Source organism: Microcebus murinus, chromosome 4, assembly GCF_040939455.1.
Source record: "Microcebus murinus isolate Inina chromosome 4, M.murinus_Inina_mat1.0, whole genome shotgun sequence".
Lineage (NCBI taxonomy): Eukaryota > Metazoa > Chordata > Mammalia > Primates > Cheirogaleidae > Microcebus > Microcebus murinus.
In genome coordinates this window covers 102,106,261-102,178,349 of record NC_134107.1, presented here as the reverse complement: position 1 = coordinate 102,178,349, position 72,089 = coordinate 102,106,261, and the positions used below count along the sequence as shown (strand labels likewise).

Sequence of the window (72,089 nt, the reverse complement as noted above, 5' to 3'; positions counted from 1 at the left end):
ATATCAGTATACCTGTTCATAGGCTGAACTGTTCCTGTCAGTTGCTATTTCCTCTGCTCTGGACACTAGAGATATATTAATACTACTCTTTTGTTCGGAGTCCACTTCCATTTTGTTTTTCAACAGCTTTGTCAAGGTATAGTTTATAGGTCATAAAATTTACCTGTTGTGTTAAACTTAATGATTTTTTAGTAAATTTATAGAGTTGTACAAACGTTGCCAAAATTCAGAATTTTTCTATTACCCCCAACATTTCCTGGAGTCCGTTTGTCATAAATTTTCATTCCTACTCTCTTCTTTAGGAAACCACTAATTTTCCTTTTGTCTCTATAAATTTGTCTTTTCATATAAATGGAATGATACAATATGTTGCCTTTTGAATCTGGTTTCTTTCAATTAGCATAATATTGTTGAGGTTCAACCATGCTGTAACATGTGAAAAACAGTTTGTCCTTTTTTATTGCTGGACATTTCATTGTATGACAATGCAGCATTTTGTTTATTCTTTTACCAGATAATGGACATTTGAGATGTTTCCAACTTTTGTAATATTATGACTAATGCTCCTATGAACATTCACATATAAATATTACTTTGTGTCCATTCACTCTCTTTTTTGTCTTTTACCAAAAATTGTAAATTCTTTTTGAGACTAATAAAATTATCATATCTTCTTTCTGATATCAGTGATAAGCATCATAAAATCAAGCTATGTTGCAGAATGACTTCTGAAAACATCTAATCTCACCACTTACATGTTTGTTCTTACTACTTACTGTTTTGCAGTGCTCTTTCCTTGGTCCATTGGCTCAGCCTAATATATCACTTTATGTATACAGTGCCCATAGGTGGACATATCTAATATCTTCCAGAAATAAGTTATTTCAAAGTGGCTTGAAACCACAATTTATTAGAAATAAAAATAGTTCACTTTGAAATGATAGTTATCACTGTGTTAAAATATGAAGTCCTTTCTACTCTTATTTTCTCATGCCACAACTGCAGATATACATGGGTGCCTGAATGCCCAGCATGCTTGGGAACAGTAGGGCTATCATGCTATCATGTGGTTTAGAAGCTGATAAGCTAGCTATAGCTATAGGAGAATATGTCACCTACACTGCCATATAAGAAAAATGGAAATCTAAACTAAAATCTTTGAGGGAAATCCTAGAGACTAGCAAAAGGGAAACCGAATGCAATCACTGGGGAAAAGATTATGAAATATATTTAGCCATAGATCTAAACCACATTCTTTAATTTAGTAATAATATAACTTAGTTACCACTAATTAATGCTATTTTTATGTAGTCTGATGCCTTTATTTTTTATCTCAATTATTTCTGGACTTGGGTGGGAAATATAAGAGTGTTATCTATTGATCCCTTCAGACATCAATAAATAGGTGATAATACCACAGGTTCATAATTGCGTAAGAAATGGATCAAATTATGTACAGATCAGGAAAATATTCAATGAGTATAAATGAAAGATTTGTGAAGACTTGACAGTGTATTCATCTGACAGTGATTGACTGTCAGATGGGTCTCAGGATGTGTGCCCCTGTTGGGCTCACATAAAGGATTATGGTTGAGGTGACTCTCTAGCACACCCCTTGCAGAGGCAGCTGTGACTTATTCAGCCTTCCACAGGTTTAGTAGAACAAAGTTTTCTCAGAGATAAGGGAAATGCTTTCCTCAATCCTGATCCAGAGACAGTCATTGCTAAATATTTCACTGGTTTGAATAGAGATAGAATTTGTAAAGTTTAGAGCAAACTGGGAAAAGTACCTATAATGCAAAGAACACTGTGTGAAGTACACTAGTGCAATGAAGAGATATTCTGCATAGCTTTTGCCATTACAAATATTGCATACTAGTGGAAAATGTAGGTCATTCATTAAAATTTTTTGTCATTTTATACTTTTTAAAATAATGTGTTTATTACAGTGAAGATCCCTGTCAATAGAGAGTCCTGTTTTTCCCAGAAAACAGGAACACTCACTATTGCTCACGTTGATATATTAAGCATTTTTAAGTATTTAGAACAATATTAATCAGAATTCATTTCTTAACATGCTGTTCCATTCATTTCAAAAGTGCCTTTTTAATTCATTTCACAGTGCCAACTAGGAGGAGTAAGAGTGTTCAAGTTAGCCAAGTTTGTCATTACAGGAGCAGAAATTGAATATTTTTGACGCTTCTTGTTTCTAGGCAAGCATTTTGGGTTTCTTCTTTTGCCCAGTTTTCTAGTTTCCTTTCTCCTTTGGCCTTGGCACTTTTATCTAAACTGAAGTTTCACAGCCACCTCTTCTATTTTTGCTCAAAGACTTTATCCCCATCATGTGTTTAATATTTTTTCTATGCCTATCTTCTCCAATATGTTTTATACTCCATAAGGTCAGAGATCATATTTATCTTAATTACTACTATATCCTCTTTGGCTAGCACTATGTCTTACAAATAACAAACTGCCCATAAGTACTTGATGTTACCCTATTGTCTGCCCTTCTGATTTAATTATGTTCTAGGCCAGTCATTGATTAAAACTTTGAATAATAACTTATAAATCATGTAACAATCCAAAATAATTATATAAGAACTGTCGCAATTGTATTTCTTAATGGCAAAGTGATTAATTTAAATAATAAGAACTATCAGCTGATAGAAGAGAGGGATCTTTGTGGAATGTGATGTTGAGAGAGGGGACTATGAAAATAAAAGAGAATTTTAAAAATCTAAAAGATATGTGGTTCTCACAAAGGCAGAGAAAATTCTACTAGACATTCTAAATCAAGAAAACCATGGGGAGAAACATGTGGAACAGGACATGCCTTTAGCAGATGAAGTAAACCCGAATAGAAAGATGAGTGCCAGTAAGAAAAAAGTCTAAACAAGATGGAAATATATCCGTGATGGCTGAACCTGGCTGAACATGTGTTGATTAATTTTTTGCCACTCTCATTGAAAGGTGAGAGCTCCCACTGGGTGTGGCCTGGACTTAGAAACTCACTTCTAACAAAGAGAAAATAAAGGCAGCAGGAATAGTTTGTGGCTTTGTAGACTAGGTCATGAGAGACTGCAGCTTCCTACTTAGACTGTCTCTGGGACCCCTCACTCTGAGGTGCTTACCTGCCATGGCTGCTTAGCTGCCATGCTGTGAGGATGTAGGTAGCCGGAGGAGGGAGGCCACGTGGCGAGTAGGAACTGAAGCCTCTGCCAGCAGCCATGCACTGGGCCAGCTTGCAAACAGGTCCTGTGTCACAGGCCGCAGCCCGTGACGGCAACCCCAGGAAACATCCTGAGCCAAGACTGTCCCGCTAAGCTACTCCAGGATTCTTGCCCTTCAGAAACTGTGTTAAGTCAATAAGTGATTTTATTTTAGCTGCTGAATTCTGGAGTAATTTCTTGAAGTACAACAGGTAACTAATACAATACCATAGATCTGTGGTCCCCAACCCCCGGCGCCTCCACCCAATCTCACCCCCATCCCCACCCCCACCGCTGTTGGTGGAAAAACTGTCTTCCATGAAACTGGTCCCTGGTGCCAAAAACGTTTGGGACCTCTGTCATAGATGGTGCAGGGGATCTAAGAATGTACAAATAAGGGAAATAAGGGTACCCTTGAATACAGCATAGTATGTTAGCAACTGTGGTAGTAAAACAGGTGATTGTATATAAGCGCATGATTTATTCCACAAACAGCTAGATGGTGTTCCTCCAAATATTTTTCCCCTTTTACTTTTTGTGTAGGTCATTCAGTAAACACTCTACCCAGGTCCCATCTGACACCAGTCAAATAAAGGGTTTTACGTTAATCAGTCAATCTATGACTGTTGGAATGAATGGATATTACTGTAGAGTGGGAAAGCACTAAAGTTATTATTTTTTCACCATTGCTTATTTCTATGAATGTTACCCAGAGGGCTTCCCTAGTTATGTCATCACTGTTTTTTTGTATGCAGTTACTTAACCTCTCTGGGCCTCAGTTCTTTCATATGTAATTGAGGACAGTAATTGTACCTACCTAATAGACATGCTGGTCTGATTGTATTAGTTAATATATACAAAATAAAATGGTAAATAAGGATAGCTATTATTATTCAGAATTTATGATTCTTCAGTACCTATAATGCAGTACATCATAGATAGGACTAAGAGTTCAGTTCTAGATTCAGATTGCCTTGATTGAATACTTATGTGTCCTTAGTTTCCTCGTTTATAAAAAGAGGATATCATATCTACCTTTTAGGATTTTGTGAGTTAACTTAATCAATACATGTGAAGTGCTTAAAACACTATAATACACATAGTGGAAAATATTAAATGTTACCTCTTGTTCTAGGTGTTTGAGTGGATGAACCTAAATAGATAGGTCACTTGTCTGAAATTCATTTCATTAAATGTTGAAAGATTCCAAAAATAAATAATAAATATCATTAATGATTTAATTTCAAGTAATTACAGATATATTAGATGCTCAAGAAATAGGGTATACCTACAATGGAGAGAGAACTCTGGCTCAACAGGCTCTCCTCTTTAAATCTGCAGAAATCCATTCTTCCATTTTATGCAATTAGATTAATGGCCAGCTTCTCACTTGAGACATAATTAATGAAGTCCAGCACCAAAATTCTCTGATAGCCAAAGTAATACATCTCCATATTGATTCATTTGGTAATAGGAAAATATGGTTAAAGCCAAAGAAGTTATAAATCAGTTTAAATTTAAATTTACCAAACTGTGCAATCCTACTTTTAGATTGTAAACCTTGTAGACCATAAAGCCTAGCTTTATTGAATTGCCAGTGAAATACTGCAGTAAAGTAAGATATAAAGTTTTAAAATAATGGAAGGAAGGGAGGTAGGGAGGGAGGAAAGAAAGAATAAGGGAGGGAAGGAAGAAGGAAGGAAGAAAGAAGGAAGGGAAGGAAGGAGGGAGAGATATAGTCCAAGGCCTAATTCCAACAGGTACAGACTGTGTGATGCAGAAAGATTCATTGTTTTGGTAAATTACAAAAGATAAAAGGCTGAGTTAGTCTGCAAAAGCTTCCTTGAAGTAGTAAATCCATGGCCCAGTCCACCCATTTCATTCCATGTGACTGGTAGGACTCCCAAGAGATGCCTCACAGTAACTTTGCCCACCTTGCCATTTGGAAAGAAACCTGTTGTAAAAAAACTAGTGCATCTGTAGCAACTCCCCAAAGAATTTCAGAGAGGAATTGATCCTATACCTTACACCCCAGAAGTGTAGACCATTTGAGTTAACACCTTCCTCAGGGCTAATTTCACATCCTTGTTTCTCAAAGTGTAAATCAGAGGATTAAGAGAAGGAGTGACAATATTATTTAACACCTGTATGACAGAGTCTAGCCAGGGGCTGGAAGCAGGCCGGAGATAGATGAGCATCACAGGCCCATAGAACAAGAGGATTGAAAGCAGGTGGGCGCTGCAAGTTGAAAAGGCCCGGCACCTGCCTTCCAAGGAGCTAATTTTCAATATGGAATGGCCAATACGACTATAGGAAGTCAGGATAAGAAAGAAGCATGAGAGAGTCACGACATCCACATTAGTAAAACTCACCGTCTGTGCTAGAGAGGTGTCCGCACAGGCCAGGGGCAGCACCACTGGAATATCACAGAAAAAATTGTCCACCTCATTGGGGCCACAGTAGGGTAATGTAAAGGTGAGAAATGTGAGGATACTTCCATGTAGACACCCTCCCAGCCAAGTGCCCACTGTCAAGCCGGCACACACCCTGTGGTTCATGATGACAGTGTATCGCAAAGGGTGACAGATGGCCACAAAGCGGTCATATGCCATTACAGTGTAAAGGAAACACTCAGTGCCCCCCAGGGCGTGGTAGAAGAAGACCTGGGAGGCACAGCCCTGGTAGGAAATGGTACGGCGTTGCCCCATTAGGTAGAGCATCATTTTGGGAGAACTAACAGAAGGGAAAAATATGTCAAACACAGACAGGTTTCCCAGGAAGACATACATGGGGGTGTGGAGGTTGGGGGAAGCCAGAATGGTGAGGAAGATGAGCAGGTTCCCCAGCAAGGTGAAAAGGTAGAAGGCCAGAAACAAGACAAAGAGCATCTTCTCCACCCCTTCAGTGTTAGGAATCCCCAACAGGATGAACTCTGCCACAGAGGTGTAGTTCTTCATGTTTATGCTTCAGGCAGTCCTGGAAAAGCAAAGGAATAATCACAATGTAAGAGCACAGTAACTGACAGGATACCTTCTGGACCAAGCGATTTCTATCCAAGACAGTGGCTGGGAGCAAAAGAAGCCAAAAGAGGAAAAAGAAGCCAGTAATAAATCTGGCCCTGACACTTAGTAATGTGCCTTATTTGGCCTCTGTTTCTTCATATGTTAAGTTAGGTAGCAGAATAACTTATCTTGACACTTGACAAAACTCTTTCAGTAATCGACTGTTATTACCAGTTTTGTGCAGTTTCTCCCATCTAGTTTATCATCAAAAAAACTGGCATATTTCAAAACCACCTTCTCCATTGGAAAATTTGTCATTTTAACCTCATTTTAATATCAGCCAGTCCATAATTTGTTTGTAAACAGGCCAACTATCCAAGTATATGCATATAGAAATGTGAAGCTAAATAGAAAAGATATACACTTACCTTATTATTTTTACTTTTCACAATATTCTTTCAGTTCTTCAGCATTCATATTCAATAGAAAAGCATACAATTCATATTTATAACCTGCTCACACAGATACAGAAATTGGATTGAGTCTAGAAAATATTGCATAGGTAAAGGACATTATTACATCCCACTAGAAATTGTCTCTCCTTAGCTACGTTTTTCTTTCTATACTACACATCTCACAAATGCAAATTTTAATAGCATTAAACTTATTTACCTTTATTAATTAGTATGAGACCTAGATAAACCTAACAAACAAGCAGAATTATATTTTCTAAGGCCACAATTTCTCTGTTTGCAGATTATTTTATGTTAGCCCTAGATACAACTAATTCCCCTCTGCTGTAATCAATATGTGTCCACAGGAAATAATCTGAGAAATATATTCATACTATAAATACTTTATATATTGCTGTTGTTACCATTTCCTGCATTGTTTCAATTTTTACAAGGATAAAAATGCAATGAATAAAAATCTCAATAATTGAAATTACTGCCAAGGATAAAGAGGTAAAGGAGAGGGAATATTTTAGGCCACTGTTGTAATCAATCTATATGAACAGGCCCTATGTAAAGTTGGCCCTGCCAAAATGTTTGCATAGACTAAGTTTCTATCAAAGATGTAGAAAGGAAGACAAGAAGACTTCTTTCTAGCCCCAAATCCCATTTAAACATTGAGTCTGGGCCATGGCAAGCAATTTAATCTCACATTCATTTTTAATCTGCCTGCTAGAAACATAAAGATGAATAAAATAAACTACCATCCTTTGAAGAGCTCACTCTGGACTTACATACTTATTTCTAACCCTGACTTGACTCTACCATTTGCTACTTCTGGGACCTTGAGCAACTTATGTAACCTCTAGGAGCCTCATCCTCAAAAGAAAAATGGATAATATTTTCTGAGTCAGACACAGTGGTTCATACCTATAATCCCAGGACTTTGGGAGGTTGAGGCAGGAGAATCTCTTGAAACCAAGAGTTTAAAACCAGCCTGGGTAACATAGTGGGACCACCCCTGACCTCCACAAAAAACTTTAGAAATTAGCCAGGCATGTTAGCATGTAGTCTTTGCTACTTGGGAGGCCAAGGTAGGAGGATAGCTTGAGCTCAGGAGTTGAAGGCTGCAGTGAACAAGCTGTGATCACACTACTGCACTCCTGCCTGGACAACAGAATGAGACCCTATCTCAGAAAAAGAAAAAAATCTGCATTATCATAGGGTCTTTTGAGAAGTAAGTGAGATAATGAATACAACATGCTTTGCCCAGTCTTGGCACTTAGTGGTAAATGTTAATGAATTTGGTTTAACAACTAAACCTCATGCATATAAGACTGAAGTATGAGTGTTAATGTATTAGTAACAAAAAATCATTGCAGATGTGATGAAGATATATTTCGAAATGGATTTTGAAGAATCTGTAGGATTTTAAAAGGCAGAGAAAGACACACAGTTCAAGAGAAGGCCATTTTTTTCAGACTCAAAATAATTTGTTAGGTAAATATAGAGACAGAATTAAAAGATCATTTTGTAGGCTGGAAAGACTCCAACTCTCCCTTTAATCTGAACCTTTCTGTTTCCAGCTCAGTAACCACATTCACACTGCCAAACAGCACACATGTCTAGTCCAAACTTGTTTTTGGCAAAAGTGTAAATTTCACAAATTACCTATATACACTTTCAAAATCCTTCTCATTCCTCCTCTGCAGTCACTACTCAATGCTGTATCTCCATCCTAACCTATTCTCAGGAAAGGATCTGACATCAGTCAAAGGGAGGGTGGGTATTCTAAGAACAGACATCCCCTAATCATAAAGAGAGTCACTTGGAAAAGGACTGAATTTCCACCACTGAAGATCTCCAAGTAGAACCATTCAGCCTCATCTCTTAGGAAACAGAAGAAGGAATTATTCTCCTGAAAAGCAGGGTAAACAATATTTTTTTCCAAATTTTTATTATATTTTTAAAATTTCTTCCTTTACTCTCCTCGCACTCACTGATGTTTACATCTCATGCCTTAGTCTTTAATAATAGAATATAAATATACATGCCTGCTACAGAAAGTTCTCATATGAATAAGAGTAGATACTGAGAGTGGGGATAATTTTTAATTTTTATACTAACTGCAAAATAGGATTTCTGAACAGACTCGATCTCCTTCAGTATCACCCACATTCTCCCTGCAAGCCTTTCTCCTGGCGCACACACACCCATCTCCAAGACTTCTCCCCTTTCCTTTCTTTCTCGGTGCCAGCTTGCTACTGTATCACTGAACTCAATGACATACAAGAATTTTCTTAAGGTCCACGATTCTCTTCTTTTGGTCCGTTGAGCATTGAAACGACCGGGACAGGTAGGAAGTCTAAAAGGACAGAGGGAGAGAAAAGAAAGAGAGCAGGTGTATAAATGGAATAAGAGGTAAATAAAAGCAGGCAAAGTTTAAGGCACATACCAGCTGATGGGATGCACATCTAATCTGAGTAGTGAGATTTCTTTCTAATGTTTCTAGGCAAGAAGAAAGTGCTCCTAAAGCCCAAACTCTATTTTGCATCAGATGCCATGGCATAGAGACAAGATTTTTCACTTTCCTTGAATCCAAGATTCATAGATTCCACACTCAGCCCTGCTATTAGTCTGGACCTGAAATTCTGAATTTATAATGTTTTCAAACTGGAGAGTATTAACAGACCTGATTTCCTTTGAGACAATATCCCCAGCAGCCCAATCCCCAGACTCAAGAAGCGTGAATGAGCAGAGTGAGTAGTTAGAGGCTTTCCTAACTACTCAGGAAACACTCTTTGCCTCATTATTTCATAATACATGGCATATTCAATATGAAAGAGTATCACAAATTTATAAACTCTTAGCTAAATATTTTTAAAAAAGCAAGAAAAAATATCACATTTCCTCTGCCTTAACATTACCAATGTTAATATTTTAGTGTGTTCTTTCCAATTATTCCTCCACATGGTTATGTTATATTTTTAACTAGTTACAATCATGCTATATATGTAGTTTTGCATCTTTTTTGATTAAATTGATTTTAGTATACAATTTTATGAAAATATTTTCCACATCATTCAATTGTTACCACTATCTCTTTTTGTTTTTGTTTTTATTGTAGTTCACACATAATAATTATACATATTTATGGGATACAGAGTGATATTCCTATACATGTATACAATGTGTAATGATCAAATCGGGGAATGAGCCCATCCATCACCTCAAAACAATTATCATTTCTTTGTACTGTGAACATTCAAAATTCCCTCTTCTATTTCTTTTTTGAAAATATACAATAAATTATAGTTAACCATATTCATCTTACAGTGCTGAGTAACACCGGAACTCATTCCTCTAATCTAGCTGTAATTTTGCCTCCATTGACCAACTTTTTTCCTCCTCCCTTCCCCCGACTCTTCCCAGCTTCTAATATCCACAATTCTACTCTCTACTTTTGGAAGTTCAAAAATTTCTTTGGGCTTCCACATTTGAGGAAGAACATATAGTGTTTATCTTTCTGTGCTGGACTTATTTTACATAACATAATGTCCTCCAGGCTTATCTATTAATCCACTCAAGTATTGATGGCATTCGGGTTGTTTCCACATCTTTGTAATTGGGAATTGTGCTGCTATAAACATTCAAGTGCCCACATCTTAGGGATGTGGTAAGCAACGTGGAGGGGAAGGGCATACTTCTAACTGTTCCTAGGGAGAGGCATAGATATAAAATGTAAACAAAATGTCAAAAAAACAAATACAAAAACATTTATCAGGTGTCAAGCAGGTGGGAGGGAGGGATGGGTATATACTTATATAATAATTGAGATGAGCACCACCTGGGGGATGGACGCGCTAGAAGCTCTCACTTGGGAGGGGAGGCAGTGGCAAGGGCAATATTTGTAACTTTAACAATATTTGTACCCCCATAATATGATGAAATAAAAAAAATAAAACATTCAAGTGCAGATGTCTTTTTTATAAATGTCCTTTCTTATTTTGGGTAGATGCCCAGTAATGAAATTGCTGGATCAAATGGTAGTTCTACATGTAACTCTTTGAGGTATCTCCAACAGAGGTTGTTCTAGTTTGCAATCCCACCAGCAGTGTATGAGTGTTCATATCTCTCCACATCCACGCCAACATTTATTGTTTGGGGACTTTTTGATATAGGCCACTCTCACTAGAGATGAGTAATATCTCACTGTGGTTTTGATTTACATTTCCCTGATGATTAGCAATGTGGAGCATTTTTTCACATGTTTGTTGGTCATTATTCTATCTTCTTTTGAGAAGTTTCTGTCCATGTCCTTTGCCCCCTTTTTGATAGGGTTGTTTGATTTTTTTTCTTGCTGATTTTCCTGAGTTCTATATAGATTCTTGTTATCAGCTCTGTATTGGATGTGTAACATGAGAATATTTTCTCCCATTCTGTAGGTTGTCTGTTTTCTCTCGTGATAGTTTCCTTAGCTGTGCAAAAGCTTTTTAATTTGATCAGGTCCAATTTATTATTTTTGTTGTTGCTGTGATTGCTTTGGAGGTCTTCTTCATAAATTCTTTATGAAGGCCAATGTCTATAAGAGTTTTTCCAACATTTTCTTCTAGAATTCTTATAGTTTCATGCCTTAGGTTTAAGTCTGTCATCCACAGTGAGTTGATTTTTGTGAGAGGTGAAAGGTACGGATCCTGTTTCAGTCTTCTACATGTGGCTATCCAATTTTCCCATCTTAATACATTGAATAAGGATTCTTTTCCACAGGGTATGTTTTTGTCTGCTTTGTCAAAGATTAGATGGCTATATGAAGATGGTTTTATACCTATGTTCTCAGTTCTGTTCCATTGGTCTATGTTTGTGTTCTTGTGCCAGTACTATGCTGTTTTAGTTACTATACCCTTGTGGTATAGCTTGAAGTCTGGTAAATTGATGCCTTCCAATTTGTTATTTTTGCTTAAGATTGCTTTTGCTATATAGGGTTTTCTCTGGTTCCATATGAAGTATAGAATTATTTTTTCTATATCTGTGAAAAATGATGTTGGTATTTTAACAGGGATTGCATTGAGTGTGTACAACTCTTTGGGTAGTATAGACATTTTAACAATGGTGATTCTGTTGACCCATGAGCATGGTATGATTTTCCATCTGTTTACATCCTCTGCTATTTCTTTCCTCAGTGTTTCATAGTTCTGCCTGCAGAGGTCTTTTACCTCCTTAGTTAAATATATTCCTAGGTATTTTATGATCTTTGTTGCTATTGTGAATGGTATTGAGTCTTTGATTTGGTTTTCAGTTTGACTATTGTTGGTGTATAGGAATGCTACTGATTTCTGTACATTGATTTTGTAACCTGAGACTTTGCTGAATTTTTTTTATCAATTCCAGTAGACTCATCACAGAATCTTTGGGGCTTTCTAGATATAAGATCAGATCATCAGCAAAGAGCAATAATTTGACCTCTTCTGCCCCCATCTGGATGCCCTAGATTTCCTTCTCTTCTCTGATTACTCTGGCTAGGACTTCTAGAAGTATGTTGAATAGCAGTGGTGATAGAGACCATATGATCCTCTCAATAGACACAGAAAAAGCATTCGACAAAATTCAACACCCTTTTATGATAAGAATGCTTAACAAAATAGGCATAGATGGGACTTACCTAAAAATGATACAAGCCATATATGACAAACCCGCAGCCAACGTCATACTAAATGGGGAAAAATTGAAAGCATTCTCACTTAGACTGGAACCAGAATATTTAATTTTAAAAAGTGAAAACAAACCTACTGCAAACACAAAAGTCAATCAGAATATAAGAACACTCACCATAAATAAATAAAAAATCTATGAATTAAAAATTCCGTAGAAATCTCTGCAAAATAAATATTTCTGAGTAGGTGGTTTTGAAAAATGTTTAACACTGAGACTTATGTATACAATACATTTCATAATAACTAAATTTTATTACTAATTTTGAAAAGTGAACATATTTACTCTCTAGTGTTTATTTGCTCTAAGAATATGACAGCTTATTTTTAATAGAGCTTTCTCCACTTTTTGTTTCTCAGGGTGTACACAACAGGGTTGAGAAGGGGTGTCAATTAAGTGTAGAAAACTGCCACAGCCCCATCCACAGCATCCCCGGAGCCCGGTCTCAGGTAGATGAGAAAAACAGGGCCAAAAAACAAAGAACCCTGACACAGTGGGAGGCACATGTCTGAAAGGCTCCATGTCCCTTCTGAGGTGTGGATCCTCAGAATCAATCATATAATGGAAATCTAGGACAGCACTATCAGGAGAAAGCAGCCCGAGGCCACCATCCCAACGCTCACAAAGATGACCATCTCAATGGTGGAGGTGTCTGCACAGGCCAGTTTGAGGATAGGTGGGGCATCACACAGATAGTGCTGGATCTGGTTGGGTCCACAGAAGGGCAAACGGAATGTCAGTATGGTCTGGACAGCAGAGTGCAGACAGCCACTGAGCCAAGTGCTGGTGGCCAGGAGGGCACAGGTTCTCCCACTCATCATGCTGGCACACCTGAGTGGGTAAGTGATGGCCAGGTAGTGATCATAGGATGTGACCATGTAGAAGAAACACTCTGTGTCCCCCAGGAAATAGAAGCAATAGAGCTGGGCCATGCAGCTGTGGAAGGAGATAGCTCCGCCACCTGGGGACACCAAGGTCATGAGCATTTTGGGCACCGTGACAGTGGAGAACCACATGTCAATGAAGGACAGGTTGGTGAGGAAGTAGTACATGGGGGTGTGGAGGTGAGAATCCAGCCTGGTCACCAGCAGGATGAAGAGGTTCCCCAGCACAGTGAGCACATAAATCACCAGGAAAATTCCAAAGAGGGGGGTGTCCAACGCTGAGGCATGGGGAAGGCCCATTGGATGGACATTGTCACAAGGCTCATATTTTATGTTTCTTCTCACCCTTGGTTTCCCTCCCTGTGAGGATATAAAAAGCACCCAGAATTCAGCATTTAATTCAGTACTGAGAATACATTCTCTGTGGTATCTGAATAATTCTAGAGTTAATTTGAACTTTGCTTATTACAAAGCTGCTCTGATAATGATGATGAAATGACTCCGAATCTCTCTCTCTCACGTTCTCTCTCTTGTGTGTACAAGAACACGCAAGCTAATGGTGATACACAGAGATTTATGCAGAAGAAAGTCAGAGAAATACAAACATTGTATTAGATTTCTGTTGGTACATTTTAAACTATCACAAACTCAGTGGCATAAAATATTCAAATTTATTATCTCACCATTTCTGTGAGTCAGGTCAGCTGGGTCCTCTGCTCAAGGCCTCACAAGATTTTAATCAAGGTGTCAACTGGGGCTGTGATTTCATCTGAGACTCAGGATCCTCCACCAGGTTTACTGCATTTGTTGGTGGGATTCAGTTCCTTGTAGCTTTAGAACTGAGATTCCAGATTTTTGCTGGTTGTTGGCAGGACATACCACCCTCAGCTTCTTGTTGCAACTCTGATGTCTAGGACCCGAGCCACCAGGCCTTCTCAGAACAGGACAGCTCACTTCTCCAAAGCCAGGAGGAGAAACTCTCTCCATTTTTCTCGGACCAACTATTATGTAATAAGTAAGCAAGGGGCTGATAACCCCGTAATACTTACGGGTCCCTATCATGTTGGAAGGGAGATTATTAAATAAAGAGTGTTATACCAGTGGGCAGGAGTCTTAGAGACTGCTTGGAATTCTACTTAACATGTTGTACTTTTGCTGCAGGATTCATAGGAAATTTTAAAAAAAAGCAACAAATATTTAAATGTTGGCAGCAATGAATATTTCAAAACTGCACACTACACCTAAACCATTATCTAATTTCCTCATATGTTCCCTGGCACTACTAACATCACCTATTTCATTGAGAATTTGTCAAGTATTAAATAAGATGAAACATTTAAAGCACTTAGTTCAATGCCTACCATGTGACAATTACTCAATAAATGTCAGTGAATCATACAATACTGTGCCTTGCAGCAGTATTACAAAATTGTCGTGTGTGATGTTAGAGAGAAAAATAACACATGCATTTGCTTACTGTTTCCAGAGACTTCATTGCAATTTAAAAGCTACATCTTTGTAGTACTGTTAATGGTACCTCCACCACCAATTCCTGCTTTCAAAGGGCTCTCAGATCTCTTAGAGCAAGAATATCAGTAAAACTTCATAGTGAGATACCCTATAACCTCCTAAATGATCCAGAAAACATCAAGCTTCATACATGACCTGTCCACTGTTGAACTTACATTTGACCATCCCCTCTGAGGCTCTAGGAACGTGGTGTTCACATGTGCTCTCCCAGCCACGACCTGCTGAGTAGAGCAGGCCAGTTATCCAACATATATTGATCTATCATAGCTGTTTAAATATTTTCTAGCATTAACTTTATTAGAAATCATCTTTTCCCTACCATCTTCCCCTACTGCTCATGCTCATAAACCCAAAAAAATGCTTTCATAAAAGCAAACAATTCCATCAAGTCAATGTTACTTAATACCTTCAACCTGAGACAGGAGAAAATGGACCCAATGCAAGAGAAGGAGACAACGTCGTCTTGATGCCAAGAGAAGTTGGGATTGTGTACAATTGAAATTGAGCCACAAATGAGGTTTTTGATTCAACACAAGAGGTTGTTTTGGTTCAGAATTTAATCAGTTGTTTGGTGAGAAAAGGCCATGAAACTGGTTTACCAAAGTAAGAGAAACCAGGGTCTCTGCTCTTAGCCAAGCCCAGATAAAATCTACCCTATATCCAGGGAATGTGGCTTAAGCCACATTTTTCAAATATATGAATAAATAGCAGAGACAGGATTGTTGTAATCACCAATAAGAATATCAGAACTCCAAAAATGGAACAGATATAACTCCAAAATTTCTACTGGACTGGGGGACCAATCCCTAAGGTGGCTTCATACGTCAATTGCTGAATTATGAAAATTGTCATCAGATAAAGTCCACAGTAGCCTGAGACTTACATGGGAGTCTCAATCAGAAGGGTCAATGTCTGACTTGAATATTCATGGTGTAGCAACTTAGTGCCTATTTGCATACCCCCCCCCCAGGTACTATAATATCTGTATACCTATCTATCCATTTATCTATCTAGATAACTGATTTTAGAATGAAGTCTAAAAATTCCTGAGGACCTTAACCCTGAATACAAGTTTGAGGTAAAGGAAAGAGGGAAAGCAGGGGAAACTGAGTTAAATCTACCTTTCTAAGAACTCACATACAGTATGTGAATTATTACCATAGGAAAACCCCTCTGAGGTTTTCCCCTAGATTCTTCACTCTCCACAGGCTATTACAGGCACTAGCTGCAAGGCATTGCACAAAGAATATATATATATACAATGTTGAGATAGAGTAGTCCATTTCTAGTCAGGAACCAAAGGAGCTGAAGTGCAGGAAATAGAAACAAAGATAGGTAGAAGCTCAACTTGATTTGTGTCTCAGGGGATGGGCTTGCTCTTGGGTTTTCAGTTTCCCTCGATGAGCACAAAACAACAGGAAGAGACCAATGGAAGGTTCTTCGTACACATGCACATATTATCATGTATGTTTCTTATTGAAATTATCCCAAGAGGAGCCCATGGATGCCTGGAACTGCTGTTTATACCTAAGAGAGAAGGAAAACTTAGCCTTTTCCCTCACCAGTGATTGACAGACACTCACAACTGCTTGCTCTCAACTTACAATTGGCCAGATTCCAGAATGTTCCTCAACTATGTGTGCTCTCCAGCTAATATCACACTCTCAGTCACAATCTGTACAGAGGTTTAGAGTGGTTTAGAATTTTACGGTGGCTTTTCCCCAAAGAAATACCTACCATACATTATTATTTCCCAATTGTATAAGTAATAATGAGATTGTATTGCTGTCATGATATCCACTGCCTTTTACAACTATGAGTAAACACTCTGATAGTTCATGTGTGAACTATCAAACTATATCACCTTTTGTAAATTAGCTTTTGGGGATTTTTATTCGTTTCTTTCTTTTGAGGCAATAGTCTTTATTTTATTGATTCTTCTGAGGTCTTACAGATTGAGAACAATAATGTATGTTTTACCATGAGGTTAAATGTAATTTTAAATTTATCGTCATTAAAATATATTTTTGTATGTATAGATTTTTAGAAATATTCTAGGAAATTGTATCAATTGATTCTCATATGTTTTTCATCTTGGTATTTTGTTTTAAAGGAGTTTTTCTTGCATAAGAGGATTATTAATTTTCACTTATATACTATTTTAATGATTTCATGTTTTATTCCTTCATGTATATCTTTAATTCATCTGGAATTAATTTTACCTTACCTGTGACATATGGATGTTTTTATTTTCTATATAATTTGAGATTTTAGTTGTATTTACCTCATTAATTAAAGTGATTTTTTTAGGGATTTTAAGTTCTCAGTTGATTTTTCTTTATTATAATTTACTTATTAAACTTTAGTTTTATTACATTATGATGAATGAAAATTAGCTTCACCATGTTTATTTCATAATGTAATAATTTTAGTCTAATATGTTACTTTTATGATTACCCACTTTTGCTTTCTTTAATATACCTTTATCTAAACAAATGTCATACATTTATATTTTTTATCTCTTTTATGCCTTAATTGATTTTTTGATGTGTCCATTGTGAGACAGGGTCAAGATTAATTTTCTTCATTTTGAGAATCCAAATTACCTGAAATAATTTTTGACAAAAGCCATTCTTGCTTTCGTGCCCTGTAGTGTCATCACTATTATATCAATATATGTCATTCTATTTCTATACCTTCTATTCAGTTCCATTTTTCTGTCTTTGAAGACTCATACAAATACCACACTCACTAAATTACTATAGCTTCATAATAAGTTTTGATATCCGGTATTGTGAATCTTCTGGTTTTGTTTTACTTTTTTTTTTTTTTTTTGAGGTTCTCTTGACCATTTTGAGTATTCATTTCATTTCACCACACAGTGTAGGATCCACATGTCCATATCTACAAAACAAAATGCTAGGATTTTATTTGGCATTGTATTGAATCTATAGAAAAAAATGGAAGAGATTTCGCTTCCTTAAAATGGGCTTTTATTTCATGTTCACATTATAATCCTCAATTTTTATTTCTTTGGCAACTTTTATATTTCTCTGAAAATATTTCATTTCTATTGTAATGGTCTTATACAACTTAACTTACAATTAAATTCAGATCAAGGTTTCTCAACCTCAGAATTATTGAAATTTTGGGCAAAATAAGTGTTGTTGTGAAGGGCTATATCATGCATTATGGGGAGTTTAGCAGCTCCCCTGATTCTACCACTACATGCCAGGACCTAAGACATGCAACAGTATCCTCAGACATTGCCTAGATATCCCAATGGAGCAAAAGTGCCCCCAGTTGAGAGCCACTGTTCTAGATATTTAAGACATATTTAATTTTTATATTGAATCTTAACAAACATAAGTAGGCACAAAAGATAAGTGCACAAACCATCATACATGTAATTGTAGATCAAAATTATCATTGCTGTATAGTAACCCATTGTGTGAATATGCAACAATTTACTTTTCATTCATTTGCAGATAGTCATCTGAATAGCTTCTGATTTTTGCCTATTAAAAATAATTTTTCTCTCCAGCAAACTGGTATTAACTGAGTAGCACCTAAGTGGACACATAGGTGCTACAGTAATAGGGTATTGGGGAGGTGGGAGGGGGGAGGGGGGCGGGTATATACATACATAATGAGTGAGATGTGCACCATCTGGGGGATGGTCATGATGGAGACTCAGACTTTTGGGGGGAGTGGGGGAAATGGGCATTTATTGAAACCTTAAAATCTGTACCCCCATAATATGCCAAAATAAAAAAAAATTAAAAAAAAAAACATAAATAAAAAAAATAATAATAATAACTTTTCTAGAAATATTGTTTAGGGTGTGCATCTATACACACACATATGGAAAAGCCTTTAACAAATTTACATATTATATATCATATGCTTTCTATTGCATACACCCTTGGATTAGTACACACATACAAACACTCAGGTCCAATAAAAACATTGAAAAGATATTTGAATAGTTACAACCAGAAAACAAATAACCTCTGATATTTGCTACTATTCTTAAACAATATCCCCATGGTCATAAATTCTTAATTTGTATGCACAAGAAATAAACCAGAAAACAAAAGTCTATTAAGAAGTAAAATAAAGCCGGGCGCTGTGGCTCACGCCTGTAATCCTAGCTCTTGGGAGGCCGAGGCAGGCGGATTGCTCAAGGTCAGGAGTTCAAAACCAGCCTGAGCAAGAGCGAGACCCTGTCTCTACTATAAACAGAAAGAAATTAATTGGCCAACTGATATATATATATAAAAAATTAGCCGGGCATAGTGGCACATGCCTGTAGTCCCAGCTACTCGGGAGGCTGAGGCAGAAGGATCACTCGAGCCCAGGAGTTTGAGGTTGCTGTGAGCTAGGCTGACGCCACAGCACTCACTCTAGCCTGGGCAACAAAGTGAGACTCTGTCTCAAAAAAAAAAAAAAAAAAAAGAAGTAAAATATATGTTTGACATAATCCTCTGTCCCTGAGGTACAATTAAAATATGTATGTTTTAAAAAGGTAAAAGAAACCTATTATAGAGAAATGAGTCAATAGAGCAGAATATAAGCATGTTCATCATAAATAAAAAGCTAGTTCTGATTTTTAAAATTTCTTAGAAAAATCTATGAAAGAAATATAACTTACCAAATGGTTTTCAATATTTAACATAGACAATTATGCATGCAATAAATTTCACATGGATAACTAAGTCATATTACTTCTTTTGAACAATGTAGAACATGTATTTTCTAGTGTTTAATCTCTCTGAAAATGTTCCACTTGTCGTTAAGTTTCAACAGAGCGTTTTTCACGTCTTTGTTCCTCAGGGTGTACACAACAGGGTTGAGAAGGGGTGTCAGCACAGTGTAGAAAACTGCCACAACACCATCCACAGCTTCCCTGGAGCCTGGCCTCAGATAAATGAAAACACAGGGAACAAAGAAACAAAGGACCACGGTACAGTGGGAGGCACACGTCTGAAAGGCTCTGTGTCTCCCCTCTGAGGTGCGGATCCTCAGGATGGAGCAGACGATGGACACGTAGGACAGTGCTATCAGGAGAAAGCAGCCCGAGGCCACCACCCCAATATTGACAAAGATGACCATCTCGTTGGCCGAGGTGTCCGCACAGGCCAGTTTGAGGATGGGTGGGGCATCACAGAAGTAGTGCTGGATCTGGCTGGGCCCACAGAAGGGCAAACGGAATGTCAGTATGGTCTGGACAGCAGAGTGCAGAGAGCCACTGAGCCAAGTGCTGGTGGCCAGGAGGGCACAGGTTCTCCCACTCATCATGCTGGCATACCTGAGTGGGTAAGTGATGGCCAGGTAGCGATCATAGGACATGACCGTGTAGAGGAAACACTCTGTGCTCCCCAGGAGGTGGAAGCAATAGAGCTGGGCCATGCAGCTGTGGAAGGAGATAGCTCCGCCACCCGGGGACACCAAGGTCATGAGCATTTTGGGCACCGTGACAGTGGAGAACCACATGTCAATGAAGGACAGGTTGGTGAGGAAGTAGTACATGGGGGTGTGGAGGTGAGAATCCAGCCTGATCACCAGCAGGATGAGGAGGTTCCCCAGCACGGTGAGCACATAAATCACCAGGAAGATTCCAAAGAGGGGGGTGTCCAGCGCTGGGGCATGGGGAAGGCCCCTGAGGATGAACATCGTCACAAGGCTCACGTTTGACATTTCTTCTCACCCTTGATCTCTCTGCCTATGGGAATATAGAGACCACTGAGAATTTAGCAGTTAATTGAGAACTAAGTGTCCATTCTCTATGTGGAAACTGTATCAAGCATGATAATTATTTCAAGATTATACTAAAGTTTGCTGGTTACAAAGCTTCTTCAGAAAGAGTGATGATGAAATGATTTCATTGTCTCTCCCGTACACATGCACAGAGACACTCACACAGAAAGACACACACACACAGAAGAAAGTAGGAAAAAATACATTGTATCAGAACTGTCTTGGTGTATTAAAAATTACCACAAAGTTAATGGCATAAAATATGCATATTCATTATTTCACCCTCTCTGTGGGTCAGACCAGCAGGGCCCTTTGCTCCTTGTCTCACCAGGTTTTAATCCAGGTGTCAGCTGGGACTGCAATCTCATCTGAGGCTCAGTATTCTCTACCACGCTTCCTGAGGGTGTTTTCAGGATTCTGCTCCTTACAGTTTTAGGATTGAGTTCCCAGTTTTATTCTTGTTGCGCCCTAGGTCCAAGGATCGTAGCCTCCTGGCCTTTACAGTATGCCAGATTCTTCAAAGGCAGCATGAGAATCTCTTTCCAGTTTGCTGTGACAGTCTCATGTAGTATAATATACTTGAGGGTTGATATCCCATCATATTTCTAGGTCTCACCCACAGTCAAACGGAGGTTATTAAATAGGGAGTGTGGACTAGTGGGTAAAAGTCTTGGTGTTTACTTGCAATCTTACCTTTCATATCCTATTTTTGTTGCAGGGTTATGGGAAAACTGAAAACCACAAGAATTTGTTGGTAGCAATGATACATCAAAAGTCCTCATAATGGTGTACCTAAACCATTCTCTAATTTCCTCATAATTTAGTTGGCATTACTAACATCGTTTCCCTCACTTAGAAGTTGTATGGATTAAATAGGATGATACATTTAAAGTACTTAGCACAATGCCTGGCACTGAATAACTGCTTGGTAAATGACAGTGCATCATATAGAACATTGTGCCTTACAACAGTATTGCAGAATTGTCTTTTTTGATTTTACAAAGAGAAAAATAAGTAAATTCTCTCAATGTTTCCAGAAACTTTTTGCCAATTTAATAGCTAGGTCTTGTGGAATATTTGATCCCTGCTATTGTTACTGTTCCCTCCCCCACTGCCACTGCTTGCTTTCAAAAGGGTTCTCTCAGATCTTTCACAGCAGGTAGGAATCTCAGCAAAACTACTTATTGGACACCCTACAACCTCCTAAATGATCCGCACAACTCAAGGCCTCGTGCAAGTCTGACCCTTGGTTTCTCTTACATTTTACCAGCCCGGTGAGGTCTAGCAGATGATGTTTGTTACGTGCTGTCCTGACTACAATCTACTGGACACGGCCAGCTTTCTACCACAAACCCTTCTATCATAGATGTGTAAGTTTTTTCTAATATGGGCTTTGTTAGATTTCATGTTTCTCCCACCATCTCCTACTCCTCATGCTCAGAATCCCAAGAAATACTCTCATAACAGGAGACAATTCCCTCAAGTCAGTATTTATGACCTGAGATAGGAAAATAGACCTAATGAAAAGAAGGAGAGCATGTTTGCTTGGTGTCAAGAGAAGTTGGGATTATCTACCATTGAATTTGAGACAGAAATGAGGTTTTTGACTAAACACAAAATGTTCTCTTAGTTCAAGAGTGTTATTAATTGTTCAGTGAGAAGAGACAGAAACTGGTTCACCAAAACAAGAGAAACTAAGATCTCTGCTCTTAGCAAAGGCCCAGGGAATGTGGCTCAAATTACATTAAGGCTGTGTTTTTCAAATAGGAGAATAAATAGCAGGACAAGATTATTATAATTACCAACATGGATATTAGAACTCCAAAAATGAAAAAAATATAACAAATTTTTACTGTTTCTGGAAGATAAATTCCCATGATAACTTCATGATCAGATTTGATGAAATAAGAAAATTTTCATCAGGTGAAATCCAAGGTAGTCTAAGACCTAAGGCAAGATCCTCAATCAACAGGGTGGATGTTTACTTGAGTATTCGTGATATAGTAACTTAGTCTCCTTAGTTTCTACTTGTATCTTCTCAGTTATCATCTATCTATCTATCTATCTATCTATCTATCTATATCTATGTATCTATCCCTCTATCTACCTAGATAACTGATTTTAGAACACAGTCTAACAATTCCCAAATATCTTAGTTCTGAAAGAAAGTTTTGAGGTAAAGGAAAGAAGGAAAGCAGAGGCAACTAAGCTAAACCTACCTTTGTAAGAACTCACCTTACATTATGTGAATCATTTCAGTAGTAAAACTCATCTGAGGTCTTTCCCCAAATATTTTTACTCTCCACATGCTATTCACAGGCATGAGCTGCAAGGCATCGCTCAAAGAACACGTACACAGTGATGAGATAGAGAGGTCCATTTCTAGTCAAGAACAAAACTAGTTGAAGTGCAGGGAACAGAAACTAACATGGGTAGGAGCTTAATTTGGTTTGGGTCTCAGGGGTTGGGATTGCTCGTGGGTTTTCAGGTTCCCTCAATGAGCACAAAAACAACAACAGAAGACCAGGGGAAGATTCGTCATAAGCACACAGATATCTCCCTGTGTGTATCTTGTTCGAATCCTCCTGGGATAAGTCATGTCTTCCTGGAACTAATATTTATACCAAGCTGAATAAAAGAGGACTTAACGTTTCCTTCTCCAGTGATTGACAGACACTCACAACTGCTTGCTTCCAACACAAAATTTCTAGACTCCATAGATTGTTATCACCTTGTTGTGAAAAAGATAGCTAAAGATAGCTCAATATACTGTCTCTTTCACCATCTTTTTATGGAGATTTAAAACATCCAAATTTCCAAACTTTTCTGTTATTGTTGTTTATGGCTTTTGAGTGACATTTTCCTCAAAAATTTCCATGGATACATAATTTATTTTTCAATTATATAAGTAACAATTACCATTTATTGCTAACATAATTTTCATTGCCATAACAAGCATGAGGAAACAGTTAAAATATTTTATAAGTGTATATTCTTGCCTTTTGTTAATTAGCTTTTCATAAACTTTCATTTCTGTCTTCATGGTAATAATGTTTTTAAATTCTTTTCTATACATTTAAAAATAAAGACATTAATTCATTAATTTATTGTAAGGTAAAATGGTCTTTCAAATTTGTCTTTTAAAAATTCTTTTCTACACATTTTTTTAATGTTCTAGGAAATTTTGCCAATCAATTTCAATATGGTTCTTGATGAGAGTGATGTTGGTGATGTTTGCTTTAAGAAGGTTTTCCTTACAACCAACATTTATCAGTGTTCACTTATAAAATATTTAATGCTTTGAGCTTTACTTTTCTTCCTTTGGAATTAGTCTTACTTTGGCTGTGGTTGTAATATAAAGATGTTTTTTATTTTTATAATTTGAGATTGTAGGTATAATTACTTCATGAACATGTTTTCTTAGGAATTTTAGTAAAGTTCCTAATTTTTATTTTCCTTATTATAATTTTCTTATTAAGCTCTAGCTTTATTTGATATTTATTATCATAAAAGAAAAGGAGCTGTAAAATTTATATTTCACAATGTATTACTTTTATGGTTAGCCTCTTTGTTTTCTTTTTAGTTAAACAAATGTCATAAAGACTACCACATTTATATCTACAATCTAGCGCCAATTAATTTTTCTATGTGTACATTGTAAGATAGTGTCAAGATCTTTTTTTTTACACGTGAATACCCAATGAATCCAAAATAACTTATTGAAAAAGCCAGTCTTTCTCTGTTGCGTTACAAGTTATCTTTGTCATATGAATCTGTATCAATCTATTTTTTATTCTCTATTCTGTTTCCCTGTCCTATTTGTCTAGCCTCATACAAATTCTGCACTCTCTGAATTACTACAGTTTCATAATAACTTTTGATGTCTGGTATTGTGGATCTTCCAGTTTTATTTTATTTCTTCTTGAATATGTTGACCATTTTGTGACCCATTTAATTTCAATAGACACTCTGAGATCTATGTGTCCAAATCTACAAAATCAAAGGCTGGGATTTTATTTGGAATGGCATTGAATCTATAGAACAATTTGAAGCAAATTGGCATCTTTAAAATATTGACTCTTCCAATCAACCACCACATTGTAATCCTTCATTTCTTCAGCAACTTTTACATTTCTCTATAAATATCTTGTTATTTCTATTGTTTGGTCTTACACATCTTTATGCCGGCAAAGATATGAACCAAAGAAGCTCTCTGATACTTCTAATTAATATGAAAATTGGCACAAGCACCAGGTCTTCAAGACAGCTACAGATATTTATACCTTATGGTCCAGTAGTTCCTTTCCAGGGGCCTACATAAATTTTGCACATATGTGCTTTGTGCCATGTAAAAAATATGCTTAGCACTTCCGCTTGTGTATAGCAAAAACCCATTAACATTCAAATGTTCAGAGAAAGAAAGAACAATGTGAAAGAAGAGAGAGAAAAGAAAAAAGGGAAGAGAGAAAATGTGTTTTATTCATAAGTAGCTACGACAGAATCAAATAAAAGGCAAATAAGCTACAGCTACAACCATCAAAATCAATGATTTTCAAAAATATAATTTTTAGGTAGGAGAACTGTTGTATGATTCCATCCACATAAAGTTCAAAGACAGGAATGAACACATAGTTAATAAACTTATAAAGAAATTAAGGCAAAGGTTAACAGAAATTTCAGAATACGTATTATTTCTGGTAGGGAGAAGAGAGAATACCATAGGAGAAAAGAAGAAAGGATATTCCAGTGACTTTTTAACATTTTATTCTTCAACTGGATTTGGTTACATATATTTTGCTTTACCATCAGTATATAAATATATGTAATTATGTGTGCATGTGCGTATGTGTGCGTACACATGCAGGTATTTTGTATGTAGAAATTGCTTATGGATTTTGCATTTGGAAACTTTGACACATTAAAAGTATTTATTAGTTGACATCACTGTGCTAATATATTCTAATAAGACCACATCTCGATCAGGAGCTATGATATTAGTAACTTCTTGGTTAAACTTATGATTCCCTATCATTCTTCACATATCAAACTGAGTTAAATGGAGACGTGAGAGAGATTTCCACCCTGAATACTTCAAGTCCTTGATGGTGGCCTTAATCTTCATGAGCCTCTTTAAAGATGTGGTAGTTTTTATGACTCTTTTACTAGAAGTAGGAGACCCAGGGATTTCCACACATGGCCCTTCCTATCGAAATAGCCCCTACTTACGCCAGGATCAGGGAGCCAACATGGACATTCTCTGAGTTGCTAAGAACATCGATTACAACTTCACACTCCGGACGTAGTAAACAATTGCAGAGTAATTTGACATTCTGCTAAGGTGGACTGGATGCAGAATCCATTTGTTACTTTTAAAAAGCCAGAGTTCAATAGACTAAAAATGGTCTGAATATTTTCCCTGACCAGTTACTCCATGGAAAGAATACAGGTCTGTCTGGGGAAGGCCAGGAAGAATACTCACAGCACTTTCTCTGTTGGTGTTGCAGGGAAGACCTGGCCTACTTCAAAGTGAACTGACTTGGTGAAGGGCATTGACACTTAACCACTTAATCGGCAGCTCAATTTTGGCTGCTATTTCTGAGATCTGATAGAATTTTGCTATACGAATCAAGTAGGAAGGACTTCCTGGTTTGCCAAAATTCTTTGCTTGTTGGTATACTTGGTACTGCCACACTGCTGTCCTCGCTCACTCTAGTGACTTTCCCCACTTCTCTGGCAGTTAAGTCCCACTGTTGAAAATCTTTCCGTCTCTGTGAAAACTAACAAGCTCAGTTCAACTGCATCATTACCAACCAGACCCTCACCACCCCTCCCAAGTCAGTCAAATCTAGATTTTCGTTTCCTCAAGCTTCTATCACCTGAAGCACCTTCTGCTCCAAATCACCTGACTCTTGCTGACGTACATTTGGCCAGTGTCTCCAGTCTCTGGACCCTGAAATGCCTTGTATGATCCTCTTCTGGCTCCTACAATATTTTGACCCCACACTCCTACTCTCTCTTCCTTTTGTCACTGGCTACAATCCCTTTTCCTGTCCTGTGCTATGAATTGGGCTAAAGGGGGCAGTTCCGTTATGAAAGACAGATCAATTCTAGAGAAATCCATATGTTACTTTTGATCTGCCACTATAATTTTTTCCTACACACTACACTGTATACTTTCATGTACTGATGTTGGTATCCCAACCCTCTTTTCTGTCCATCTATGAATCTACCATTTGAGAAAATGTTACAGCATCATTTAGCCAGATACCTCCACTCTTACCTGGCATAACCTCGAACTCAGATATATCCTGCTGCCATTATGAATTTCTTCTTCATCATCTCCTTCCTCTGTTAGGTTTCTGGTGACACTGAGCCTCATTCTAAAAAGAAAGGTGATCTCTTTTTACTTGTTGTATCTCCTGTTCAGTCTGAGAGAGCAGAGGAATTTTGGACAAGACTGAGACATTTATTTTAAATTTGTTTCTCTTATCTTTTTCTGTTTTACTTCACATGTAGTAGATAAGATAGCGCCTCTTTAGGAGAAGTCCCTCCATCCCCGTCCATATCCCTATCCTAGTAGAAAATCAAATGGAAAACAAAGGGAGGTCTAGGGTAAAGAAAAACCACTAGGGCTCCCTAATGTAGATAAAAGTTCTTTTCTAAGGCCAAGGATCCTCCTTGAAATTTGGAACCAAAGTCCTAGTTTGTAATCAAGGATTCCTTTGCCTTGTATTATTTAATGCAAATATATTAGTATATAATATTCCCATCAGAGACATCACAGTACAGGTGAGCTCTCTGTGACATGGGAGGATTAGGCATTTGGGGTCTTAAGTCCCTTCCATCTTCCTTTATAAATATAGACTTACCTATTGACAAATCCCTAAATCTAAGTTAAGCTCAGTATCATGAGGAAGTATAGAAAAACTGGGAAATCATGTCTTGCAATGGTGAAATGTACTAATAAATATTAATGCAAGCTAAAATACTTGATACTGACTTTGTATAATTCCTTAAGTGGAGAATGGCTCATTCAAAAATAGACCAAATGCAATGTTGTGTTTCACAGTATGCTACCTAAGCATTACACACCAGTAACAGATCAAAGTAAAGCACTAAAATATATTAAACATAGACAACAAATATTTTAACAAATATTTATTGATCTATAGTTTGCCCAGCACTGGTTCAGAGCTATAAGTGCCTCTATTCTCAGAGTTGGGTGAATCTATATCATTTTTCTACACAGATTTGTATGAGATTTTATCTACTAATTAAGCTGTATTACCTCTAGAAAAGTCCCCATTCTTTTGGATCATTTCTCAAAATGTCCTTCCAGCTCTAACCTAAGACCCTTTGACTTTTAAGGGATTGCTACAGTTTCCATATTCCACCTAGCTCACTCTCCTGTTTGCATATTGAATGATCTAGACAGTTCTGCCTGAAATGGTGTCACCTATCCTATGAAATGTTCTAGTGATATACCCCATCTGAGTTAAGTTCAGAGGGTACATTTTAAGTAATTAAAATTAAAACCACGTGGCTTTCCTGTGGTACCTTCAGCATTAAAGTTCTTTCAAATTCCATGCATGGAACTTTTTATGGAATAAGTGAGTAAAGCAGCATTATCTCCAATTTATACATGAGAAAACTGAAACCCAAAGAAAGGGAAGAGGCTTCCAGACTCTTGATCAAGTATTAATACATATTCTTAGCAGAATCCTACACTACAGCAACACTATTAGCAAGCAGGTAAGCCTGCGGAATAGCTGTAGTTCAGGATTTGCTGTTAATAATGCCCACTGCAACTTACTTCCATGTAAGTTAATTGCCCCAAAGGGTGGAACAGAAGTGATGTCAGACTCCTTGTCTCCCACCCCGTGGAGACTAGAGGAAAGAAGCAGCTGCCTGCCAGAAAGTGAGCCTCCAGAGGACAAAGGCTAGAGACCCTGCTGCCAACAGTTTCAAAAGGGCTAAAAAGGAGACAGGTGAGTCCACAGATGCAGTGAAGAGCAAGAAGAAGGTGAGGCCAGCGCAGGCGATGGCCTCACAGTGGATTCACACCCAGGTAGTGGGCTCCCACCGAGGAACCTCCAAAAGGGAGGTAGAGGTATAGTCATAGGAGTTCTCTTGAGACATATATTTATTAAAAGTATGTTTGCGATGATGGGAACAGAGAAGGCATATTAGGTCTTCCTGATGGCATCATGCTGTACAGATACCTGGGGTGGGGGATGTCCCTGTGCTCTGCTTACCAAAAGCCAATCAACCTCTCAGGGTTTTTTGACACGCGTTTCAGGATCTACCTTAAGCCTCGTTCAGGGTTTGAGATGATCCAGTGAAGCTAGTATATGGGAACTGGTGTCCTTTTTCCCCAAGACTTCTTGTGAAAATTGCTTCTTTTCCCATTACACAAATAAACACACCATATGTTGATAATATAATGTGGTATGGGCTAAAAAGTATACACCAAATAATTGGAGCAGTTTTAGTTGTTAATGCTTAAAGCAGGAGTGTTTTTCTATGTGTCCTAGAAGAAAAAAAATATTATTTATCTGTAAAGAAAATTAAATTATAAATATGAATGAAAACTGAGTTGTCAAGGTAGCAGGGTGGCCAGAAAAATGGTATAGAAGAGAATTGAAACTGAGGGGAAATTGATTTTCATTGTGTAAGAACAAAATTTAAAATAGGCATTGATATAGATTTAGAACAGGTTTTTCTTTTTTTTGGTGGGAAACCTAAACCTACCTTCCACACACACTTTGCTCAAAAAAGAAGCTAAGACTAGAAATTTTAAGATATTTGCTCAAATAATATAGCTAGTAATTAGCAACGGTCTCAGTACGGGAACTCCAATGGTTTTGGAAGCCAGATTGCAAGACCAAACTGATTATCCTGGTTGCAGTGTCCAGCTAACAGGGAGTGCAGGCAAAGGAAAATACATTTAGTCAATACTATTTGAGAACCCTTGTGTGAAAGGTAAGCTACAAACGCAGGATGAAAAGAAAAGCGAGACACAGCCCCTGTAGGAGCTCTCGGCCTCCTGGGGAGATCAGGCACACACAGGAGTAAATTGCAACATGCTTCTAGAAAAGCCCGTCCTAGACAGTGAATGAAGTACTGTGGAGGCTGCACAGAAGGGGTGAGCGTGGGAGACAGGGAAGAAAGGCTTTACCGAGTAGGTAACATCTGAGCGGGATCTTGAGAGATTAGCAGAAACTTTTCAGACACCAGAGGAACCAGCCCATTTCAGATTAAAGGGGCTAATGTTTAAGAAAATAGAAAAAAAAAATGTTTGTTTAGAGCCCCAGCGTGGGATGGGGTGCTGAGCAGAGGCTAGAGAAGTAGGTCGACGGTGCACTTCCAGGCTCTCTGCTCCCAGTTTGCACTTTCCCCTTGGGGCAGTATGAACCACTAAAGGTTGGTGATCAAGGAAGGACCTAGGAAATCACTAAGAATTGCCTCAGAGATTGTTTTTAAATTCGTACTATAGTTACATTTTAAGAGACTATTTAGTTTCTATGCAATTGAAACCCGTATTTAGGGTGACTGACTGGGTTTACCAGAGACTCTCCTTGTCTACAGCACAGAAAGCCCCAAGTCCCAGAAATTACTCAGTCCCCAGCAAACTTATTTCCACTGAGAAGAGGAGTCTACAAGGCAGCAAAGATCACTGTGAGGGGATAATGAGGGAACCACGGAGATCTGTAGTGTAAAAGGGGCGAGAAGGTAGCCAGCTGGCAGACAGAGCCGCGTCTGTGGCCCCACGCACGGGGGGACCAGCTGGAGCCCGATGTCATTCCACACCCTCTGAAACCTTTTGAGTGATTCTGGGTTGCCCCTGAGCGAAGGGGACACGTCCTTTGGACGTTTGCCTCCAGCATGTAAACGGACTATTAGAGCAAATACTGGTGGACAGAGGGTGACACAAGGAAGGACACCTCAGGTGGCCTCTCGGTGTCTGGGAAGGCCCCAGCACCTCTTAGCCATGTCCCTGACGTCTTCCTTTCCCTGTGGCCGATGCCACTCACCAGAGGTCCTGGGAGAAGAAGCCCCTTGTGATGCTGCTCAACCTCAGAGGGCTCTCATCTGTTAATATTAGTGAGCAACTCACCGGAAGCCACGGGCTCACTTCAAACCTGAACCATAGGCGGAAATGCAACACACATTTGATGGAAAATAATAGCTAATGCGTATTGAGTGCTACTATGAATTATGTGAATTACTTTATTTAATCCTTACAAGAATCCTATGAAGGCCAGGCATGGTGGCTCACACCTGTAATCCTAGCACTCTGGGAGGCCGAAGCGGGTGGATCACTCAAGTTCAGGAGTTCAAAACCAGCCTGAGCGAGACCCCATCTCTACTAAAAATAGAAAGAAACTAATTGACCAACTAAAAATATATATACAAACAATTAGCCGGGCATGGTGACACATGCCTGTAGTCCCAGCTACTCAGGAGGCTGAGGCAGTAGGATCACTCGAGCCCAGGAGATTGCGGTTGCTGTGAGCTAGGCTGACGCCACGGCACTCACTCTAGCCTGAGCAACAAAGTGAGACTCTGTCTCAAAAAAAAAAAAGAGTCCTACGAAGTAGCCACTATTATTGTCTCTACTGACATTGCAGAAAAGGGGAAAAAATATGAAGTGGTTTTCTGAGATTACCAGTGAGTCAAAGTGGAAAAGCCAGATTTTTTTTAACTCAACAAGACTTTAGAGTCCATGCTCATACAATACAATGTACAGTGCCCTACTGTTTGGACAGATGGATGGGTGGATGGATAGGCAGAAGGGCTGTACTTATCCAGAAGCGCAGAAAATAGGAGACAACCAGGTGCCTTGGGCTAGGATTTTGTACTGCTTCACTATTCTGAAGGATTTTAAATAGCATGTGAATTTTTATAGAAAATTTTTGAAAATAGGTATTTCTAGCTACAACCTTAGAGATCCTGAATATATTAGGTTTAGTGTGCAGCTTGGATAGTGTTTTTTAAAAATCTACACAATTTTCTATTGGGTACACTTAGATTAGGAAATGATTACAACTCTCACATGCCTAGAAAATAACTAGGACAGACTTAACTCTCTGTTACACAGATCAGAGACCAAACTGAAGGAAAACGATACAACAGATACTTCTTTATCAGTTAATTTAGATTTTATGTGATTCATGTAATACTTCTTTCTGATTGAAAAGCTGTGTTTGTGTGTGTGATCTTTCCTTCTCTCCCCTGAATTATATACATGTAATCTGTTACTTTAACCTTGGAAGGATCAGCTGCTCCTGGGAACCAAGCAGAATTTCCGACTCAGGGGTTGGGGGGTAGTGAGGAGAGAGAGAGAGAGAGAGAGAGAGAGAGAGAGAGAGAGAGAGAGAGAGAGAAGGAGAAGAGAAGAGAGTAGATTGAGAGAGAGAAAGAAAGATTCTTTTCTGTCCGTATTTGGGAATGACACAGAATAGATAAGCCATGCCTAGAGATTTTAGAGGGTACTGAGCATGCCCTTCTGCTACTTGTTTTGGCAGATGTGAACAGCAAGGAAATGCCAAGTGGAAACCAGACATCTGTGTCTCACTTCATTTTGGTGGGCCTGCACTACCCGCCGCAGCTGGGGGTGCCTCTCTTCCTAGCCTTCCTTGTCATCTACCTCCTCACTGTCTCTGGCAATGGGCTCATCATCCTCACTGTCCTAGCGGACATCCGGCTCCACCGCCCCATGTACTGGTTCCTATGTCACCTCTCCTTCTTGGACATGACCATTTCTTGCGCTATTGTCCCCAAGATGCTGGCTGGCTTTCTCTTGGATAGTAAGGTTATCTCCTTTGAGGGCTGTGTAATCCAACTGTTTTCTTTCCATTTCCTGGGCTGCACTGAATGCTTCCTTTACACACTCATGGCTTATGACCGTTTCCTGGCCATCTGTAAGCCTTTACACTATGCTACCATCATGACGCGCAGAGCCTGCAACTCCCTAGCTTTGGGCACCTGGCTGGGAGGGACCATCCACTCCCTTTTCCAAACAAGTTTCATATTCCGGCTGCCCTTCTGTGGCCCCAACCGGGTAGACTACTTCTTCTGTGACATTCCTGCCATGCTGCGTCTAGCCTGTGCTGACACCACCCTCAATGAGCTGGTCACCTTTGTGGACATTGGCTTCCTGGCGCTCACCTGCTTCCTGCTCATCCTCACTTCATACGGCTACATTGTGGCCGCCATACTGCGAATCCGGTCCGCAGACGGGCGCCGCAATGCCTTCTCCACCTGTGCTGCCCACCTGACCGTCGTCATTGTCTACTATGTGCCCTGCACCTTCATTTACCTGCGCCCTGGCTCGCAGGAGCCCCTGGATGGGGTGGTAGCTGTCTTCTACACTGTCATCACCCCCTTGCTGAACCCCATCATCTATACACTGCGCAACAAAGAGATGAAGGCCGCACTACGAAGGCTGGGGGGCCACAAGGAAGTGCAGGCTCACTGACTCCAGCCACCACACACTGGCAGTAGGCACCCAAATGCAGGGCACAGGACACGACACTGAATAATTGGGAAGAATTAGGATGGAACGGAAAGGCATTCACATAGGAGGTAGAGGACCTCCACGTAGAGAGGTGGGAACCTGGGAAGTTCCACATTGTAACCTGCTCTCTGTCTTCCTTCGGTATCAGTGACAATCAATCAGAGCAATCAACTCAGCAAGGGTGGCACTTGCCGGAAAGAATCAAGATAAGTAAAACGTCCATATGGAAGCTCTGAGTCTCTGTGGCATCCACCTACATGTATGTTGTTGTTTCTGATCCCCACACTGTACCCGTATACCCCTTCGCAGGCTATAAATAACTTTCCTGCAAGCTATCTGATTTGACCTTGACAAAAGTTATGTGAGGCAGGTATTATTATTATTCTCATGTAACTTTGGGGAAACTGAAGTTCAAGGAAGTGATTGGCTTGTCCTAACTTCTTTTTCTATCGTTCTACCTTGAAAAGAAAGGTAGATGAAATTGGACTTAAACTTGAGGGGGCAATTTCACCTCAATGTGAGGGAGGCATTAAATGTGTACTGCACCATGACTTGCATAGGTCTAGTCTTCTGAGCTTGTACAGGGCTCCACTTTGGTTAAATTTACTTAGGTATATTGAACACAGATACACTTTCTTGCACTCCAAATGCAGCCTGGTCTCCATGATGCCTCCATAGATATTAATGAAGCAGAGCATCGGAGATGGTAAACAAATGTATGTGCTACCACACTCCTGCATTGCTACATAGCTTGTGGGTATGAGTGTGGGCAGGGTGGGATGGTTGCAAGAAGATGAGTAAAAATGACCTGAAGCTCATTCTAGTGACTGTTCTTATAAGAATGTTGCCAGTGTCTAAATGTGGGTCCTTCACTCTCAGAGCCTCCTGAGTACTGGAGCTGCTTTTGTTGATGTTTCAAAACTACATGGGCAAATACAGCCCAAAAGGATTATTACATTTTCCAAACTCAATTCCAATTGCTAAAAACTGGGGATAATGGAGTACAACTGATTTCTATGCACCAGGAGCTTTCTCAGAAGAAATATGTTTTGTCAATGACTTTTCTTATTATAACCATGGAAATGTAAAGTTAAATATCAGAATAAGTATGAATAGGCAACCGAATTCAACTCAACACTAATTTATTCAGTATAACTCTCAAACTGAGACATTGTGGTGTATTCCAAATGAGTTTATAATCTTATGAAAAAATATATTTATATATGAGGTAGAGAGAGATAAAATATATGACTATAAAATGAATAATAAAGGATTGGTATAATTCAGTGTGCATACACACTGTTCATGAAAAGAAGGGAGAGGAAGTTAGAGAGAGACAGAGATCATGAAAACTATAATTTATAAAGCTGGCTTCTTGGAAAATGTAAGATAATCTGTGGTTTAAAGATCTTGTAAGATCTAGTCAGTCTAGAGGGGTAAATAGAATTTGTCATATGATGGAAACAACATAAACCCTAGGGACAGTCCTAGGAGAATGCTCTAGAGAAGCCTAATTAAGTATCTCAGGAAGAGCAGTCCAAAGTAGTAACAAACTGTATTTGGCAAACACCCAGACTACAGTGCCATGGACACCTAAACACTCCACGGCACATGGGGAGGCAGAATTTAGGGAATGAGGCCCCTGGGTCCAGAATAGAGACTACTTGGAAGTCAGATTGAAGCAAATATGAGGACTTTCTTTTTCATCAGGGCCAACGACACATCACACACAAAGATGAGGGTCACATAACAAAAAACTTCTTAATTGGTTGTTTTACTTTCAATAGGGAACTATAAAATACATCTCATTATTTCATCTTAAGGAAATTACCACATGAAAACACACCAAGCAACAAATTTTACTTTATGCTCTATCCACAGTTAAACAGCAGCAGTTCACAAAGATGTGGATTTATCTGAGTGGAGCACTTTGAGCTCTCCACAAGGAAGAACTTCATAGAGTGATATTGTTTAATGCAACTTCACCTCTTAGGAGGGTATTTTGTTTTCAGGTTTGTTTTGAGGTTATCTAAACTTGAGAATGAGAAGAAAAAAAAAAAGAAAAGAAAAGCAATCAGAAGAGAAAAAGTAGTGTTAGCCTGTGTGAATATTTCTCTACTTTTGAAAATATTACTGTTTAAAGTTTCAATATGAAGTATACTTTGGCTTCTTTCTACCTTTTGACTTTATATTTTAAAATTCAAGTACATATGTTAATATATATCCAGATTTTATTAATATATGTTTGTTAGTACCAAATTTTTTAATAACTGAAGCTTAAAATACTTTTAAAAAATTATTTGTTTCCTTCCGATTTCTTTTTTTAGCTTCAAAATATTAAGGGGGTACAAATGATTTTGCTACATGGATAGCTTTTATAATGCTTAAGTCAGGGCTATCAGTGTGCTCATGACCCAAATAGTGTTCATTGTACCTGTGAGGTAGGTTTTATTCCTCCTCACCTCCTTCTTTCCTGATTTCTAATGATTTTTTCTTCTCTCTGTGCTCGTGGATTAGTTCCAAATTATTCGAGAGTATATATGGTGTTTGTTTTCCATTCCTGAGACACTTGATAATGGTCGCCAATTCCATCCAAACTGCTACAAAGGATAGTAATTCATTCTTTTTCATGGCTAAGTAATACACCATGATATATACATACCACATTTTATTAATCCACTCATGAATTGATGGGCACTTGGGTTGATTCCACATGTTTGCAATTGTGAATTGTGCTGCAATCAACATCCAAGTGCAGGTATTTTTTGATTAAATGACTTATTTTCCTTTGGGTAGATGGCCAGTAGTGCAAATGGTGGGTTGAATGGTAAGTCTGTATTTATTTCTTTGAGGAATATCCATACTTTTTTCCGTAGAGGTTGTAGTAATTTGCAGTCCCACCAACAGTGTATAAGCATTAATTAATTAATTAATTATCTCTGCCTCCATGCCAGCATCTATTGTTTTTTGACTTTTTAATAATATTATTACTAAAATACGTTTAAATATCCAGTAGGGGTGCTTTTCAACTCCTTTCAGATTATTTCTGGCTATTCTTTCATATTTGTTTATTTAAGTTGATTTCCATATCTTTCGTCAGGTAGTAAACAAACAAAAATGTTTCTGCATCTTATATGAGCTCATATCAATTAGAAATCTTTTTAAAAATAGTTACCATTCATATTATATGTAGTCTTTCTGTCTTAAAATAAGATATGCCCATTCTTTTGTTCAAGTCTTCTTATACACACCTCACTAGAATGTCTTACTTTGGGTTAATATATTATTTCCTGTCATGACCTGATAGACATTCTGTGTAAGTTTGTATATATCTGTTGAGATCACTTATGTGGTAATTTTTAAATTTTAATACTCAGTAAGAACCCTGATTAATCTTACTTCTAAATTCCTGAAGGACATTTCTGTTTACCACTCTCCACTTAATCTCTTCTGGATTCATTTACTTAATCTGTAAAATTAAGTTAAGCAAGATGATCTCTAAGTTACCCTATATTTAAAATTCAAAAATTCTTTCGTTGTTCTATTTCTACTGTATCTATGAATGGTATGATAAATGAGTATGCGGATGGTCCCCAACTTATAATGGTTTGACTTTACGATGGTGTGAAATCATTCACACAGTACAGTATTCAACAAATTACACCATTCAACACTTTATTATAAAATAGGCTTCATGTTACCTGATTTTACCCAATGTTAGGCTAAGCATGTTTAAGGTAGGCTAGTCTAAGGTATGATGTTTGGTAGGTTAGATATATTAAATGAATTTTCAACTCACCATGTTTTCAACTTACAATGAATTTCTTGAGATGTAACCCCATTGTAGGTAGAGGAATATGGAGAAAAATGCTTTTGGGAAAGAGATTAAAAAAAGAGATGCCACAGCAAAATCTCAAATTTTTGTCAAGATCGATAGTTACTAGCCAAATTTTTCTCATCCACCATTTTATAGACTGTATATAAGTGGTAAAATAAGTATGATTTGTCCCAAAATTGTTTCTGTTGGAATTTATTGAGTCTTTTGACATTATTTCATTGAGTTCAGAAACCCAGGGTGGGACTAGCTGATGGAAGTTAGGTATCCCAATTTAAACTGTAAAGAAGATTCTAATAAATATGAACTGTCCAATATTGTGATTGCCTTTTCTGTAAAGTGGTTATATTCTCATACTGAAAGAGTTATGGAAACATCAGTGGTTTGGATAACTAGTTGAAAAAGTTAAGATTTTATGGTATGCCATACGCTGCTCAGGGTTAATGGCAACTATTAAGAGGATACCCCCTATGTATTATTATTTTCATTTTAAAAATGTGAAATTGAGGTATTTATCATGTCACATATTCTTCAACCAATACGTGTTGGTGATAGGACAATAAACCCAAGTCCATCTAACTCCATAATTCATGCTCTTTTATTCTGTTCCTTCAAAGATACTTATGGAAAACACACACACACAAAAAATACACAGCATTGTAATTCTTAAAGAGCTATAATATATGCATGTGGGAAAAGTGTGGAAGTATGCTAAGACAGTTTGTGATTATGCTGTATATTAAAATACACTATAAATTCCACTTAGTTCACAGAGGATTGAATCACTCTTAGGGTAGAAAGACTTGATGGAGAAGATAGGCTTGATTTTTATCTCAAAAACACTGGCTTAGATTCTTACTACTCAAAGTACAATCCCTGGAATAACATTGTAGGCATTATATTTGAACTTGGTAGAAAGGCAGCATATTGGGCTCTACTCCAGATCTGTTGAACTAGGATTGGCATCTTAACAAGATTCCTAAGTGATTCGTGTACATTAAAGTCAAAGAAGCTGTAAAAATGTTATCAGATACAGATGAAGTAGATTTCTTCATCTGTGGAATAAAGTAGGGTTGGGAGATTATGGTAAATTTAGAAGAGGATGAGAAAAGTCTACCTGAATAGAAAAATTCTTATTGAAGAGAAAAATGTACTCGAATAGAGAAAGATTGTAGGAGACAAGGATAAATAAATAGAAATCAGATTTTAGATAGTTTTGTCGGGAATTTTGTGTTGCATAGTGAATCAGTATATAAGGTTGAGGTGCTTAGCATTTCTAGGAGGGGACAAGAGAGACAAATTCTTGAGATTTGATCAGTCAATGATGTGAAGGATGGACTAATTCATTAAAGGAGAGAAGTGAGGTTTGAGAAGACCTTGTAGGAGACTATTATAATCACCCAGCCATGATGAAATGAGTGACTAAGGGTAATATCTGCAAAAATTAAAATGCAGGGACAGATAGGAGATCCATTTCAAGATTAAAGGCTGTATTTAAAAGGAAAGGATAAAAAATTCAAATAGAACTCTGGTGTTGAGCTTGACCCATTGAAGAGAATAGAAATGGTGTTTATAGGAAGAAAGTTTCTAAAAAAATTGAAAAAATGAAATCCACAAAGAGCTTACTATAATTATTTAAAATCCTTTACATATGAGGAAACCAAGGCTGAAAATTTCAAGGGACCTTACGGAGCTATTCAGCCAGCATGAAGCCTAGATTTAAACATAGGTCTACCTCTGACCAGACCTTGTCATCATTTTCACTATATCATATTGCCTTGGAAATCATCAAATATAATCTCTTCATTACATGGAATACTAACTTAATCAGAAGAATGTAAGCTGTACTTCACCCTTTTAAAAATAGCTTTTCTGAGGTAAAATTTATTCATTTTAAGTATACATTTCAATAATTTTTAACAAGCTTATGCCACTTGTGTAACCATCTCCACAATATAATTTTAGAATATTTTATTACGTTGTGCCTATTTGCAATCAACCCCCATTTCAACTCATAGCCCCAGACATCCACTAATGTTTTTACTATCTGTATCCATTTCACATACACATAATCATAAAACGTGATATTTAGTGTGTGATTTCTTTCAATTGGCTTATTTGTTAGGTTATCCACAATGTAGCAGATTATTATTATAGCTGCATTATATCCCATAATATGCATATACCCCATTTTGTTTATCTACGCACCAGTTGATGTGTGTTTAGATTGTTTCTACATGTTGGCTGTTATGAATGATGCTGCTATGAAAATTTATAATTAAGTTTTTGTGTGGACATATGTTTTTTATTCTTTTTAGTATATACATAGGAGTGACACAGCTGAGTCATACTCTATCTTTTTGAGGAACTGCCAACCTGTTTTTTACAAATTTCCATTTTTCATCTCTACCGGCAATGCATTTCTCAACATCCTTGCCAACATTTGTTATTTTCCCTTTTATTACTACTAATATTATTATTATAGCCATTCCAGGGGGGTTGAAGTGTTATCTCATTGTGGTTTGATTTGTATTTACCTAATAATGATGCTGAATGTCTTTTCATGTGCTAATTTTCTTATTCATATATCTTATTTGGTAAAACATCTATCAAATTTTCGCCCATAGTTAAAAGTTATTTATTTGACTATTTATTACTGAGTTGTAAGAGTTCTTTATATATCCTGGATGAAATTCCTTTATTTGATATATGAGTTGAACATATTTTCTCCCACACTGTGTGTTTTTTGTTTTATGCACAAAACTCTTTAAAATCAGGTTATCACAGTTTGGGTATAACTTTATCTAAATATTGCACTCAACAACAGGTTAGTGATATTTGATCCTAAAGGAAAACCTAGAATATAAGAGAAAATATAAATTTAGAAGACAAGTCAGTATGAATTGCTGCTCCCCAAATTCTAGGCTCAAACTGCTCTCCTGCTGGCAGTGGCTGGCAGATGGGGGGAAGGACAAGAGTCTGAATGGAACAAAGATGGTCTTCTGGCCTCTGGAGTCATTCTTCTTGGAGAGGAACACCACACAGAATGTCCAAGCTCTTGGATCATACAAGTTCTCCACACATTTCCGTGGTCACCACAGTGGTTGGGCTTTTGGGAGTGGAAAAGCTTCCAAGTAACTTGGTTGGTAGCCTGCTTATCACCAAAGAAGTGTGGGACGGAGAAAGGAATCTCTACTTACCTCTTCACTGGGCTCTGAGCCTCCCTGGATTTTACCCTCACCAGTATTTTTTATTGCTTTATCCTCTTCCTTCTCTGCTTCACAGTTTTCCTCCATGAGGTCCCCAGCAGGCTCCGGCACTTCTCTCTCTGACCTACACCTGAGTTGCAATCCCTCTCACTTCTCCTTTATCTGAAACTCTTCCCTCCTTTCAGTAATGTCCAGCAAGTGATGTCTCTAGCTAGTCATCTTGCCTCAGTATATAATTTAATATAATTATTTGTGGGTTCTCCTTTGTTTTCTTTTTAAACTTTATATCTGGAATAGAAGAGAGAAAATGTGATATAATAATTTTATAATTATCTTTTTGCTAGTTTTATTTAAAAGGAACAATAATTATTCTGTATAAAGAAAAACTTTCTTACTGAACTTGTGGCTAGCTCATTCAGATATAGTGCTATGAGACACAAGGATAAAGAAATTGAAATTAAACAAAGAACTTTGATTATCTGATTAAATAAGTGAAAGGAAGATTTCATTTAGATCGAATTTAAATATTGCTTGCCCTATAACCTAACTACCAGAATTCTACTTTTGGGCTTTTATTTACTATAAAGAGATAAGTGTTAGCCAATTGGACCTTTTACCTCAGGTTACAAAATCAATGTGCACAAATCAGTAGCACTCTTAGACAACAACAACAGTTAAACTGAGAATCCAATCAAAGACTCGATACATTTCACAATACCAACAAAGAAAATAAAAAGCCAGGAATATATTTACCCAAGGAGGCAAAGACTTCTACAGGGAGAACTATGAAACACTGAAGAAGTAAATCCCAGAGGATGTAAACAAATGGAAAAACATATCATGCTCATGGGTTGGCAGAATAAACATTGCTAAAATGTCTACATTACCTAATGGGATTTATACATTCAATGCAATCCCCATTTAAAATACTGTTATTTTTCACAGATCTAGAAAAAATAAGTCTATGCTTTCTAGAGAACCAAGGAAGATCTCTCATAGTCAAAGCAACCTTAAGCAAAAATAACATATCAGGAGGTATGAATTTACCAGACTTCATGATATACTACAAGGCTATAGTCACTAAAACAGCATGGTATTGTCCACAAGAACAAAGACATAGACAAATAGATCAAAATAGAGAACCCAGATACAAAACCATCCTCATATTGCCATCTGATCTTCGACATAGCATAGAAAAACATGTAATTTCCAGTATATGTTTTCCTTATTCAATAAATGTTGCTAGGAAAATTGTATTGCCACATGTAGAAGACTGAAACAGAATCTGCACTTCTCACCACACACAAAAATTAATTCATGATGGATAATAACCTTAAACCTAAGGCATAAAACTGTAAGAATTCTAGAAGAAAATGTTGAAAAACCTCTTTAGGTCTCGGCAAAGAATTTATGAAGAAGACCCCAAAAGCAATCACAGCAGCAATAAAAATAAATAAATGTGACCTGACCAAATTAAAAAGCTTGTGCACAGACAAGGAGGCAATCAATAGAACGAACAGACAACCCACAGAATGGGAGAAAACATGTATATGCTATGTATCCGATAAAGGGCTATTAATGAGAATACATAAAGAACTCAAGCAAAACAGCAAGAAAAATAACCCAAATAAAGAGTGGGCAAAAGACATGAACAGAGGCTTTTCAAAAGAAGTTAGACTAATGTACAATGAACATATAAAACAATGCTCAATGTCCCCAGTCATCAGAAAAATGCAAATCAAAACCACAATGAGATATCACCTAACTCCAGTGAGAATGGTTTTTATCAAAAAGTCCCAAAACAACAGATGCTGGTGTATGTGGAGAGAAAGGGACACTTATATACTGTTGGTGGGACTGCAAACTAGTACAACCTCAAAGGAAAGCAATATGGAGACACCTCAAAAAACTAAAAGTAGACCTACCATTTGATCAAGCAATCCCGCTATTGGGCATTCACCCAGAGGAAAAGAAGTAATTTTATAAAAAAGACATTTGCACTAGAATGTTTATTGCAGCACAATTCACAATGGCAAAGATGTGAAATCAACCCAACTGCCCATCAATACATGAGTGGATAAATAAAGTGTGGTATAAATATACTATGTAGTCCTACTCAGGCATAAAAATGTTGAACTAATACCTTTGTAACAACCTGGATTGGACTGGAGACCATTTTTTCTAAGTGAAGTGTCAAAAGAATGGAAAAACAAATGCCACATGTACTCACCATTAAACTGGAACTAACTGACAAACAATTATATGCACAAATGGGATTAAAACTCAACGTAACTCAAGCAGATGGGAGAGGGGAGGTGGGCTTGCTTAAATTCACACCTAACAGGTAAAATGCACACTATCTGGGTGATGGGCACACGTATAACCTTTACTAAAACTGTACAAAAGCAAGACATGTAACCAAAATATTTGTACCCCCACAATATTCTGAAATAAAAAAATAAATAAAATAAAACAAAATACTTGCAAAAAGAATACAACAACACATTAAGAAAAATAATAGACCATGATCAAGTAGACTATATTGCAGGAATATAAAATTGGTTTAATATTGGGTAATCCATGAATATCATATGTCAAATTAATAGATTTAGGTGTACATGAACTCTATTCTTGATATATTTTTAATATTTATGTTAGTTTAACATTTTAAAATAGAGAGTTTTTCTTAATTTGAAGCAATTTAAATATTATACTCATCCTTGAGCAAGAAATAGCTTTTCATTTATTTAAATCATGTTTTGTGTCACTCAGCCTACTTTCTTTCTTCAGATTTTCTTGTTTCTTTTTTAACAGCTTATTGAGGTATATTTTGCATGTTATCAATGCACCTGTTTGAAGTGCAGCTTGATGATTATTAGTAAATTTATAAAATTGTCTATTCCCACAATACAATTTTAGAACATTTAGATCACTTCAGAAAGATCTCTTATCCCCATTTGCAGTCATTTCTTGTTCTCATGTTCAGCCTCAAGCATCCAGTAATCTAATGTCTGTCTTTATAGATTTGTCTTTTTAGGACATTTCATAAAAATAGAATCATACAATATGTGAGCTTTTGTGCCTGGCTTCTTTCACTTAGCATAATATTCTTAACATCCATTCATTTTATAAACTATACTAATATTTTCTTACATCTTATGGCTAAATGACATCACATTGAATGGATATAATCATTTTTTTTTATCCATTTACAGGCCGATGATCAATAAACTGATTGTTTCCAGCCTTTATCTACCGTGCATTATTCTGCTTTAGCATTCATATACAAGTGCTTGTATGCACATAAGTTTTCATTTCTCTTGTATAGGTTCCTAGGAAGGGAAATAGTAGGTCATATGGTAAAATCATTTATAACTTTTTAAGAAAATGTCAAACCGTTTGCCAAAGTAGGGTGCCCATTTTACACCTTCATTAGCAATCTATGGGGGTTTCAGTTGTTCCATATCCAATAATACTCGTTACTCTTCATACTCTTCATCTGTTTTTTAATCGTAGCCATTCTTTTTTTTTTTTTTTTTTTTTTGAGACAGAGTCTCGCTTTGTTGCCCAGGCTAGAGTGAGTGCCGTGGTGTCAGCCTAGCTCACAGCAACCTCAAACTCCTGGGCTCGAGCAATCCTCCTGCCTCAGCCTCCCGGGTAGCTGGGACTACAGGCATGCGCCACCATGCCCGGCTAATTTTTTATATATATATCAGTTGGCCAATTAATTTCTTTCTATTTATAGTAGAGACGGGGTCTCGCTCTTGCTCAGGCTGGTTTCGAACTCCTGACCTTGAGCAATCCGCCCGCCTCGGCCTCCCAAGAGCTAGGATTACAGGCGTGAGCCACAGCGCCCGGCCCGTAGCCATTCTTGAAGCATATAAAAGGGCAAATCTAAACATAGTTGGTTGAAATATCAGGAATACATATATACATCAGATGTAAATAACATTATAATGTACTGATCTACCCAACATAGGAATGGACTCTTTGTGAAATAGAGATTACTTTGTTAGTGAAATTTTTCAAGCAGAAGTTCCATAACTTGTGTCAGGAACATCATAGGAGATGTCATTGCGCAAATTATTGGATATAATTAAATTTAAGATCCTATAATATGCCCTGATATATCCTAAGGAAAATAATAGTAGCTACATTAAAAGGAGCGACAATAATAATATCCCAATTTTAAATTTGAGAAGTGAAAGAAGACAGAGAAATCAAGTACCATGACATACATCTTTCAGCTAATAAGTAGCTTAACATGGGTTTAAACTGAAGTTTACAGGGATCCGAATAAAATTGATTCCCTTCTATTTCTACTGTTCTATCCCCCAAGATGTTAGAAAAAGTATAAATCTTTTTCCTGTTTTTCCTCTTATGTAGATATGACACATGTACATAGATCATTAAAACACTGCAAGGTATTACATGCTCAAGTATTTTTTAATAATTATCATAAATGCCATTAGGTTATAGGAATTAATAAATCAGTATGAGAGAAAATATTTATAAAAGGCTCCTAGAAGAATTAAAGTTAAAATTCAACCATAAAGAATAGATTTGATGGCTCACGCCTGTAATCCTAGCACTCTGGGAGGCCGAGGCAGGTTGATTGCTCAAGGTCAGGAGTTCGAAACCAGCCTGAGCCAGAGTGAGACCCCATCTCTATTATAAATGGAAAGAAATTGGCCGGGCGCTGTGGCTCACGCCTGTAATCCTAGCTCTTGGGAGGCCGAGGCGGGCGGATTGCTCAAGGTCAGGAGTTCAAAACCAGCCTGAGCAAGAGCGAGACCCTGTCTCTACTATAAATAGAAAGAAATTAATTGGCCAACTGATATATATATAAAAACTTAGCTGGGCATGGTGGCGCATGCCTGTAGTCCCAGCTACTCGGGAGGCTGAGGCAGAAGGATCGCTCGAGCCCAGGAGTTTGAGGTTGCTGTGAGCTAGGCTGACGCCACGGCACTTGCTCTAGCCTGGACAACAAAGCGAGACTCTTGTCTCAAAAAAAAATAAAATAAAATAAAACAAAAAATAATAAATGGAAAGAAATTAATTGGCCAGCTAATATATATAGAAAAAATTAGCCAGGCATGGTGGCGCATGCCTGTAGTACCAGCTACTCGGGAGGCTGAGGCAGGATTGCTTGAGCCCAGGAGTTTGGGGTTGCTGTGAGCTAGGCTGACGCCGTGGCACTCACTCTAGCCTGGGCAACAAAGCGAGACTCTGTCTCAAAAAAAAAAAAAAAGAATAGATTTGAGAAAGTAGAGATTAAAGGTGTTCCATTCATGTTTAAAAATGGAATGCTGTGATGAAGTCAGGAAGTGATCGTGGGAAACTGAGAAGATGAGGCAAGCAACATTTCTGGATATTAGGAGTTTCTTTTAGGGAATAGAAGGAGATAAAGATTTTTTTATGATAATGGAAACAATTTACAGATAATTTTGAATATCAGACAGAGATATACTTTATATCTTTGGTAGTGGGGAACAGTAAAAAAGAGATATTAAAACTATTCTTTTAAGAAGACTGACGAAGAAATTGAATACAGAATCATTTCATTTATTAGAGAGTAAGTAACTGGATAGGACATAAAATGCCAGTGTGAAAATCTAGGCATAAAATATGCAAAGGCAGGTTCATGTAAAATCCGTGGAAATTGAAGGGACAATGCAGGGGGTGGGGAACAGTTTAAAGAAAATTTTCACTTAATGCAACATCTAATTAGGTTTAGGAAGTAAAAAATGGAAAAATTCAAAGAGAACTCTTGAATTTCTATTATGGCCCAGGGGAATGGCTCAACAACCAAAAAGGGAATAGGCAAACAATTCCCAAAAGTTTGAAACAGAGTTTACAGGAAGAACATGAAATGTACTGAACAAATTGTCCTGGTAATTAGTCTACCCTCCAAGGCTTCATGTCATACACGTGAGGGTTGTGGGTAGCTGAAATTTGAAAGAACTCCCTCTGGGAGAGGAATGGGTGGGGCTGCTGTGTTTCTGGCTGATGTAATAACACCCAAATTCCCGGCAAGACTTACCTGAGAATGGGAAGCACAGTCTGATGACACACAGCATAAAGAACCTGCCTATCCACATCTGCAGCATGTCAGAGTAAATTAGGAAGACAGAGGCATCACAATTCTGGAATACATGAAAAATATATATATAAATATATACATTGAGAACAGAATTTATAATCCATATTTATCTTGCCATTATTTATGGAGTGCATTTCTGCAAATAATTCTTACAGTCCTTTATGTGTGTCACAAAGACTGCAGATCTCATATTGAAAGACTCATTACAAGCAGCAAGAAAACACTAGAACAGTACATAACTGTGAATTGAACCTATATATCATTTCTTGCTTACTGGCCAAGACCAAGACGGTGTGGTCCAGTGGATAATGATATTTCAGGAGAGGGAAACAGCTATTTACTATGTTAATGTCCATTTTGTAGCAAGGGGAGTCTAGCCACTCTGTGTGTGAGAAGGTGCCCATGGAGACAGAACACCCCAACCAGACGGCGGTGAGCCACTTCGTCCTGGAGGGTCTGATGTACACAGCTGAACACCCTCGCCTCTTCTTTCTCCTCTTCCTCCTCATCTACACCGTCACCGTGACTGGGAATCTCCTCATTCTCATAACCGTGGGCTCTGACCCTCACCTCCGCTCCCCCATGTACCACTTCCTGGGGCACCTCTCCTTCCTGGACGCGTGTTTGTCTACAGTGACAGTGCCCAAGGTCATGGCGGGCCTGCTGACACCGGCCGGGAGGCTGATCTCCTTTGAGGGCTGCGCCGTTCAGCTTTACTGCTTCCACTTCCTGGCCAGCACCGAGTGCTTCCTGTACACAGTCATGGCTTACGACCGCTACCTGGCTATCTGTCAACCCCTGCACTACCCAGTGGCCATGAACAGGCGGGTGTGTGCGGGGCTGGCTGCAATCACCTGGGCCACAGGTGCCGTGCACTCTGCTATCCACACCTCCCTCACCTTCCGCCTGCTCTACTGCGGGCCTCACCTCATCGCCTACTTCTTCTGTGACATCCCCCCTGTGCTGCAGCTGGCCTGTGCGGACACCACCATTAACGAGCTTGTCATGCTTGCCAACATTGGCATCGTGGCTGCAGGCTGCCTGAGCCTCATCGTCGTGTCCTACGTCTTCATCGTGGCGGCCGTGTTGCGCATGCGCACGGCCGAGGGCCGGCGGCGGGCCTTCTCCACGTGCACCGCCCACCTCACCGTGGTGCTCTTGTACTACCTGCCGCCCGTCTGCATCTACCTGCAGCCTCGCTCCGCCGGGGCGGGAGCTGGCGCCCCTGCTGTCTTCTACACCATAGTCACTCCCATGCTCAACCCTTTCATTTACACCCTGCGGAACAAAGAGGTGAAGCGGGCTCTGCGGAGGCTTCTGTGCCACAGCTCCAGGGAGTGCCAGGCAGGCAGCCCACCCCCTTGACCCTGGTCACTCTCGGGATTTGCCTGCCAGGGAGTCGGTTATTCTCACCTCAGTATGAGGAGGGAAAATCATTCAAGTGGAAATCAGAAGAACTGAGCTGCAGCTCAGCCACAAACTTCCCTCCCTCCCCACCTGCTTTGGTCAGTGGCCTGCTTCAGGGTCTGGGTCACAGATCTTTCATCTGTAAAAAGAAGGGGCTGGATTCGGTGATGTCTAGGGTATCTCCAAAATCTAAGTTCTATGGCTCAGAGGTATGTGAAAGGCTATTCATATCCTCATTTACTTCACTAAGTGATATTTCTTACTTGTTATGAAATAATTTTGTTAAATCTATAGTACATGTTAAAGAATACCGAAAACAGAAATGTTAAGGTACAAATAATACAATGAACCTTTGTATACGTATCTCCCAGAGAAGAAACCACATTTTTTAGAATGATAAAGAACATCTGCAAGGAGAGAAGTGACTTGCCCAAGATGACTTGGAAAGTGTCATCTTTATTCTTCCACTCACGGTAGTGTATAACTGAGGTCACCCTGAGTGGTAGGATAACATGATTTTGGAGTCAGCGGTATTCTAGTGCTGATCCCACCAGCCACTAGTTCTAGGATTTTATCATACTTGGAGTTTTACTGTCTTCTGTTAAAAGTAAGATTAGAAAAAACTACTTTGTATGGTTTTATGAGGACTAAATGAGACAATTATGTTAATGCCTGGAGTAAGTAGGTGCTCCAGTTTCTTACCAAGCAAGCTAAAATATCAAGGAGAGCTCACCCTACAAGCTAAGGTTCTAACTGTCTCTGAAGGATTGGCAAGGTTTCGATATCTTCATTGAACAAGCATTTATGGAGCAACTACAAAAAAGACATTTCTAGACTTTAAAGTGATAAAAGTTAATTCAAGGCTCTAGTTAAAGTAGCTTGCCATAGAAGTGGGAAGAGTCATGCTGTGTTGAGAAAATGAGTGAATGACCCCAGACTACTCTGTGGACTGTCGAGGTCCTTGAATGCCAAACAAAAGAATTTAGATTCTGTGCTAAGAGTCCTACCTGTTTATTTCGTCTCTTCTTCACCACCTGTAGGGCTGCCTTCATTATGAGAAGCCACTCGTTTAAATGCTAAATCATGGTATAAATGAGAAAAGAGAGAGAAAAAAGAGGCAGTAGAATGACCAGTTAATCATTATAACATCCTAGACATAAGAGAAAAAAATGTGTTAAATTTGGGTGAAGACATTGGAGATGAAGAATCATTTTATAGAATTAGATTAGAAATGTTTTAAATGGGAAAAATTGAAAGACTGTTAGAATGGGCATAGTAACTATAATAATTTTTGATGTACATATGTGCATGGGCACTGTGCTAGTTGCTGTATCCATATTAATCCCCCTGAGAACTATATTTCAAGGCAAAATTTTTGTTTTTATTTATGTTATATAGATGAAGGAACCCAGATAAGAGAGGTAAATTAACTTTTATGAGGCCATGCCCATAATTATAGTTGAAGCCAGGATTTCAACTCAAATCTGTGTGGCTTTGAAGACTACACATTTCAATTATACCTTAGAAATAATCGAATCCCACCCCCATTGTTTATTTGATTATATTGGAGGCCTCTAAATCATTCTAGGCTTTTAATCAAGGGAGGCCTTCTTTTAGATAAGGATTCCCTGACCTTTGAATAGTGCCTACTCTTCTGTAAGTACAGGGTCTGCGCCCAGCATTTCAGGGATGGAAAAATACATTGGAAAAAAAGGGAGTAGAGAGAGAGAAATGCAGTGAAAGTGCAGCGTTCATCCAGAAATCAAAGCTATCCTCTCTTGTTCTAATATCTTGGAGTTATTGATATATGTGTATTAATGCCAGGAGTAACTCTGCCAAACTCAACATTCCCATCAAAGCAGACTTCAAGTACAGGTAGAATATATGGAGAGTCAAACATAGAAAGGGTGGGGGTGCTGAAACAAGCTATGGTCTTGTCCTACACCAGTCCTCAATCTTGTCAAATGGCTGCCTTCTGAAGTTAAAAGATAAATGATTGAAGAAGATTGTGGCTGTGCAATTCCAGTCATATTTTTCTTCTTCTCAACTTTGTCCTTAACATTTTTATATCTGTCTTTCCAGTCAGAACCATTCACTCTCTCAAATTCTACTCCTCCATCTTCGTAGCTGTTTCTTGGGCAGCGTGGATTATCCATCACATTGGCTCATTTATAATATTATAATAGGCCTTCATAATGGCACTAAGTGATACCCTGTCTTATATTGTTATCAAATGTTTCATGTGCATAACTAGATTGTGAGGACTTTAAGAGCAAAGGCCCCTTATAACTCTCAAGTGTCCCATGGGAAAAAAAACTCAGTAAAATATTAACCTCAGTAATATATTTATTAAACCCACTGTTCAGGATCTAGAAATAAAATAAGACACATACGCTTTCTTCACAATAAACTTATCAAGTAGGAATATTTATTTTGTATCCAGTAGGGGAAAGAGAAATTGCTTATCCTAATTGTTTTCTTCTTTGGCATATTTCTATTTTTGGGTTTAATTTTCAGATTTATGAGATTTGGTGTGTATATACATTACAGTTTTACTTGACATTTGCAGGGAAAAGGGACTGGAGAATTAATTAGTATTAATTAAAATGAAAAACTCTACAAAAGGAGGACAACTATGTATAGTTATTATTTTCCTAGCTCACCTAGAATGCAGATAGTGCAAGAACTGATATTTTCTTTATGATGAATGTGGAAATAAAAGTGTCATTTGACCATGATAATCTGCAGGGAAGGGCATGCTACAAGAATGACTAGGTATTCTTACTATTGGTTATCCTATGGCATGGAGTTTCTGAGGCAGAAGTTCACCAGTATTCTGGAAGGTGGTGTGTACAAAGGGAACTATGATGCATGTAGTCAAATGACCTAACTGCCCTCAGAGAATGAAGGACTTCCACAGTAGCAGTTGCTTTCAAATAATGAGTTTCATGCTATTTTTAAAATAATGTAAAGATGTGTTAAACATAGGATTGTGTCTCCCCTCACTGACAGTGACAGAATTTAATAAAATGACATTTCTTTAAAAATACTCTGTTACTTAGGGTTTTTATTGGCAAGTTTACATCCACCTACCATTTAAATTATTACTAACAGCTCTGCCATGTAAATAGAGTAAATGTTTGACACTAAAAGCAGGAGAGCACAGACTGTAGACAAGCTATGATGAGGTAACATTTGCTCAGGAATGTTGCAGAAATATGGAATGTATAAACTTAGGAGTCAAATATTCCAGAAGTAGTTTACCACTCTTTAATCAAAAGAAATTTTTTTTGAGATAAGGATTCCCCATTTTTTGAATAGAAGTCCTTGAAGTTTGATCATTCTATCTCAAAAATTTAGGAAACTCTAAAACATTGGAACAGGTTGTATTTTCCTAAGGTGATTACAACAATCTCCTCCAAACCAGTATCTCCCATCTTTGCCTTGTTCTTGATCTTAGGGGAAAGTATTTAGGTTCTCATGATCTTAGCTTAGGTTGGTATGATGCTAGCTGTGGGGTTTTCATAGATGTCCTTTATCAAGTTGAGGAAGTCTCCTATTACTAACTTGTTGCGAGTTTTTATCAGGAACAGGTGCTGGGTATTATCCAATGATTTTTCTTCATCTACTGAGATGGTTGTACAGTTTTTCTTTTTAAGTCTATTAATACGGTGAGTTACAATGTTTGGTTTCAATGTTAAACCTATCTGCATTCCCAGAGTAAACCCTAATGGGCTTCATGTATTATCCTTTTATGTATTGTTGAATTTGATATGTTAAACACTTGATAAGTGTTTTGTATATATGTTCTTAAGAAACAATGGTTTATAGATTTCATTTATTGAAATGTTTTTGTGTACTTTTGGTTTCAGAATAATACTGTTCTCATAAACTGAGATGGTAACTATTCCAAGCTCATCAATTTTCTGGAATTGGCATTATTTCTTTCCTTAAATGTTTGATAAAAATCATTAGCATGCTTGTCTTCATATATTCTATTCATACATCAGTTAAAAACTCCAAAATGCAATGTTATTATCTTTTGGTCTGAGTAGGTCATTATTTTTAAAAGAGATTAAATTGTATAAAAGTGGATTTATATTTTCCCTCTAGTTACCATTTCTGGTACCTTTTATTCCTTTTATGTAGACACAACTTTCAATCTGGTATTATTTTACAGTGTCTTGAAGACGTTCTTATAACACTTATTGTACTGCAAATGTGCTAGCAATTAATACTTTTGACTTAATCTTTTCTGGAAAACTCTCAATTTTAAATTCATTCATTATTAAATTTTTATTTTTGATAAAATAGGTTTACATGCAGGTAAAAGAAATAATATAATGAAAACATTAGCAAAAGGGCAGAATAGGAGTTCCCAGCACTTTTTCTAATACAAAAACATCAATTTAAATAACTATCCATGCACAGAAATATCTTCACAAGAGCTAAAAAAAAAACTATTAGAACAATTCTTAGAACTAATAAACTAGTTAAGTAAAGTTGCAAGATACAAAATCAACATACAAAAATCATTTGTATGATTTTATACACTAACAATGAACTATCTAAAAATATTAAGAAAACAATTTGATTTACAATAGAAGCAAAAAGAATGAAACACTTAGGAATAAAACTAACCAAAGAGATGAAAGACTTGTACTGAAAACTAGTAATCACTGATGAAAGAAATTAAAGCAGACACAAACAAATGGAAAGAAATTTCATGTTTATGCATTGGTGAATAAATATTGTTAAAATGCCCATACTACTAAATACCATCTGCAGATTCAATGAATGACTATCACAATTGCAATGGTATATTTCATAGAAATAGAAAAACAATTCTAAAATTCATAAGGAATTACAAAAAAAAAACCTGAATGGCAAAAGCAATCTTGAGCAAAAGAACAAACCTGGAGGCATCCCACCAACTGATTTCAAAATATATTGCAAAGCTATAGTGATCAAAACTGCATGCTAATAGTATATAAATGGACATATGGATATGGAGCAATGGAACAGAATAGAGAGGACAGAAATAAAATGATCTACGATCAACTGATCTTTAGCAAAAGTGTCAAGAATACACAGTGGGGACAAAAATAGTCTCCTCAATAAATGGTATTGTGAAAAACTGGATATCCACATACAAAAAATGAAACTGCACCTTTATCTTACACCATACACAAAAATTAACACATAGTGGGTTAAAGACAAAAATAATACCTAAAAATACAAAACTTCTAGAAGAAAATATAGAGGAAAATCTTCTTAAAATTTTTCTTGGCAATCATTTCTTGTGTATGACCCTAAAAGCACGGGCAATAAAAGCAAATATGGGTCAATGGGACTACAGCAAATTAAGAACCCTCTAAACAACAAAGGAAACAATCAATATTTTTTTCTATGTTTCTTGGCCATTAGTCTATCTTGTTTTGAAAAGTTTCTGTTCACGTCCTTTGCCCACTTTTTGATAGAGTCGCTTGATTTTTTTTCTTGCTGATTTTCCTGAGTTCTGTGTAGATTCCAGTTATCAACCTTTCATTGGATGTGTAGCATGCAAATATTTTCTCCCATTCTGTAGGTTGTCTGTTTCTTCTCTTGATAGTTTCCTTGGCTGTGCAGAAGCTTTTTAATTTGATCAGGTCCCATTTATTTATTTTTGTTGTTGCTGTGGTTGCCTTGGAGGTCTTCTTCATAAATTCTTTGCCTAGGCCAATGTCTACAAGAGTATTTCCAACATTTTCTTTTAGAATTCTTATAGTTACATGCCTTAGGTTTTAGTCTGTTATCCACCATGAGTTGATTTTTGTGAGAGGTGAAAGGTGCATATCCCGTTTCAGTCTTGTATATGTGGCTATCCAATTTTCCCATCTTAATACATTGAATAAGGATTCTCAGGGTATGTTTTTGAATAAGGATTCTCAGGTATTTCCTCCGGGTATGTTTTTGTCTGTTTTGTCAAAGATTAGATGGCTATATGAAGATGGTTTTATATCTGGGTTCTCAGTTCTGTTCCATTGGTCTATGTCTCTGTTCTTGTGCCAGTAACATGCTGTTTTAGTTATAATAGCCTCTCAATATAGGTTGAAGTCTGGTAAATTGATGCCTCCTAATTTTTTCTCTTTGCATAAGATTGCTTTTGCTATATGGGATCTTCTCTGGTTCCATACAAAGCATATATTCCTTTAAAAACACAGCTTACCATGTGTGATACAATAAGAGAAAATCTAACTAGTCCTATACAGTTAAAGAAATTGGATTCATTATTAGGAGCTTTGCCACCAAAAAGAAAACTCCAGCTAGAAAAGTCCCATGGTGGATTCTTTCAAACACTTAAGAAAGAAATAAAACTTACACAAATTCTTTCACAGAATAGAAATTAAATATATAATTCTAAATTCATTTACTAGGCCAGCATAGCTTTAATATCATAAATTGAAAAAATTTACAGAAATGAAAATTTATAGATTAATCTATAGCAACTAGAGTTTATTCCAGAAATGCAAATTAGCCATTCATAACAAAACAAAAAACCTGTAAGACTGGAAGTAGAAAGAAATTTGCTTAATCTAACATAGAAAATCTATTGCAAAAAAATTTTTAGCAAATAGTATATTAATGTTGAAATATTAAAACTTTTTTCTGGATATCAGGAATAAAACTTAGATGCGCAATATTATACTCTGTTCAATATTGTGTTGGTATCCTAAGTACTCTAATAAAAACAAGTAAATAGCATAAGCATTATAAAGAAATACAACTGTTATTGTTTGATATATCATTTTGCATATAAAAAACTATTGCAACTAATAAGTGAATTTAAAAGTTTACTATATACATATGCTTTTTATACAATAGCAATAAATAGATAAAATAAATTTAAGCAATGATACCACTACCAGCAGATTAAAAAACCAAAACATCATCTAACAATATAAAAGACCTCTACACTAAAAACCAAAACCATTATTTAGATGTAGATTACCTATATCTTTAATATTTCTTTTGATTGATAGAAAAATTTAATATTGTAAGGATGTCATTTCTTTCCAAATGGATGTGTAGATTTAATACAATTCTAATTGTAACAAATTTTCTTGTGGAATCTGACAAATTAATTCCAAAATGTATTAATATATGGAAATTCAGAGTTTCAAAAACAGCCAAGGAATTCTTGAAAGACAAAGCTAAAGAATTTACCTTGCCAGAAATTAAGTATTAAGCTTTAGGAATTAGATCAGGTGTGGTAGTTCACTCCTGTAGCCTACAATCCCAACACTTTGGGAGGACTAAGTGGGAGGATTGCTTGAGATCAAGAGTTTGAGACCAGCCTGGGCAACATAGAGAGGCTCCTGTCTCTACAAGGAATAAACAAAATTAGCCAAGCATGGTGCACCTATAGTTCCAGCTACCCATGAGGCTGAAGCAGGAGGCTCCCTTGAGCCCAGGAGTTCAACGTTACAGTGAGCTATGATCCAGCCACTGCACTCCAGCCTAGATGACAGAGCAAGACCCTATCTCTAAAAAAAAATAAAAAATAAAGTGAAATTAACGAAAAGAAGTATTGGCATTAGGATAGGCCCCACCCTTCACCTAAAGGGAAAAGTCCAAAAAGAGATTTATACAGATATGGTCACTTGATTTATGATAAATATGATTCCACAGTGAAGTAAAGAAATATTTTTTAATAAATAATATTGGCTCAATTGGTTATCTGTTAAAAAATCTGCTATCTTATAGCATACATAACAATCAATTATAGATTAATTTAAGTTCTAAATAGAAAGAGTCAAAATAAGTTTTTAGAGGAAAGCATAGAATATCTTCATGACTTTTTCCTTGGTGTAGGAAAAGTTTTTTTTTAATGGAATACAAAAATCCTATGAATAAAGGGAAACAATTGATACATTGGATTACAGCAAAATAAAAACATCTGTTCATTAATGGCCCCATTGTGAGAAAAAGGCAAGCTATAGAGTGGAAGAAGATATTTGCCATATATATGTATATATTTGACAACAGACTTATATCTAGAGAATAATAAAAAGACATACAATTCAATAGATAAATGGGAAAATATTTGAACACTCAAAAAATACATCCAAGTGGCCAATAAACACATAAAAATTGTTCAACTTCATTAGTTATCTGGGAAATGAAAATTAAAATCATAATACCATACTGTTGTGCTCAGCAAAAATGGAAAAGACAGACAACATTGAGTGCTGTCAAGTATGTGGGGCTTTTGTAACCCTTGTACATTGGTGATGGGAGTGTGAATTGGTGCAACCACTATGAATAATCATTTGGGAATATCCCAAATTTGAATGTGAACATTGCTAACCTGTGGCTAACCAATTCTCTCGTAGGTAAATGACCAACAAAATTATTTATGTATGTCCATGAAAAAATATGTACAAGTATGTTCATAGTCCCAAACTGGAAAAACACCTAATGTACATGACAATATAATGGAAAATATAACATGGTATATTCTTACAACAGAATTTTATGTAACAATGACAATGAATGAACTATTACCACATACAACATTAATCGTTCTCACAGACATAATTTTGTATGAAGAAAGGTAGGCACAAAGAGTATGAACTGAATGATTTCATTTATATATATAAAACTTAAAATCAGGCAAAAATCACTCTATAGTTTTTGAAATCATATAGTGAATGCCTTTGTATTTTAATGGCATGAAGGACACTTCTGGGGGGCCATGAATATTCTGTTTATTTGGGTGCTGTTTACACAGTTGTGTTCTATTTAGGAACATCCCAAGGGTTGTATTTTTTATCATTTGTGCATTTCTCTGTATGAATGTTATTTCAAAAAATTTTACTCAAACTTTCTTCCAAAGCAAAATAAAACCATAAAAATAAAATGTATAAGAAGAGTGGAAAAGGAAAAATTATAGCCAAATTTTACTTAATGCATGTAGATTCAAGAATTCTAAAATGATAAAAGATTCATTGCAGCATTTGTTAAAACAAATACAATATGATTAAACAGGGATTTCCTCAGTTATGCAAAGGGTTTAATGATCAGAAAACAAGGGAGGAAAATGAGTTTGGGGAAATTTGTAAAGCAACATTGGATGAGTTTGTAACTTTAATTGAATACAACTTGGCTGAGCAGATGACTCATACTTGTAACCCCAGCACTTTGGAAGGCAGGAGTAGGGATGTGGAGATCACTTGAGGCCAAGAATTGTAGGCCTGGACAATACAACGAGATCCCATCTCTGAAAAAACTTAAAACAACCCCTTGTCTTGGGAAGTGGGGCATGGTCAGAAATGTGGCTGCCCCCTAGCCTGTCATTCAGTGCATGTTCATGGAGAACTTAGTGCTAAACCATTGTAGACCACCTGCTTCTGGGTCAGGGTTTCATATGTATGCAGAACAGTAACTCCCTTCCTGTGATCTTTCACTGAAAGTCAATCCTTCGTACAAGGGTTTGTAAAAAAAAAAAAAAAAAAAAAAAAAAAAAAAAAAAAATTAAATTAAAAAGTTACAAAAGAACAAAACCAAGTTTAAACAAATAGGGCATAATGCTAAGATTTTGTAAGGTTGAGCAATGAGTACATACGTGCTTATTTTGTTTTTTAAATATTTTATGGTAAAATACAGAAAAATTTCTACCCATTACAGTTTACGAGGCATCTATTATTAGAGTGGGAAAAATCAATTGATGTTTTGATAGCTGCATAAAAATATTCAACAAAATTAAATATTTCTTTTTGTAAATACACTCAGTAAATTACATATAAAGGGGAAGTCCTTTAACCTGATGAGGTAATTATGACAAATTCTACAGTGTGTATAATATCAAATGTTGGAACTATAGAGGTATTCTCAGCAAAATTTAAAAAAAGAATTTTTTTCCATGTTCAACCTTATCCTGAAGATCTGAGTCAATGAATAAAACAACACAACCGAAAAGGAACAAGTGATATGAGAATTGGGAGGAATGCACCTTTCCTTTTCTACAGACAATATGTTTTCCTCCAAGGATAATCTAAGAGAATCTCATTAAAATTATTAAAACCAAGATAAGATTTTTGGTAAAGTATCTGAATATAAAAATCAACAAGTTTACATGGTAATAAACAACTAGAAAATATTATAAAATATTTCAATTCACAAAAGTATAAAACTATAAGTCACCTATGAATCAACTTAGCAAATGATCTTTCTGGAAAAAAATCATGAAACATTATTGACAGATATAAATGAAGAGCCAAGTAAATGTTATTATATTTATGTATGAGATAAATATTAAATTTATTGTCAATTCTCAACTATTATCAAATGAGTTAATAAGCTAATTCTGAATGAAATAATAACTGATATTTTTGTGGAACCATACAAGCTGATCCTGCTATTTATATGGAGATCAAAAGGCCAGGAAAATCAAGATAATTTTGAACAAGAACAAGGACTTGGGCCTATTACATATCAGCAGTTACTCTTACTACAAAATAATTAGAAGTGTAATATGGTGCAGGGCCATAAAAATATACTAACAGAGTATACTAGAAAGATCAAAAACAGATTTATAGGAATGTATATTTGATATATGATGGCATCTGTATTGTATATCAATAGGGAAAGGAATTACGCCATAAAATGTTCTGGATAAATAGTTATCTTTATGGAAGGTAGATAAAATTGAATTGATTCCTTATGTAAATCACAAGGATTATTTCTAGTGAAAGTAAAAAGTAGGGATTTCTTAAGAAAGCACCAATTAAAAGGAAAAAGTTGGTACATTTCATCATTATATTTTGTAAGAATATTTCTGTAAAACAAAAAGACATCATTAATAGTTGGGGTCAGTAAAAAGATCATAAAACAGTTAAAAGCCAAACACAGCCTCAAAATTCTTGAATTTAAATTCTTGGAAATGTATTTTCAATGCATGTAACAAATTAGTATCTGTTTCCAATATATAAGAAGACCTACAAACCAATAAGAAATAGACAATCCCTTAGGGAAATGGCCACACAGTAATGCAGAGAAGAACTCTAGATGCTCAATAATTGAATGAGATAAGATGTGCAAACTCAGTAATAATTCAAATAGTCAAAGATTAACAAGGGTGATCACAAAAGTGTTGGCAAGGCCAAAGGAAACCATAACTTTCACACACTTCTGGCAAGAGTGTAAATTGGGACAACCATCTTTGAGATGATTTTCTCAATATTAAAGCAACTTCAAATATATATATTCTCTGATCCTGCAATTCCAGTCCTAGATAAATATGGGAGAAACTGTATCTCATGGACCAAAGGAGCTATGTATTTATAAGAATACTCAGAGCATCATTGTAACAGAATAAAAGGAAACAACTATCTGTCTATCAATGGGACAATGAATATTTTACATTGTATCTTTATACAGGAATGCCTAACAGTAGTTTAAGTGAATGATATAGAGCTAAACTTACCAGTGAATCCCCCCCCCCAGAAAAAATGAGTTTAGCAAACAAAGCAAATTCGCAAAAACAACCATTTAGTAAATAGCATAATATTTACTAACTTTCAAACACTTGGAAAGCTAGTCTATATAATTTTTATAGATGTGTAATGTTGTCATGAAAATGTCAACATAAATGTAAAATGATCAGCAATGCATCCTTGAAAGTGCTTTATGATGGAAAACAAGAGAGAGGAATCACATTAGGGAAATTTTTAGAAGAACTTCAGTTACATCTATCAATTTAATTGAAAGACTTCTAAATGAAATAGGGCATAATGTTAAAATTTTATATAATTGGGTGACGTGAACACATGTGTTTAATCATATTGTTTTGTGTTCTTTTCTGTACCTTTGAAATATTTCACAATAAAATAAAAGGTATTATATATCCTATAAATCTTTGTGATGTATAGAGTTGACAATAAAGCAGCATTATTTATATGATAATATTTATTATATTAATAACCAATGTAGAAGAAAATATTCAGCAAGCCAGGATTTTAAAAAAAAGCCATCTTCTGGATCTTTTTATTGACCCCAACCCCTTCACAGACATTTACATAATGCCAAACACAGACAAAAGGTTGGAGATACATACAACATCCACACAAAAACACACAGAGACACACACACAAAAAATACTTTCTTGGAAAGATGAGCGTAAGTTGGAAGATACAGGTGGTCAAATCACAGAGCCCAGGTTACACGACGGGTTTGGATTTGTGATTTGTTGGGAACATCTTCCTCTGAATCATCCAAGGAGTGTGAACGGACAATGCTACGAGGTATTGCAGTGTGTTCTGGTAGTGCAATAACTTTGATGGAAATATCAGATTCCTTACTTTTTATGCCAGATTTATGAGTTTTCAGGCAGGAACAGCTATAGTACTGCCTGTGCTGTAGGACAGAGAGGATTCCTGAGGAAAAGACATGCCAGAGGGTAGGATGAAGGAACAATGGAGAGTCACAGGAATGTTTCCCTCCATGTTGGCAGAAGACCCTGACCCAAAACCTAGTGGATCCCTTTCAACTACCCAAAGCCACCTGGGAGGGGAATGCTTTAGTGGAGAAAACTCAAAGCGTGTGCACGGTAGTTTACATGCTACTCAGCTCAGGAAAACTGGGGATTCTTTTTGAAAGAGAACATGTTTCTATATGGGTTAGGAAGTGGAATTACAAATGAAATTTTAAAAACTTCTTAGGAAGGGAGGGTTTCTGGTGTTGGCAGGTGGTCATTTAGCATCAGATATTGTTTCTCACTACTCTCAAACTGCCTTGGCATTACATGGTTCCGGGATCACTGCCCCTGTCCTTGTAATTGAGCATTCTGTCTCAGCCGCTCTCCTTTGATTGTGACTTTGATGGTTATCTCTGCCCTAAGGCGGAAGGGTGTGAAACACAGAAGAAGAGGTGGGGATGAGGAGCTGGCCTCTGGGGCAGGCACAGTAGATACCTTGCACCAGCCCCAGCTCTCTCCTTGGAGGAACTGTCCTTAGAGAATGAGTCCAGGTGAGCTGTAGCCTAGTAAAACGCAAGGTTTGGCACCTTTTCTTCCATTTCCCTATGCTGTCCTTTTACCCTACCCTCTGACAGGGGTAGATTGATTCTTAGCATCCTTCAAGGGCCGTGGAGATACTCACCACAAACAAAAAGAAAGAAAACATTTATGTAGCCAGTGAAATTGATCCAGCTGATTCTGAAACTAAAGCGGTACAAGGATTGACCTTGCCACAGCTTCACGTAGTACAGTAGGAGTACGCAAAACAGAAGGGTACCTGATGAACAGACAAAAGGAGAAAAGAGCCCCTTCTAGGGAACTTTGGCTCCATTACTCAAGTATTCATCCAAAGTACACTTGACTTCCCAACCTCCACCCTGTGCAGCTGCACCTTATCCAAAGACTGATCCTGTCTTTAGTGGTAGATCTAAGTCAGAAGCTACTTATATCTATCTATATCTGTCTATATCTACATCTCTATGTCTGTATCTATCTGTCTATCTACCTACATCTGAGTCAGAGAAATGGGAAGGCCAGACAGTGCAGCCTGAACCCACAAACCAAGTACACCTCCCCACCTATGTCAGGGGAGCCAGGAGGTTACCTGAGAGGAAACTGAGGCAGACAGTGATGATGTTGATATATCTATTTTGTGGAATTATATAGGTGGATTCCAAACCAAAAGTCAAGTTAAGGATGAAGGAGAGGTTGAGGACCAAAATCATCATAATCCTGATGATTTCCAGGGCATCTGTTGGAAAGCAGAAGCTGCATTGAGAGAAAGACAGATATTTCTTCCAGGCTCGTTTCTACCTGGAGTCCACAAATATTTAGGTAAAAATGGGAATAGGATGAAAAGATTGATCAAATAATAAAAAAACAAGGTGGAAAAGATTAAAGAGTTAGGGAACCTTTAGCTGAATGAGAGAACAAGAAGAAATTGTTCTCTATCTTGGTGTCTGTATAAGCTTTTTTTTTTCTTCTTTTCTTTTCACAGAACTGATTTCTTGTTAAATATGTCAATTCACCCTGTCCGCTTCCAGTGACATTTACTAGCTGCCAGTTACCTTTCTTTCATGCACCTCAAGTTCTGCCTGTGCCTGTACCACCATGCTCCAACTGCCAGGACTTCTCAAACGTCTAGCAACTAAGTCTGTGAACTGATAAACTTTTCTCCCAGACGTCCAAATGGTAAGATTTTGGAGTCTGTCCTGACTGTGATTTTTATGGAAGTGAGCACACTGCAGCTTGAGTAAGTTGTATCAGGGAATAACAGGCAAGCTGGTGAGAGATGAGTGACAAGTCTAGGAAAGAGGAATCCATTCTCTCCACCCATCGCTTTCTATGGTATAGTTCTGACCTTCTGGCCAAACCTTAGTGCAACACGCCATCCATGGACTGTGGCTTATCTTGGTATTTTTTCTTTCTGAAGTCAATTCAACCCATTCATTTATGATGATTCCTACTATGAACACAATTATGTTCCAGGAGGAGAAGAGTGTTTTCATGGCCTGGGTACTTCTGTGTGATAAATGAAACATTGTGGATGGGGATTTCTAGCTGAGACCACCACTAATATTTCATGTCTCTTCTTTGATTTGATTAGTCACAGGAAAAGGAAAAAAATCTGGAATTTTAGTGATTGCTGAGACATGACAGTGGCAGAAGCTGAAGTAGCCTATGGAACAGAGGAGATAACCCCCGCCCTTCACCACTCCTATATCACTAGGGCCAGCCTGCTGTCAGTACTCCCAACTGCCATGAAATCGTCTGTTGGTTTGACTGTTGGCACTGGGGCCTAGTGCAGTGACAGAGGGTTTTAGAAGCCTTAAAAGAAGTTAGACATGCATGACTAAAGAGGTCCAATTTTTGAGTTGGAATTATATGCTTCGGGATTAGTTGACATTTGGTAGGTGTTGGTGGAGAGGAAAAGGATTTCAAGATGATTGAGATGAATGGTCAGCTAGCAGGCACCACAAAAGGGAACGACCATTCAAAATGTAAGTTGTTTTAAAGCAACTTAAGTCCTCATGGGGAGGGCCCAATAAGTTTAGTTAGGCAGTCCTCCAGGAAATAAGCCAGTGCCCAGGAGCTGAAGAATTGGCCTGACACACTGAGCCACTGTAGTCTAATATCATTTGTAAGGCACAGGCAATCATTTCTAATCAGAATTGCCTTTGTAATTTGGCAAACAAAACATTTTTCAGATTCCTTGAACAGGCAACCATGGTAGGCACCAGGCTCAGACCCAGAGAACTTTTACTGAAATCTTAAAAAAAAAAATGCCTTTTACTAAATCTAAGATGAAAGCCATCTCTGAAGGCATCCCTCTGCCTATTTCTTGGACCTCCTTATAGGCCACTTTCCTTGGACCAAAATGAACTTTTCTCATAACCTCAAACACACCAAGCTCTCTCTGTTCCAGATCTCTCTACACATTTTTTTATATTATTATATTTTCTTTTTTTTTTTTTTTTGAGACAGAGTCTCACTTTGTTGCCCAGGCTAGAGTGAGTGCCGTGGTGTCAGCCTAGCTAGCAGCAACCTCAAACTCCTGGGTCCAAGTGATCCTACTGCCTCAGCCTCCCAAGTAGCTGGGACTACAGGCATGTGCCACCGTGCCCGACTAATTTTTTCTATATATATTAGTTAGTCAATTAATTTCTTTCTATTTATAGTAGAGACTGGGTCTTGCTCTTGCTCAGGCTGGCTTTGAACTCCTGACCTGGAGCAATCGCCCACCTCGGCCTCCCAGAGTGCTAGGATTACAGGCGTGAGCCTCCTCGCCAGGTGTTTTGGTTTTTTTGTTTGTTTTTTTGTTTTGCTTTGTTTTGTTGACACAGTGTCTTACTCTGTCACCCAGGCTGGAGTACAATCACCTCATCATGGCTCACTGCAGCCTCAAACCCCTGGGCTCAAACGATCCTCCTGCCTCAGCCTCCCAAGTAGCTGAGACTACAGGCACACACCACCATGTGCAGCTATTTGCTGTATTTTTTGTAGAGACAGAGTCTTGCTCTTGCTCTTGCTCAGGCTAGTCTTGAATTCCTGGCCTCAAGTGATCCTCCTGCCTTGACCTCCCAAAGTTCTGGGATTACAGGTGTGAGCCACCATGCCCTGCCCCTGTATTTTATCTTTTCACGTTTTAAAAATAATGCTCAGCAATATATATAATCTTACAAGGGAGGCTTTATGGTTAAGAAAAATGGACCGAGGATCCTTGGTTTAAGTCCTGACTTTACCATTCAGCAGCTGTGTAATCTTAAGAGATAACAATGCTTCCTTCTAGATAGAAGAGTTTTGTACAATTTAAATAAGTTTGGAGACATAAAGCACTTGAAAGAGTTCCTGGCACATAGAGAATGACTTGTTAGCAATTATCATAGTATTAATTGGGGTTCCCACGGAAAAGACTGAGGCTGAAGTTTGTGCAACAGGAGTTTTAGGGAAGCATTTCTGGCAACCACACATGTCAGTGTTTAAGAGAAGCAGGTTCGAGAAGAAGTTGAACTGAGATGTAGTTACAACAGAAGAAACGTTAGCTGACTCCCCCAGGAGCTCTGATCTGGGATGGTCCTTCAGAGTCATCCTGAATAGAAGCAAGAAACCTCAGTCTTTACACGAGCATCAATTTGTCACTGAGTGCAGGCTGCCCCTGAGATGGCATCCCCCTTCTGTCTCAAAGGCAATTCCTGAGTCTCTCAGAAACTTCATGCCTCTGCAGTCAACACCCCTGGCAGTTGTGGGAATGAACACCCACCCTTCACTATGCCCATATCAGGGCCAGCTTGTCCTTAGGGCTGCCAACTGCCATAGAATCATCTATGGTTTGACCCTTGACCCTGGGGCCTAGTGCAGTGGAAGGACCGAAAGGGCATACAACTCATTATGTTCTTTTATGTTGATGATCATATTTCTATGCCATAGATTCTTTTTTTTAATTTCAGCATATTATGGGGATACAAATTTTAAGGTTTCAAAAAATGCCCTAGCCCCCCCTCCCCCAACAAGTCTGAGCTTCAAGCATTGCCATCCTCCAGACAGTGCACATCTCACTCATTATGTATGTAAATACCCACCTCCTCCCCCCTCCCACCAGCCCAATGCCAAATTAATGTAGTTCCTATGTGTCCACTTAGGTGCTGCTCAGTTAATACCAGTTTGCTGGTGAGTATATGTGGTGCTTGTTTTTCCATTCTTGGGATACTTCACTTAGTAGTATGGGTTCCAGCTCCATCCAGGAAAATACAAGAGGTGCTATATCACCGTTGTTTCTTAGAGCTGAATAGTACTCCATGGTACACATATACTGCATTTTATTAATCCACTCATGAATTGATGAGCACTTGGGTTGTTTCCACGGCTTTGCAATTATGAATTGTGCTGCTATAAACATTCGAGTGCAGGTGTCTTTTTTGTATAGAGTGTCATCGTCTAGGGCTATACCACCCTGAACGCGCCCGGTCTCTTCTGCCATAGATTCTTAAGAGCAGGATTTCTGGGTTGAAAGATTTATGTCTCATTCTAGTTTTAACAAGTAGCGGCAGTAAAGATTCAAAGATGTAGCCAAACTAGACAAATACATAGTATGTGAGGGCAAAGTGAGATACAGATCAAAGAAGAAATTAAGTTTTCACCTAGCCAGAAAGGTAGTCAAAGATGCCATTTAGTAAGATCTAAAATATGGGAGGTGAAGAGGAAGTTCATAAATTCATAATTTAGTTTTGAAACTAAATTTTTGGTGACATATTAGGGGATTACTAGCCTTGAGGTGGCAACTGAAACCTAGGTGTGTATGTTACCCTGCAGTAATATCACACAGAATGTGACGAGAGACAGACAAGGAAGTTCTGGAGAAACACCAGGCCTGATGAGAAAGTGCAAAGAAGAAATGATCAGACACATGGCAAAGAAATATAAATGCTGCCGAGGAATTAAAAAGAATTGCTATAGTTTTGAGGAGAGATTGAGCAATGATTTCTAATGCTGCAGAGAAATCAAATTAGGTGGAAGCTGAACATAGGTTACTGAATTTGGCCATTAGAATGTCATTGGTGATTTGGGCCATAGCATTTTCAGTAAATGATGGGAGAAATAGAAGCTGAGACCATGTTTTTCTTTTTTTAAAACAAATGACTACATTCAGTGAGTAATGATAAAGGGAAAAAGAAAAGTAGAATTGTAGCTTCAAGGGGGAAAGTGTAATTTTAAAAACTAGAGAATAGTATAATGAATCTCCATGTATCTTTCATTCATCTTCAAAGATCATCCTCCAAATTATTCTGAACCAAATCTCAGACATACCAGTTGTAAATATTTACTATTTATTTGTGTCACTAGAAGATAAGCATTTTTTTGACATAGATTCACTTGCCCTTTCATTTTTTGGTCTTCATCTGGTTTATTAGAAGGTTGGAAGTTTTGGTCTTTTCAAGATCCAGTTATTTATGTATTTATTCATTTCAAAATATTATTTACAATATTATAGTTCATTACTTTAAGCTTTTATCTTCATTATTTTCTTTTCCTTTTTATTTCAATTTTGCTTTTTTTTTTTTCTTTAAGAGATGGCGTCTTGCTCTGTCACCCAGGCTGGAGTACAGTGGTGTGATCACAGCTCACTGCAGCCTTGAACTCCTGGGCTCAAGCAATCCTCCTGCCTCAGCCTCCCCAATAAATAGGACTACAATTACATGCCACCATGCACAGCTATTCATGTTGTTGGTTATATCAGAAGTCCATTATTTTATATTGCTGAATGTAATTGCATTGGATGATTATATCACAATTTGCTTATTCATTCTCCCATAAATAGACATTTTTACTTTTTCCAGCTTTTGACTATCTTGAATAAAGCTGCTATGGTCTTTAGTATATAGGTTGTCATTTCACATGGGTAAATACCTAGGAGTGAAATTGTATGGCATGTATATTTTTAGCTTTATTAGAAAGTGTTAAACTGTTTTCCAAAGTGGCTGTACCATTTGGTATTCCCTATGGCAATGTTTGTGATTTTCAGTTGTTCCGTATCCTCATCAGTACCCTATTGTTAGTCTTTTCGGTATCAACTATCCTCATAGATGTCTTGCAGTAGGTCATTTTGATTTCAATTTGTATTTTCCTGATGACTAATAACATAGAGAATCTTTTCATATGAAAATTGGTCATCTACATACATTTTTAAAATTCATGTTGGTTTCATGTTATAGTTTTTCTCTGTTTCAATGGCTGTTTATTTTTTTACCCCATTAGCTGTCTCTGCAAGTATGTGTATGTTCTATCATCTGCCCAGAATTTTTGATTTTTATCTTCTCTTTTGAAAATTATAGTATCTTAGTACTATCTATAGTATGGATGCTGTGTTTTGACTTTCTATGAATGTTGACTTTTTCTAGCAATAATGGAGGCAAAGCAACAGAGGAGGTTGGATAGAGATTTGTGTGGCTTCCCAGGTTCTCAGTCTAAGAGAGTGTTTTTCTATTCCCTTTTCCTATTGGGTACCCTTTTTTGTGTGTTAGGTATCATTAATTCTGACTTTTTGATATTATTTTTTTTTTCAATAGGAACCTTATCTTCAGCTACTTTCTTCTTCCTCTTCACATCCCAGACTCCCAATTACACTATTAATAGCAACAAACATATATGAAACCCTTTATATTTTATATCTACTTCTGTATATATTTCTTATTTGATCTTCAAAAAACCTCTAGTATCGAAACAGAACAACAGTTAGAATTATATCTACCTTATCAGTAGGAAAACCTTGACAAAAACAAGTACATAGACCAATGGAACAGAATAATGAACCCAGAAATAAATCCATATTTTTACAGCCAATTGATTTTCAACAAAGGCACCAAGAACATAAGTTGGGGAAAGGACACAGTCTTCAATAAATGGTGCTGGGAAAACTGGATTTCCATATGCAGAAGAATGAGACTAGACCCCTATATTTCATCATATGCAAACATCAACTCAAGATGCATTAAAGATTTAAACATAATACCTAAAACTATAATAACACTACTAGAAGAAAACCTAGGGGAACTGCTTCAGGACAGGCAAAGGTTTTATGTCTAAGACTTTAAAAGCACAGGCAACAAAAACAAAAGTTGACATTGGTACTGTAATAAACTGAAAAGCTTCTGCACAGTAATGGAAATAGTCAACAAAGTGAAGAGACAATCTATAACATGGGAGAAAATATTTGCAACCTATTCATTGGACAAGGGCCTAATATCCAGAATATATAAGGTGCTCAACTCGATAGCGGAAATCCAAATAATCCCATTAAAAATGGACAAAGGAACTAAATAGACATTTCTCAAAAGAAGACATACTAATGCCCAAAAGCAAGCATGGAAAAATGCTCAATCTCACTAATCATCGTGGAAATATAATCAAAAGCACAATGAGATACCATCTCACCCCAATGAGAATGGCTATTATCAAAAAGACAACAAATAATAAATGCTAGTGAAGATGCAGAGAAAAGGGAACACTGTTGGTGGGAATGTAAATTACTGCAGCCCTTATGGAAACAGTATGAAGATTCTTCAAAAAACTATTTCCATTACCATGCAGAAGCTTTTCAGTTTAATACAGTACCATTGTCAACTTTTGTTTTTGTTGCCTGTGCTTTTGAAGTCTTAGACATAAAACCTTTGCCTAGACCAATGCCCTGAAGCAGTTCCCTTAGACTAGAATTAGAAGTAGCACACAATCCAGTAATCCTACCACTGAGTATTTATACAAAGGAAAGGAAATCAGTTTATTAAGGGAATACCTGAAACCCTGTGTTTATTGCAGCACTACTCAGAATAGCTACCAGGTATGGCGTCAACCTAAATGTCTATCAACAGATGAATGAAGAAAATGTGGTATATATACTCAATGGAATACTATTCGGCCTTAAAAAAGAATGAAATTCTGTCATTCACAGTGACATGAATGAGACTGAAGGATATTATGTTAAGCAAAATAAATCAGGCATGGAAAGATAAATAGTGCATGTTCTCACCCATATATGGGAGCTAAAAAATTATTTAGAGCCCAGGAAAGTAGAAAGTAGAATTGTGGGCATTAAAAGCTGGAAAAAGTAGAGGAGAGAAGAGCAGGGAAGGAGGTTGGCCAGTGGATACAAAATTACAGCTGTATAGGAGGAATGAGTTCTGGTGTTCTGCAGCACTGTAGGGGAAATATGGTTAACTATAATTTATTGTGTATTTTCAAAAAGGTAGCAGAAAAAATTGTGACTGTTCACAACACAAAGAAGTGATAAATGTTTGAGATGATGAATATGCTAATTATCCTGATTTGATCATTATACACTATATACACATATCAAAATATCACTCTGTATCCCATAAAAATGCACAATTATTACATCTCAACAAAAATTAAAAAATAAAGAAAGCTTGGCTTAGGGAGGTAGATAACTTGTCAAAAGACCACATACTACTAATAAATAACAGATATGGACCTTGATAAATCTGAAAAATGCAAAGTCCATGCTTGCATTCTCTCTCTCTTTCTGAACATCTGCTCTATCCACATATTTAGTTGTTAGATTAATAAGTTCTACAAGAGAAATGTACAACTTGAATCATAAATCATGTCAGCCTTATTTTGGAAATCCATAAAATGTTCAGGGATAATTTTAAAATCTTGGATCTACTTGGGACTATATACACACATACAAATGTTGTCCCACCAATAGGAACATTGGAAAGTAGAAGTCATAATATTATACCATTAATGATTACAGGATTCACTTGCAAATAATTGAGCATAGTCCCATCTGTGGCAATTAAAACTTTTTTATAAACAACACAAACTCTGGAGACCATAAAGGAAAATGAATCATTATTATCAGTCCATGTCACTTAGCAGCCTGATTAGGTACCTCTGTGATCCAAACAATAATTGCAGGAACTGGAAAGACTAATAAGTTGCAATAAACTTCTGAACCTCTGTCCCTAAGGGCTGAGATTTCATGGGTAGTCTTTAATTGTATTTTTTTCTGGAACTATCACCTGGATACTTGGTTTGTTTTACAGTCACAAGCTGCATCATGAGGTTTGGGTCAACCATGGCATGCATGTAGGACGGTGGTCCCATAGATTATAATACTGTATTTTTACTGTACTTTTTAAATGTTTAGGTATGTTTAGATATACAAATAATTACCATTGCATTACAGTTGCTTACAGTATTCAGTAAAGTAACATGCTGTACACATTTGTATCCCAGGAGCAATAGTCCTGTACCACATAGCCTCAGTGTGTAGTAGGCTATACCATTTAGGCTTGTGTAAAGCACACTCTACAATGTTAGCACAATGATGAAATTGCCTAAGGACTCATTTCTCAGAATGGATTCCCATCATTAAACAATGCATGACTGTACTTCAAAGTGAAAGGATAGTGTCTACCTCTCCCTATTACACCAGAGATATTCTCCAGCTTGGAGTCGAGAGGCCATATACTGGCAGTCCTCACTATCTGAGACCTGAATAGTCTGATAAAGGAACATGTGTCCAAAGCAATACTATATCATATTCTCTGTATCTGAAACAGCTATTTCTGACATCTTCCTGAAGGGAAAGGCACAAAAAGTCAACATGATACCAGTTGACAAAAAGTCAACATGAAACCTGAGCCTTAGTGAAGGTAATGATTATGGTGTTTATGGGTGGACAGTATCTATACAGCATATGTTTGTGGTATATGTCTATATTTCCAATCATATGGTTTTCTATGCCACTTGGCTTCCCTGTTCTCTTCTTTATCAGAATATCTTCCCAAGGTGTGGGCATGCATCATTAGGACAGGATTCCTTGATGTGCAGAACTGGATTGTTGTGTTTTGCTACATTGCAGTATTTCTTGTTTATGCAACTCTCCAGAATGCTTATTGAAATTAAAGATTCCTTTTTCTGACTGCAGATTTACAGAATCAGACTCTTGGGGGGTTGGAGGTGGAGCCTGTGTTTACCAGGTGCCCTGGATGCTTTTTTTTAGCACACTAACATTTAAGAATCTTTTCCAGCAATAGCACTGATAGCCTGGCACCCAGGATGTAGGGACATGCTGTGGTACTTAGTTTTTAGAGATGTTCCTTATCCTTTTAGGATCGTTCCCCAATGCTCAAGTTCTTTGAGACAAAGGATACACAAGTCCAAGATCTCTCAATGTAGAGAGTCTTTGGTTTCTGGGGCTTCTCTTCATGAATCATTTGAATATCTCTGCAAACTTTTAAGTTTGGTGCATCATTTCTTGGAGATGTCAGTGATAAAAAGACTAGCAGATACTTCCTTAGCTAAGTGTGCTAACTTTGTTACTGGGCAGAGCCTTTGCCCCAAATCTGTGTTTGCTTTTCAAATTTTGTGGTCTGTGCTAAGTCATCCAGAATGACAGTATAACTTCTCTTTGTCTCCAAATATAAGCAACCATCTTCCTGCCTGCTTTCCTCTTGGGGCAGCAAGGCATGGACTCTTGTGTGAGGCATACCTAGATTTGCATCTTGGCTCTACCACTTGCTCGCTGTGTGGCCTTGAACAAATATCATGATTGCCCTGAGCTCTGGCAGTATCACCAGTAAAACTATGGAACTATAAGTTTATCTCACTGAGTAGTTACTGCCACTAAAAGAGATAATGTTTACAAAATGTCTGGATTAGTACACAAGAAATGTCAATTCCTTTTGCCTTTCCTTCCCCGCTGGGGTGCATGCGTGTGTGTTTACATAGATGTGTCGGCAGATAGGTGGGCTGATCAGACATATCTGGATATGCCACGTTTAAGATTCTGTTTACATCAAGACCAGGAATTCTTGAAGAATTCAAATGGAGAGAAAGCAGGAACTTGATCTGATGAGTTTGATCCAGTAAAATAAGTCATATCCACCCTCAGAGGGGTATGACAGCTGAGAGCAGTATGGAGGGTTTCACTGAGATTTGTCCTGGTCCCACCTCACTTTGCATTTTCAGGGTACTTGAGGGAACAAGAAACAAAAATAAATTACTTTCAATACACATCTCTGTAAGACACTGCTGCACCACCAGCATTTCTTGGATAAAACATCTAGGAAAGCACAGCACAGAAGACCTGTAGGAATGATCTCTTCACTGCACCTACATTAGAACTAATCCAGGGAGCTGCCGCCAAGGCCAAGACTACTTGGCGGAGATGGTGACAGTGTGCAATTGGAAAGGGGCAGAGCAGTGCCTCTCTCTGGTTGGGGGTTGCTTTCCAGGACTTATGATGGTGATAGTGAGAGTGGTAGAAGGAAGCCAGTGGGTTAGTGGTTCTTCCCAAACCTGAACACTCCAGTCGAAAGCCTCAGAAGGCCCCTCAAGGGTTACAAAGTAAAGACAAACAAGCAAACAAAAACCCAGACAGCAACAACCACATGAAACCACCTCTCTAGTTCCCCCAGCTTTCTACTAGCTCGTGTGACTTTGTAATTTTCT

The 72,089-nt window shown here is 37.4% G+C and overlaps 5 protein-coding genes and 1 pseudogene across 6 annotated transcripts; 2 read left to right on the top strand and 4 right to left on the bottom strand.

The window, feature by feature from the left end:
* Nucleotides 1–5,233: 5,233 nt before the first annotated feature.
* Nucleotides 5,234–6,166, bottom strand: LOC105866516 (olfactory receptor 10D3-like). Its single transcript, XM_012755849.3, has one exon. It carries the CDS (start codon nucleotides 6,164–6,166, stop codon nucleotides 5,234–5,236), a length of 933 nt encoding a protein of 310 aa, XP_012611303.3.
* Nucleotides 6,167–12,698: 6,532 nt separating this feature from the next.
* Nucleotides 12,699–13,556, bottom strand: LOC105866510 (olfactory receptor 10G9-like; annotated as a pseudogene).
* Nucleotides 13,557–19,261: 5,705 nt separating this feature from the next.
* LOC105866512 (olfactory receptor 10G9) lies at nucleotides 19,262–20,513 on the bottom strand. The gene has a single exon (XM_012755845.2). It carries the CDS (start codon nucleotides 20,484–20,486, stop codon nucleotides 19,545–19,547), a length of 942 nt encoding a protein of 313 aa, XP_012611299.2. The 5' UTR covers nucleotides 20,487–20,513; the 3' UTR covers nucleotides 19,262–19,544.
* Nucleotides 20,514–32,034: 11,521 nt separating this feature from the next.
* Nucleotides 32,035–33,027, top strand: LOC105866513 (olfactory receptor 10G6). Its single transcript, XM_012755846.3, has one exon. It carries the CDS (start codon nucleotides 32,092–32,094, stop codon nucleotides 33,025–33,027), a length of 936 nt encoding a protein of 311 aa, XP_012611300.3. The 5' UTR covers nucleotides 32,035–32,091.
* A 13,467-nt stretch (nucleotides 33,028–46,494) lies between these two features.
* LOC105866514 (olfactory receptor 10S1-like) lies at nucleotides 46,495–47,609 on the top strand. Its single transcript, XM_012755847.3, has one exon. The coding sequence runs from the start codon at nucleotides 46,616–46,618 to the stop codon at nucleotides 47,576–47,578; it is 963 nt and encodes a 320-aa protein (XP_012611301.3). The 5' UTR covers nucleotides 46,495–46,615; the 3' UTR covers nucleotides 47,579–47,609.
* Nucleotides 47,610–59,630: 12,021 nt separating this feature from the next.
* TMEM225 (transmembrane protein 225) lies at nucleotides 59,631–64,443 on the bottom strand. 2 transcript variants are annotated; one of them, XM_012755910.2, is made up of 4 exons: nucleotides 64,378–64,443; nucleotides 61,222–61,368; nucleotides 60,760–60,894; nucleotides 59,631–60,036 (listed from the first exon to the last, which is right to left on the bottom strand). In XM_012755910.2, the coding sequence occupies exons 1-4, from the start codon at nucleotides 64,391–64,393 to the stop codon at nucleotides 59,807–59,809; spliced, it is 528 nt and encodes a 175-aa protein (XP_012611364.1). In that variant the 5' UTR covers nucleotides 64,394–64,443; the 3' UTR covers nucleotides 59,631–59,806. The 2 variants fall into 2 exon arrangements, with proteins under 2 accessions (XP_012611364.1, XP_012611362.1); XM_012755908.3 differs by lacking the exon at nucleotides 64,378–64,443 and adding an exon at nucleotides 61,978–62,373.
* Nucleotides 64,444–72,089: the final 7,646 nt, after the last annotated feature.

Bases quoted from the DNA above. Each gene is read 5' to 3' on its own strand.
- LOC105866514 (XM_012755847.3), top strand. From the start codon at position 46,616: ATGGAGACAGAACACCCCAACCAGACGGCGGTGAGCCACTTCGTCCTG.
- TMEM225 (XM_012755908.3), bottom strand. From the start codon at position 62,158: ATGTTTCATTTATCACACAGAAGTACCCAGGCCATGAAAACACTCTTC. The intron at 60,895-61,221 runs GTAACCTCCTGG...TCTGTTCATCAG, and splicing joins CTGCCTCAGTTTCCTCTCAG to GTACCCTTCTGTTTTGCGTA. The intron at 60,037-60,759 runs GTGAGTATCTCC...TCTTTTCCTCAG, and splicing joins TTTCTTTCTTTTTGTTTGTG to GAATCCTCTCTGTCCTACAG.
- LOC105866512 (XM_012755845.2), bottom strand. From the start codon at position 20,486: ATGTCAAACGTGAGCCTTGTGACGATGTTCATCCTCAGGGGCCTTCCC.
- LOC105866513 (XM_012755846.3), top strand. From the start codon at position 32,092: ATGCCAAGTGGAAACCAGACATCTGTGTCTCACTTCATTTTGGTGGGC.
- LOC105866516 (XM_012755849.3), bottom strand. From the start codon at position 6,166: ATGAAGAACTACACCTCTGTGGCAGAGTTCATCCTGTTGGGGATTCCT.